This window comes from Hylobates moloch, unplaced genomic scaffold (genome assembly GCF_009828535.3).
Source record: "Hylobates moloch isolate HMO894 unplaced genomic scaffold, HMol_V3 SCAFFOLD_3, whole genome shotgun sequence".
In the NCBI taxonomy this organism is placed as follows: Eukaryota; Metazoa; Chordata; class Mammalia; order Primates; family Hylobatidae; genus Hylobates; species Hylobates moloch.
Genome location: NW_026652278.1, coordinates 66,206,164 through 66,277,652, shown reverse-complemented (window position 1 = coordinate 66,277,652; position 71,489 = coordinate 66,206,164). Strand labels below are relative to the sequence as shown.

At 52.1% G+C, this 71,489-nt stretch overlaps 1 long non-coding RNA gene across 1 annotated transcript; it reads right to left on the bottom strand.

Annotated features, from left to right (window-relative positions):
- Positions 1-22,315: 22,315 nt before the first annotated feature.
- Positions 22,316-38,928, bottom strand: LOC116478965 (uncharacterized). The gene is made up of 3 exons (XR_009212651.1): positions 38,801-38,928; positions 23,393-23,724; positions 22,316-22,393 (listed from the first exon to the last, which is right to left on the bottom strand). It is a non-coding gene; the product is annotated as an uncharacterized LOC116478965 (long non-coding RNA).
- Positions 38,929-71,489: the final 32,561 nt, after the last annotated feature.

Genomic DNA, 71,489 nt, shown 5'->3' with positions numbered 1-71,489 from the left:
GGGAGGCGAGGTCTCCCGAGATCAGCCAGTGCTGCCCCCTGTGAACAGATGGGGACCTGAGGCCAGGGAGCAGAGGACTCACCAGGGTCCCGCAGCCAGGGGAAGAGGGACTGGGACGTGGGCCCAGCCCTCAGATTCTGATGCAGCCCCTCCAGCTCCCCCTCCACCCATCCCCCTCCCACCGCACCCCAGAAGAATTGGCACCTTCAGCAAAGCAGCGGAGTGCCTGCAGTGAGGCCTCAGGCCTCAGAGCAGAGCAGCAGGTGAGGAGGCAGGCGAGGCCCTTCACAAAGGCTTCGAGAAGAGGCTTCATCTCTTGGCGCTCTCTTTCCCACCTGCTTCTCCTTCCCCATGTGGAAGAAGCCCTGAGCTTGGTGGGAAGATGCAGAGAAATGACAGCCAGCCTCCCAACTCCTCATGCATTCCTCAGAGTCTTCTTATGGCTCTGCCTCAATTTCCCCACCTTGGCAATGGGTCCAGGGACCTTGCTCCCTCAGGGAAGGAACAACCATCAAAGGAATCCCAGACTGAGCACTGAATGGGACCCTGGAGGGAAGTGAAGGCTGCCCATGGTCCCTCCTCCTGGCTCAGGGAAGCTGCAGTCCTGGGTGGGAGGGGCCTTGTCCAGCTCCCCTGGTAAGTGGCCTCCTGGGGGGCCACTAGGTGCTTCAGGCTCGTGTGTCCCCTTGCTCTGGAAAAGGAGGTTTGGACAGAGAAGCTCTCGTCCCCACCTACGGCTTCTACCTCATATGAGCCACCTTCCTCCACTCAGTCTTATTTCCCCATTCCCTCCCCTCTCTCCCCATTTCTGAGTTTAGACTTTGTGGGTACCCCTCTCTGAATCCAGCACCCCCATATACATACATAGACACACAAGTTTTTCTCCCACACAGTGCCCCTTTTGGAGGCCTTCAGTGGTTTCCCAGGGCCCTAAGGACAAAAGCCTAAATGCCTGGACCTATGTTCAAGACCTCTGTGATCAGTGATCATGCCCCAACCACTAATTGCTGCTGCCCGGCAGAATCCAGCCCTCTGGTCAAGAGGGAACACCTGCTCTTCTCCAAGTACCTGTTTCCCCACCTCCACCCCTTGCCCTGCAGTCCCCTTCCTAGAAGCCCCTCCCTCCACCTCTGCGGACTCAAGTCTTTTCCAAGCCCTTCAAAGGTCACATCCTCCAGACTCGCTGGTTCCCCACACAGAGAGGCCATCCCTACACCATGAGCCCCCAAGGCTCTGTTCCTCCTCTCTGGCAGCACCTCCATATTCAACCAGAGTTCTGCCAAATGTGTCTGCTCCTCCCTCTCCACACACACACACCCCCTAGGCCCGTGAGAGAAGAAATCTTATCCAGCCCAGGGAGTGTCATTCAGCAACTCACATACCAAAGGGATTCAACAACTCTCTGTTGCATCAAAATTGCATTAAACCATCCCAAACCCAGAAATGCCACTCCTGGATATACACCCAATGGAAATGCATGCATATGGTCTTCAAAATATATGTACTGGAATGTTCAGAGCAACACTATGCATAATAGCTGAAAACTGGAAATACGTCATGTCAATAGACATGAGAGTGGATAAACTGCGGAATACTATATGCAGCAGTGAAAATGAGCTGCTGCTGCTTCCCACATCACACACGAGTCGCACAGTGTTGGAGGAAAGAAAGAAACGTAAGAGAGAACATACTACAGTTTATGATTCCAATTATAGAAAGTTCTAAATCAGACTAAACTAACGTAAGGTGATACAAGTCAGAATAGTGGCTTATTTCGTGGGGAGGGAGACATCAGGGATATGCAGGAGGGAAACCTGGGGTGCTGGAAATGTGCAATTTCTTCAGTAGGGTGGTGGTTTTAAAACACAGGATTGAATGCCCCTGTGTGATATCACACAAGTCACCTGACCTCTGAAGTTTTCATTTTTCCCAATGTAAAGGGCCAGAATGCCCACCCCCAACTTCTTCCAGCTATCCGAAGACTATGTGAAAATGCACTTGAGGGCTGGGAAGATAGAGTGTCCCAAAGCCTGAAAAGTTTGCGGGAAAACCTTCACCTTTCTCCATAGCTGCAATGGCTCCCAACATACAAACCAGTTTACCTTGACATTGTTCTGGGTAGGCAGCTAGTGCAGCTTTGTCTGGCCTCACATGGGCAGATATTTGCCTGGAAAATGACCTAGTGGCCTGGGGTACTAGGTACAGCTGCTCCTGCTCTCTGACTTCAGGGGTATACTGAAAATTGTTTAACAGCTGGCATGGTGGTGGTGGTGGGGAGTGAAAATGCCCTGGTTTGTAGTGTTTGCCAGTTCCCATGGTGTAAACATTCTCACCGTGGATAATTTCAAACTACCGACATGATGTTACTGAGCACGTTGTGGGGAAGAGATGTGCATAACTGGTCCTTGTGAACTGGTGTAAGGCAGCTCCAATATACCACTGGGTTAATCCTCCTAAAGCACAGCTTCCTGGGTCCAGTGTTGGAGGCAGGAGCCAGGGGTCTGAGGATGTGAGCCATGCAGAAGGCTTGGTCTATGAGAGGGTCCTCCTTGGCATTCCCCCTTCAGAAAGGCCACTTCTCTCTGCCAAATTGTATTCCAATATGGGTCCAGCCTTCTTCCCTCTTACTGCAGCCTCACTCCAATCCCTGTCCAACCCCCATAAGTAATGTCTCACCAAAGTCCTTTGGCTCCTCTGAAGCTCTCACATCCCTCCTCTCCTCCTCATCCGCCTTCACGGTCCCAGTGCCTCCCGTGCCATCTTCCATCTGACCTGCCCATGCAGCCTCTGCTCTGCCCCCGTCTCCTGCTCCCCAGAAGCCTCTCTTTTACAGTAAAGTCATAGTTATCTTTATAAAACAGACTTCACTGTAGCATGCCCTCCCTTGAAAACACCTCGTGGCTCCCCACAGTCTACGCAAGGGCCAAAAGCTTGTCAGCCTGGTATTTTTGATGGTCCTAGCTCAGGCATTCCCTACCCCTGGAGTGTCCACACACTCCCCTACAACCCTCTGCAAACAGTCCTTGTATTAAAGGACTCCTCAAAGCCTGTCTGTTTTCTGCTGGGATCCTGACAGGCGTGAAGAGGAAGACCTATTTACCCACTGGATCTATCCCACATGGAACAAGCTGCTTCAAGAGGAGTGAACTCCCTGTTTCTAGCACTGATCAAGCAGAGGCTTGTCTGACATATTGTTGGAGAGATTTCAGCATTAATTGGGGCCTCAGTTAGAAGACCTTTATGGTCCCCAGCCACCTGAGAGCCCCCGCTCTTGTGCCTGCCTCGCCAGAAAGCATCTGGCCCCAGTGCCTCTGCGGCTGTGCTTTGGTGACTCAACATAGTCAGCAGTCATCACCCTGGGCCAGGTCCTGTCACAGCCTCTTACCATCAGCTTCAGGCTTACACCCCAGACACCGAGTAACACAGGGTAGAAGGGATTCTTCCCTTCCCCACTTTGCCTCCTCCTTTACTTCCAATCCAGCAGCAGATAAGGTGGTAGAGGGGATACTGGGGGAGAGAAAAAGTGGAGAGGAGAACAGCCCCCAAGTAAGGACAGGAGACCCAGGATTGAGAATGTCATTTTAGAGATGGGGAAACTGAGTCCCAGAGTGAGAGCACATGCCCCACAATTCTACAGGAACATCGGTGCTGCCCTTTCCTGGCACCAGCCAAAGACTCCATCCTCTCCCGGCTGCTTCATTGGTGTCATTGTGGCACCGTGTTTGGGGGATAATAATATGTCACTCCTGCTTATGCATCAGAGGTGAAAGTAAACACAAGGAATCTAAACTGTAGTTTCTCCCCCCTACCCTTTCTCCCCAAGTGACGAGGCTTTTGAGCAATGGAGAGAGGCAGTCCCCCAAGTCCTGAAACACAGGTTTGAGCTCAGCCCCGCCATTCCAGCTGTGTGCTCCTGAGAAAGTCACTCAAATTCTTCCCCCTGAGCTTTCTCAGCTGTAAGAAGATGCTTACAATGTCGAAGATGATATATTTGAATATATTTGAATGCACCTTGCACAGTGCGTGGCTCTTGGTAGATGCTTACTCATGGCTGTTTCCTTTCATGTTAATCAACTTTATTGAAGTATAATCTACATCTAAGCAAGGGCATCCATTTTAAGTGGGCAGCTCATGAGTCTAACAAAGGTCAAAATCACAGCCAAGAGGTAAAACGTTTCCTTCAGCCCCCAAATTTCCTCCTGCCTCTTTGAAATCCTCCTGACTTTGGCCACAGGTGACCACTGATCTGCTTTAGATTTGTTGTTGCCTATTCTAGAATTTCATATAAATGGAATGTAACATGTGTACCCTTTGGGGTTTGGCTTCTTTCATTCAGCGTAATGATGTTTTAGATTTATCTGTGTTGTCATAATATCAATCCACTCGTTCTCATTGCTGAGTAGTATTCCATTATATGAATATATAGAATGAACCTTACCCATTTTATTGTTTCTAGTTTCAGTGACTAGAAATAAAGCTGATGTAAAAATTCATATGCAGGTCTTTTCATGAACATGTTTTCATTTTTCTTGGATAAATATTTAGGAGTAGGATTGTTGGATCATATGACAAGTTATTTAACGTTATTTTAAAAAGCGGTATCTGCTTTCTAAAGTATTTGTACTATTTTGCATCCCTACTAGCAATATGAGAATTCCAGTTACTCTGCAACCTCTCCAGCTTTTGTTGTTTTAAAACTAGCTGTTTTAATAAGTGTATAGTGGGATTTCACTGCAGTTTAATTTTCATTTCCCTGGTAAGGAATGATGTTAAACATCTTTTACTTATGTATTTGCCATCTGTGTCCCTTCTTTAGTGAACCTCCAAATATTTTGCCCATTTTAAAAACTGTTGTTTTCTTTCTTATTATTGAGTTGTGAAGTTTCTTTATATATTTTATATGCAAGTTCTTTATCATTTACAGATGTTTTCTCCAAATCTACAGCCATCTTTTCACTTTCTTACTAGTCTTTCCAAGATAAGAAGTTTAAAATTTCATGAATTCCAATTTAATCTAAATGTTCTCTTACTGTTTGTGCTTTCTGTGTCTAATCTAATAAATCTTTGCCTAACCCAAGGTCATAAAGATTTTCTCCTATATTATCTTCTAGTAATTTTGTAGTTTTACATATTGCATTTAGGTCTATGATCCATTTGGAATTAATTTTTGTGTATGGTGTGAGGTAGGAGTCAGCATTTCATTTTTGCTTATGGATGACCAATTGTTCCAGCATAATTTATTGAAAAGATGATCTTTTCTCCATTGAATCACCTGGCACTTTGGTCAAAAATTAATTGGCCATATATGTGTGGGTCTAATACTGGTCTCTATTTTTTTCATCTACCTATTTGTCATGATTATGGTGACTATTTGGCAAGTTTGAAAATGGTAGTATGAGTTGTCCAACTTTGTTCTTTTTAAAAATAGTTTTGGCTATTTCAAGTTCTTTTATTTCCATATACATTTTGGAATCACCCTGTCAATATTTATAAGAAAGTATGCTGGAATTTTTATTAGGATTACATGAAACCTATAAGTAAAATGGGAAAAATTAACTGGTTAACCATATTCAGTCTTCTGATCTATAAGCAATATTTTATATCTCTCCATTTATTTAGATCTTCTTTGATTTCTCTCATCAGTTTTGTAGTTTTTAGCACATAAATCTTACACATATTTTGTTGGATTGATCCCCAAGCATTTCATGTTTTCATGCTATTGTAAATGGATTTTTTAAAATTACAATTTCTAATTGTTTGTTGCTAGTACACAGAAATACAATTAAATTTTGTATATTACCCTTTTATCCTGAAACCTTGCTAAATTCGTATGTTCTAGTAGTTTTTTGGTAGATTCTGTTGGGATTTTATATGTAGACAATTGTGTCATCTGCAAATAAAGACAGTTCTTTACATTCCTTTCCAATCTGGGTACTTTTAGTTCTTTTTCTTGCCATATTGCACTGGCAAGTCTTCCAATACATTGTTAAATAGGAATCGTGTGAGTGGACATTCTTGCCTTGTCTTGATCTTATGGGGAAAGCATCAGTTTCTCATTATTAATTATAGTACATCCTTATCAGGTTGAAGAAATTCTCTTCTATTCCTAGGTTGCTAAGAATATTTATCATGGATGAATGGTAAATTTTGTCAAATGCTTTTTCTGTATCTATTGAAATTATCAATGGTTTTTCTAGTTTAATCTTTTGATATGGTGAATTACATAGATTGACTTTTCAAATGGTGAACCAAACTTGCATTTCTGGGATAAGCCCCACTTGCTTATGATGTATTAACTGTTTAATAGAATTTAAAATTCAACTGGCTAAAATTTTGTGAAGAATTTTTGAATCTATGTTCTTGAGGGGTATTAGTCTAAATTTTTCTTATACTTTAACACATTTATCTATTATCTGTTTTGGTATCAGGATACTACTTTCCTCATAAAATGAGTTGAGAAGGTTCCCATATCTGTGTCAAGTATTTTTTATTGAATGCTGGATGTTGTTAATTTCATGTTGCAGAGTGCTAATCTTATTGTAGTTTTTAAAAAGTGTTGGACTTTGTTTTAACATGCAGGTAGGTTACTTACAGATCCTATACTTACAGAGGACTTTTAATCCTCTAAAGTCTGTTAAATTCCCTCAAGATGAGTTTAGAGTACCCTGCCCCTTGAACTTGTTGAGGCCTATTACTAAGGCATCACCCTCCCGGGAACTCTCCATTCTGACTGGTCAGAACTTGAAGGTCTTCCATGCCTATGTAAATTTGGGGAAACGCTCAGTTTACAGCTCCCTGGTCACTGTTTGCTAGGCTTGTGGAGTTTTACCCTAAATAGTCATGTCTTAAGACTTGGCAGCAGAATCTGGGGAATTCCTATGGAGATTTCCAAAGTCCTTTCTCTGCATAGCTTCCTTGTATCCAGTTCTCTGTTCCACAAATTCCAGCTGCCTCAGCCTGATCCAATGCCAATCCATCCCCTCAAATGAGAGAGTTCACTGAGCTCTCCTTGGGCCTCTCCTCTTTACGGTGCAGTCGGAATAGTGCCTTCAGAAAGGAGTGATCATATGGTCCACCTAATTTGTTTCCTTCATCCCAACAATCACAGTCAATAGCTACCTACTGTCAATGTCTGAAAATAGTTGTTTCATGTATTTTGTGTGGTTCTGTAGGTATTTCTGGGGGGAGGGTAAGTCCAGTCTCAGCAACTCAGTAACTCTAACATGGCTGGAAATGGTGTCTCTTTCCTTATTGTAGTCCTTTCCATCTGCCACACCTCTGCCAGCAGAAGACACCCTCTCCTCCCAAAACCTGGGCATGTTGGAGGGGAAGAAATCTGGACACGACCAGGAAAAGGCCATGCAAGCCTATCCTTCTCCACGCAGCCTCCTTCTTCAACCCCTGCCCACTCCCTCCTCCCCACTCAGGTTTCCTTGGAGCCTGTCTTAGTCTGTTTGTATTGCTATAAGGGAACACCTGCAGATGAGTAATTTATAATGAAAGAGATAAATTTGGCTCATGGTTCTGCAGGCAGTATAGGAAGCATGGCACCAGCACCTGCTCCTGGTGGGGTCTCAGGAAGCTTCCACTCATGACAGAAGGCGAAGGGGAGTCAGAATCACATGGTGAGAGGAAGGAAGCAAGAGAGAGGAGAGGGAGGTGCCAGGCTCCTGTCCACGCTCAGTTCTCCCGGGAACTAATAGCATGAAAACCCACTCATTACTACAAGGATGGCACCAAGGCATTCAGGAGGGACCCACCTCCCATCCCATAACCCAACAGGTCCCATTAGGCCTCACCTCCAACATTAAGGATGCAATTTCAACATGAGATTTGGAAGGGAAAAATATCCAAAACAATATCAGAGCCCAAGCCTGGTATATTCTTCCAAACCTAGAGTATTGATACCAATAGATTTGGCCCTTTTGTGGCAAACATTGACCTGGGTGCTCTTAAAGAATCATTTTTTTTTTTTCAGTCCTCACAGTATTTCTCTAAGTTGCTCTGTGCTGGGCATCGTGCAAGGCATTTTATACACATGATTCCGTCAAATACTCACCATAGTTCTATGATATAGTTAATATAGCATGATGTAGTTGCTACTGGGCCCCATTTTACAGATAAGGAAACAGAGGTGCGGAGAGGTTGATTGACTTGAGTGCCCAAGGTCCTACAGCTAAGAAGTGCAGGAGAACCTGCTAAGATGCACAGGGTTTCCAAGGCCAGGAACCCTGCTCTCCCCCACAGCCCCCACCAGACTGGCTCATCCAGAGCCTCCTTGGCAGCAGCTCATCAGGAGCCCACAGGCCACTACTCTAGGGCCATTCTCCCCCAGCCTGCCTGCTGTCAGCCTGCAGCTCCAGGGTGCCGCTGGGGCAGGGTGGGTGGCTTGGAGAGAAGAAAGGGCAGTCACTGAGGTTCTCTGACCCTGTGACCCCTCTCAACCGGCCCCCACCAGCCTAGCCTGAGTACCAGGCCCCCAAGGAGCCCCTGCCCATCTGTAATCCCCTTGTGACCAATTCAGCTATTTCCAGTCCCTGCACTCACACCTTGAGCAGGCCACAGGTCACAGGCCCTGTTCTGCCTCTGCCCCTTCTCATCCCACCCTGGGGTCCAGGGGAGGGGACTTGTGAGGGTCTGAGAACTGCCAGTACTTACATCTGAAAACTTAATGTGTCCCTTGGGGGAATTCCTAGGACCCTGGGACTCCCTGGGGAGCCACCACCACATTCCAGCCACTATCAATAAAGAAAATGTCACTGACTGAGGTTAGTGGGTCCACTCAGCTCACTTGTCTACACCTGAATGCAGTTTCCCTTTCTTAGGGAAACTTATTCTCGGTTTAGGGGAAAGGGAACATGAAGCCCAGAGCAGGCCTTCCTACCTCCTTCTCTCCCTGACTTCATCACCTTGAACTTCAGGCCTTCCCTGCTCAGTGGGGACAAGGGAGGCAGGACATTAGTTAAGAGCTTGGGCCAGGCTTTCTGTGCTTCCTATCCAGTGCACCAAACTCAAATCAAATCAGCCCCCAGGTGCACAGCTCTTGTGTGAAAAACAAAAATGATGTCCCTCATTTGGGTAATGTCTTAACCTTGTCAGTGTGAAAATAATAATAACAGCAGTAGTTACCACTTGCCAAGTCCTGACTGTGAGCCAGGCGCTTCACATAATTTACTGCTAATCCTCACAGCCTATAGCATAGATATTACAAATCCATTTGGCCATGGAGGAAACTGAGGCATAGAGAGATGCAGTAACTTGGCCAAAGGCCCCAGAGCAGGGAAAGTCCTTCCAGCTCAGGAGTACTTGCTTGTATTCCCCACCTGTCTCTGCCATGTAACGAGCAACCTCACCCCTTCTCCAGTTACTCAAGGGACCTGTGAGAGAGACAGAGTTGGCATCAGCATGCCCTGTGACAGATGGGGAAACTGAGGCACCTGGCCTTAAGTCCCCCAGCAGGCTGAGAGCAGAGCCAAGACAGCAACGTGAGCTTCCATGGCCTCTGAGGGACTTCTCTGCCCATACACATGTGAATGGGTGGAGTTACGTTGTTCCCATGAAAACTTGACAGTCATCACAAAAGCCAAGGGTCTAAAAAGAAACTGGTACAGTTTCAAGGCTGGCCTCACAGACATCTGCTTTAGGAGTCCCTCGATGAGACCCACAACTCATGGGGTGCATGTCACTCTAGAGTTTACAAAGCCCTTTCTAGTGTATCATGAAATTCGATTCAACAAGTGAGGCAGGGATTATTTCACCCACTTCACAGCCAAGGAGCCCGAGGTTTTGGTTAGTGACAGATGGCCAGATGGTGAATCATCACGAGGCCAGCATGTATCTGAACATCCTTGGTCCAAAAGGTGCTAATGAACTGGGGGAAGGGCAAGGCCTTGCTTGGGAGCAGCCAGGCCCTCTGGGTCAGGGCTGACACCCGGACCCGAATTGGATGAGGTGCTCAGGGAGCCCCAGGAAGCCGTGGCCGGGAGGCCACTGCCAGGTCTCTCCCCCAGGGCACTAATTGGGGCTGACTGGGTCAAGGGGCCATGATATCCCACCGGAGCTGGTGTCTGGAACCAGGCAGGAGGTGAACAGCCTTTGTCTCTCCTTTTGTTCCTTTGACCTCAGAGCAGAGGCATGCACGAGGTTGCCCTGGGGAACCTGGAATCTGAGCTAATGAGTTGACTTCCCGGCCCAACCCAGACAGCTGAGGCTGCAGCAACATCGGTAGTAAGGGACAGGTAGCCTGGGACCTCCTCTGAGGCTAACAGTCTGGGTCCCCTTGTGGGTAGCAAGCATCCAACAAGTGTCTGTGTGTGCTGTGAACAAGTACACTGGACAATAGGTGTAGACAGGGACCATCCAGAACACTGAAAGCCATGGTCATCCCGCCTGTACCATCAGCATCCTCATCTCCATCTAAAAGACAAGCCAAGGATCAAAGAGACTGCCACTTGCCCAGGGACACAGCCGGGCAGAGGCAAGACTCAGATCTGAATCAGACCAGACTCCAGCTTTTGCTCCTGTCCCCTGACAGACCCTCCACCCTCCACTTGCCATGGTAATAATATCTCTCATTGATCAAGCACTCACTCCAGGCCAGACACTGTGCTAAGTGCTTTACATTCATTATCTCATTAAATTCTCATAATCAGTCTAAAAAAGGGGACTATTATCGCCTTTTTAGAGATGAAGAAATGGGGCACAGAAAGGCTAAGCAATTTGCCCAGAGTCACATAGATAGGAATGTGTTAGATAGTCCAGGAGGTCTTAAGTCAGGCCAGCTGGGAAATGTGCCAGCTACCAGATGGGGGAGGTGGGGGGAACATGGAGATATGCTAATCCTGGAGGACTTTCTAGAGGAGGCAGCTGCCATCTAATGGAGGGGCTGGTATGGAAGACCACAGCACAACCTCCCAGCTCAGCCACCTCTCTCCTCCCATCACTCCCAGACCTCCAGCAGCTTGCAGAAGAATGCACGTTCCAGGTTTGGCATCCAAACCTGGTGGGTCGAGATCCTGGGTTTCTATGGCAACCGTATCCTTAATAGCATCCAATAAGGACATTATTTGGCTGCAGTAAGCACACACGATCTTTTGATTAGTGCCGAAGGTATCAAGAGGCAGCCCTCCCCCTCTCCAAGGGCCCCCATCCTTCCTTGGAAAAACAGATGCTGCCCTCCCAAAAAGTAGGGGTATAGAAATCAGGGGAAAGTTCTCACACAAGAGAGGGGGAAATGGTCAAAAAAAATCAATGTTTGCATTAATGGAGTTGCCCGTTCAGCGTTTCTCCTCTTTTATAGATTTAGATAACATGCTCGTCAGGGATATCTTCATTTCCCAGAGCAAAGAAATTAATTACTCACTAATGGCGCAATTCAGAAATTAATTTGTGCTACCGTCTCAAATATGTCGTTATTAATCAATTGAGAGTGTGGGGCTGGCAGGGGAAAAGGTGTCCACCAGGGTCTGAGGCTCTCAGGGCTGACCTATATTTGATGGACATTTCCAGAGGCTCAACTTGGGCCACTCAAAACCAGGGGCCAGAGGGTACAGACCCGAAAGAGGATTCCGAGGATGCTGTGGGAAGAACATTAGACTGGAAGTTAGATGACTCAAAATCTAGGATTGACTTTGGGCAAGTCCCTCTGGGTCTCAGTTTTCCTGTCTATACTGAGAAAGGTTGGATTTGAGCAGTGCTTCTCAACCCTCCTCTAACTGCAGAGTTCGTTTTATAAAACAGCTTGCAGAATTCCAGTGTGCAAGATGAGCAGGTGGGCGCAGGAATGCAGGGCCTGAAGCCCCTGGGCTCTGACCCCCTCCTCCCAGTTATGGTCCCCAGGGCTCTGCAGAGCACTATTGGGCACTCCTGGGGAGAGAGTGTCAGAGGTTTTGTCATTTGGGGAGGTGGCCCTGGTTCCTTTATCCTTTGGCACCCTGTTCAGTTCCAGCACAAGCTCTCAGTGCTAGACAGGCAGCACTAACAAGGCTGCCCTTCCATGCCAGAAACAAGGCCTGGTACACAGCAGGCACTCAATAAGTGCTTATTGTATGAGTAATGGTTTGGCCTTAGACCACTAGGATGGGGAGGGCTGGCCAAGTGGGCAGTGCCACATGAGAATGGGGAGACTGGATGAGTTTGGCTCATGAGGCGGGGCAGGCAGAGGGGGGCAGGGCCCTCAGGATGAAGGTCAGAAGAGGTCAGATGGGAGTGACAGGTGTCAGGCACCCAGGACAATGCTGGAACAGGAACACAGTGGCAGTGACTGCGTGCTGACGCAGCCAGGCATGGCACTTGGCGCTCATGCACGGATGTCTCAGTTAATCCTCACCACAGCCCCCCAAGCCCTATTACCACTATTCCCCCATTCCACAAATGAGAGGTTGCCCAGGGCGTGCAGCTGGGGTTGAAGAGCCACTTTCAAATCCCAGCATCATGGCGGGGGCCCATGCCCTCACCCACCACACACTTCACTTCTGCGTCGTGACTGGCTTGCAATCTGCTGTTTCCCTGTGACCCTTCAGAGTCTCTGCAGGTCTATATTCCCCTCACCTGGCTTGGTGCTGGGAGGCGGGCAGGGTCCATATCACTCTCCCCATTTGAGAGATGAGGAAGTGAGGTTCAGAGAACCCAAACCAGCACGCATAGACAGAGGGGAGGCTCACACCCAGGCCTCCTGGAGTTCGACCTCATCCTGGCAGGGCAGGGCAAATGGCCTCACTGGATAGATAGTGGGGCTGGCTCACTGAAGGCAAAGGCCAAAGCACCCGAACTGTGTGCAGAACAACCCGTTAGTCCCGGGGTGTTTCACCAGAGCCTCAGGGACCTGTGGGGTCTGAGCTATCGATGGAGCAACCGCATCATTGTAGAGATGGGGAAACTGAGTCCCAGCGTGGGGAAGGGCCAACCAAGACTGCCCAGCAAAGGAAGACAGGATTCTCTAGGGTGAGACCCTGGGAGAGAACTTATCCCCTGCAGGATTCATAGCCCATGGGACAGGCACCTCTCTGCCCTTGGTGCCTTAGGGGTGGGTCTTGCTAGACACTGGAGGGCGGGCAGGATGGGCCTCTGGCTCCAGTAAGGCCTGAGGATGTGGGATTCAGTATGTGGAAGCAGCAAGTGAGCTGGCCGGGAAAGAGCAGGTCAGAGGTGGTTTCCCAGGCGATCTGTGAGCCTCGGGAGAAGCAACAAGAAAGAGCTGCAGTGGCTGGGGCTGCAGGAGAAACAGCCCAGCTCCTCTTAGAAGCCAGTATTTCCTGAGTACCTACTATGTGCCAGCCATCTCTATGTGTCATTCCACTTAGTCTTCAGTACCACTCCCACCTGCAGATGAAGAAATGAGGGCTGGAGAGGGCAGGGGCTGGCTCCGAGTCACCCAGTTAGGCACAGGGCTAGAGTGCAGGGGACGCAGGGAAAGGCGGAGCAGCTGAGAGGAGAGATGGGTTAGAGAAAGAGTGTTCACTGTGGTTTCCCTGGAGACGCTGACTGCCCACAGCCAATCTTACCCAACACAAATAATGGTGAAAATCTGCACCATCAGGGACACTCTTAGCAGCTCCTGTGCCCAGGGAAGGGGGAGCAGCAGGGTTTTACAGGCTTTGCAGCCAGGAGGGCTGTCATGGTCCCAGCTCTGCCCTGGACCCTGGTGGGACCTTGGACAAGTGAGCCTCCATTCTCTCATCAGTAAAATGCGGTTAAATCCCTCAGGTTTGGTGAAAAGACCCAAACAAGAGGACTCAGGTGAAGGGCTTGGGGAACTGGAAAACACCGCATAAGCGTCCATGATTGCCCCCTGGCTAGAAGTTTCTTGACTTTACAGGCCTCCTCTAAAAGTCCAGGAGCCTCTCACTGACTTCCACCAAGCATTTATTTCACCAAGATATGGTGTGGGCCTACTATGTGACAGGCTCATTACTACGCCAGAGCCATAGACACAGCCAGCTCAAGGCAGCCACCTCTGTAGCCTCCTCTCCAGCAGCTGCACTGACACACACTTGGCATGCACACATACACACATCATGCAGCATACACATCCACACTCATATACACGCTCACCTTGTTCACCCACAGCCACACACATGTTCTCTCAACCCAAAGACACATGTGCACATGTACACATGCGTGTGCACACACGCACAAACAATACACTTCTCTCTCTCTGTCTCTCATTTACACCATTTTGTCACAAACACATCCAGATAGTCACACATATGCAGTGGTACACGAGCCACAAGTGCAAACACACATACGCACACTCGCTCACATCCTGACCATGAATGTGAACTGAGGCGCGGTGGCAAGAGCATAACTGCTGCTCCTTTCAAGGGAAGAAAGCGAGCCTGGGGGCCAGCAAAATCCTTCCGCTTCAGCCCTTCCTCTCTTTCTCCCTCCCCACTGTAGCTTTCCTGGTGCTCTGCAGATGGCCCTGCCCTGGCAGGAGCTGGCACTACCCCAGGGCCACTCCCTGCCCCACACCATCCCTGACCAGCTGAGAAGGATCAAGGAAGCTCTCCTTTCCATCAGGGGGTGGTCTGAGAACCAGAGAGGCCCGGTTGCCTGCCTAAGGCCACATCACAACACTTGGAGTCCCACAGTTAAATGGGGGGTTCCCCGTGGTCCCCTCCCCACCCCTGCCATCCAACACTTCCTTCTCTCAACACCTCCCTGCTTCATCTGTGTCCCTGACTCACACTTCTGTCTGTCTCTCCTGGTGTCTATTTGCTTCTCTGTCTCTCTGTGACTCTGTGGTCCAGTGTCCCTCCTTGTTCGTGGCTCTGTCTAACTGTCTCCTTGGGCTGGGTGTGGAAGAGCATGGGTCTCTTAAGTACACTGCTCACCTGGCCTGTACACCTTTAGCCAGGTGGAGGCTGAGAGAAGGCAACTCATGGACCTTCTCCATAGACCTGACTGTGCCCCAAGACCATTGAGACACTAGGTGGAGGTAGGGGCCCTGAGAGGGGTATGTTGTGATCGTGAGTGTGTATAGAGGGGTTACTAATGCCCTGTTGCTCCTTTCCTGCTCCCTAAGGGATGGGATTTCCCCAGCAGAGGGGCAACGGGGCTTGGCGTTACCTGGTTCAGCCAGGCACCTTTGTGCAAGGTACAACCTATTTAACCATAAACGGGGCCCATTGGCAGAGTAGATGCCATTACATTTAAGTAGGTTGAGTTGGGTTGGGTGGGTTTGGGTAGAAATTGGTGGGTTTGTGTGTGAAAGGTGAAGTTAAAATATGATGAGTACAAATGGGGAGTTGGGCTTTATTAGGCTGAGTTTGGGCTGCACTGAGTTGGAGAGTATCCCTCTGGAAGGAGAGTTGGGGGCTCACTTTGTGTTTTTGGAGTCATAGCAGCCATGGGGATGCGTGTCTGGTCACCTGTTCCTTATTTAGTGCTTATTACAACAGAACTAGGCTCAGCCCCAGGAAGTGCGGGAACTGATGAAAATGTGTGCAGATCCAATCTTGGGAAACCTCACTGTAAGTCTTCTAGGCCAGCCTTTCAAATTACATGGCTCCTCTCTCTTTCCGGTCTGGCCCCCTCTGCTTCCTACAGGGTATTCCTTAAACAATCAGACCTTGCCGCTGAGACCCCAGCCAGAGCACATTCCTGGAGGAGGGAGGGTGTCAGGTGCTGCAGGAGCAGTGTGGGGTTTTGAGGCCAGGTGAGAGTGGCGGCAGGATACATTAGTGAAGAGTGTTAGGCATTGGGCATTCTCTGCTGCACTCCTCAAACCATACCTGTCCTGGTGGCAGCTCCAGATCTCTGGAGAAGCCTGTCTAATCCAGTCAGCTAGTCCTGCTCAGGGCCTGTGGTCCTGGTCCTCCTCAGGAAGAAGTTGCCTTTTCCCAGGGGCTCCTGGACACGATGCTCTGACCCCCAGATGGAAGTTCTGTGGGGATCTCTGTCTACTTGGTAGGCTGGGCAGGGAGGGAACATTTTGAAAATTTAGTGACTTTTGGTCCCCATCCAGTCACAAAGTGAAGCACACTACTGACTTCCTCTAGGTCAAGGCCAGCCCCAAGCTGGGAGATGTGTCCCCAACTTCATGCCAATGGTTGCGAGGAGATGCCTTGGAGAAGACCCCTTTGTGGAGCCACATTCCCCATCTGCACCGTGAGAGGAGGAAAGGAAGGATAGAGTAGATGAACTCTGATTCCTTCCAGCGGTTAAAAACCTCTGGAATCCAACAGCACACATGGCGACTGTCACAGAATGAGGGCCTCATGAGTTCCTCAGTTTAACTGGCTCTGGCTCTGCAGCCCACCCCAGGGCTTAGGAAATACTAAGCGATTGGTGAGCGATGCTGATCTCTGCCCCTGGAGGGTCCTGAAGTTCTCCTCCTTCGATCCACAGCCTTGGTCTCCCTCCCACTCCATTAATGCCCTTCACTCCCCGGACAAACTGATATATGCCTTACTGTGCTCTGTGAGGAGGGTGAAGACATGGAGGTGGGCCAGAAGCGGCAGTGGCTGGGTGAGCTGGAGAGCCCTCTCCCCCTCTGCCTCCCTGCCCCTCCCCACCTTACCTGGAGAATAACCTGGCTACCCTTCTGAACCCCTGGCCTGGCAGGAGCAGGCCCTCACCCACCACGGCAGCCTCAGCCCTGCTTGCCAGCCAGGCAATGGAGCCAAGGACATGGGGATTAGCTTCTCAGGGAAGAGCCAGCTTCCCCCATCATAGCTGAGGGTGGGAGAGTAACAACAGCACACACACACACTCACACATACACTTACACATACACACTCTCACATACTCACACACACATTCTCTCACACACTCACACGCATTTACACATACACACTCACACTCTTACACTATCACACTCACATACATACACACTCACACACACTCACACATTCTCTCACACACTCTCACACACACCCACTTACACTCTCACACACGTTCTCACACACTCTTACACTATCTCACACATACACTTACACATACACACACACTCTATTCTCACTCACACATTCTCACATACACATACTCACACACATACACACACACACACTCTCACACACACTTACACATACGCACTCACACACTTTCACACACTCACACTTTCACACACACATACATACACACATTCTCACACATACACATACACACATTCTCATACACACACATACACACTCACATGCTCACACTCACAAACTCACATTCTCACACACTCACACCACACACGCACTCACACTATGCACACATTCACACACACATTCTCACTCACATTCTCTCACACACATACAGATACACACACACTCACATTCTCACACACATATACAGACACACACATGCACTCACAAATACACACTTTCACATACACACTCAAACACACAAGCTCACACACACATTCTTACACTCACACTTACATATACACACTCATACACATTCTCACACACTTATACTACACTCACACATTCTCACACACATTCTCTCACTCACACATATACATACACACTCTTACACTCACACACATGCACACTCACACTCATACACACACATGCACTCACACAAATACACACTCACACTCATACACACACGCTCACACACATTTTCACAACACTCACACTCACACACTCACACACATTCTCACACACACACTCTCACACTCTCACACACACATTCTCACACACACTAAAAGGTCCCTGCAGCAGGGCCACAGCATAGGATTCTTGGCCCTCATATACATAATATATCATAACCTTGACCCTGGAAACATGGGACAAAAATTTATAGGAAGATCCGTTTGGGTTCCACATAAAAGAGAACAGTCTAAGAATTAGAAGAGTCTCACTATTAAATGGGCTGCCGTGGAAGTAGTTAGCAACCAACCCCTGGAGGGAATGCAAGCTGATGCCGTCCTTCTTGTTAGAGGCCTACAAAAAGGGTTCCTGCTCCCAGAGGTGCTGACCTAGAGGGCCTGTCCATATTAGGGCTTTATGATTCTGGCTAGGACGGTGGGACGTGGAAGAAGGTAAGGAGCTAGGATGGGGGTTCTAGTCCCAATATTTCTATTCACTGTGTGACCCTAGGCAAGCCACAGACCCACAGACCTTCTTGGAGCCTCAGTTTCTCTGCTAGAAAACCACGAGAATGGATGAATCCATGGGTTTCAAACTATGCCCTATGGATCTCAGAGTTCCCTGGGGCTGCCTCAGAGATGCCGTGGGAGTGATGAGAAGGTAGAGGGAACAGGGCCTCCTGCCCATCCCCCAATTCCAAGACACAGCTGTGCAGCTTCCACATAAGACTTCATTTGAACCAAGGGTACCTGCAGAGAAAGGTATCAAAACCCAGGAAGGATATTTTGTAAGGATAGTTCTGATGTCTGGACTCGAAAATTCATTTCAGAGATGCTGACTGACCTTCATAAATTAACCTTCATTCGTGCCCAGCCTCATTCTGGGTACCACTGGGGACCCAGAGAAATCTAAGCCATGGTCTCTACCCTCGGTCCCCTGAAGAAGACAAAATCATGTCTGATCACAAAGTCTGGTGGCTGTCTTTGGGTTTGGTATAATCCATTACTTAGTATGCATAAAGTGTCCCACTGCTTCCTGGGAGTAACCTGAGAACTGGTCAACCGTAGGGAGTTGGGGCATGGCTGATGGGGCAAAATCCTTTTCTGTATTCTCTGAGGTAGATGGGAGTGATCCCAGAGGAAATGAGAACGGGGAAGAGAGGGAAGAACAGCCGCATCAGTGTGAAGGGATGTGAGTAAGGCAATCCTTGGATATGTCCAGCATAAGAAGTGACTTTCCTCCAACAGCTGCCACCACCAGGGACAGCTCTCTTCCTGGTAGTACTAGCTGGCTGTGGGGAGAGCTCCACATAGTCCAGAGCACACTATATGCAAAAGGATCTGGGCCAGAGAAGTCTTCATTGGTCCACCAGGCACTGACTTGCAGATGCAGACTCAAGACCTTGAGTTCACCCAGAAATTTCAAGTGTGCAGTGTAACCTGCTAGGGTGGGTCTCGGGGCAGGGGAAACATGCCAACCCCACCACTGACCCTTCTTGCTGCAGACGTATTTAGAGCAGCTTCTGCAGTCAAGTGCGTGCAGCAGTATAGTGAGCTCCAGGAATTGAAAGAAGGCAGAGATCCTTGGGAGTTGAAACTGACATGGTGTAGCCCAGTTATTTATTTATGCGTAACAAACTACCTCAAATCTTAATGACTTAAGAACAGTAGTTTATTATTATTGTATCTTTCTGTACTCTGGGTCAGTGATTCAGACAGGGAACAGTGGGGATGGCTTGTCTTTTCTCCATGATGTCCATGGCCTCAGCTGGGATGACTAATGGCTGGGAGCTGAAACTGACCAGGCGCCTCTGACCACATGGCCTTTCCACTTGGCTAGCTTGGGCTTCTTTTCTGCATGGATGTCTCGGCATAGCCAAAGTTCTTAAATGGCAGGTCCCAGATCCAAGAAACCAATGTGGGAGCAGCCAGTATTTTTATTTGTTTGTTTGTTTGTTTGTTTGGAGACGGAGTCTTCCTCTGTCACCTAGGCTGGAATGCAGTGGCACGATCTCGGCTCACTGCAAACTCTGCCTCCCGGGTTCAAGAGATTCTCCTGCCTCAGACTCCCGAGTAGCTGGGATTACAGGCGCCCGCCATCACACCTGGCTAATTTTTGTATTTTCAGTAGAGATGGCGTTTCACCATGTTGGCCAAGTTGGTCTTGAACTCCTGACCTCAGGTGATCCACCCGCCTTGGCCTCCCAAAGTGCTGGGATTACAGGCATGAGCCACTGTGCCTGGCCTCAGTGTTTTTAAAGATTGGGCCTGGAACTGGTATATCTTCACTTCTGCTGGCCACCTTGGTCAAAGCAGTCACAGACCAGCTGAGATTAAAGGGCTGGGGAAGCACCTCCCCCTCTCAATATGTCAAAGACTTTGTGGCCCTATTTAATGCACTGCCAATTATGTGCTAGTTTCTATTGCTGCTGTAACAAATTATCACACATTCAGCAGCTTAAACCATACCTATTTATCACCTCACAGTTCTGTAGGTTGGAAATCTGGGCATGGCACTGCTCAGCTAGTTCTCTGCTCTGGGATTCACAAAGCCAAAAGCAAGGTGTCATCAGGGCTGTGTTCCTTTCTGAGGGCTCTGGGGAGGAGTCTGCTTGTAGGCTCATTCATGTTGTGGGAAGAATTCAGTTCCATGCCATTGCAGGATCAAGGTCCCCACTTTTTTGCCATGATTCTGAGCTTCTGAAGGCTGCCCACATCCTCAGTTCCTGGCCTCTTCCCACATCTTCAAAGCCAGCAATGCAGTGTCAAGTCCTCCTTGAACTGTGACTTGCTCTGCTCTCACCTTCTCTTCTGCCTCATCTCTCTGCCCTCCCCTTCCACCACATCTCTCTGATTGACTCTGCTGCCCTCCTCTGCTGCTTTTAAGGGCTCATGTGATTATATTTGGGCCACTCAGATAATCCAGGTTAATCTCCCTACTTGAAGGTCATCTGATTAGTAGCATTAATTTCTTCTGCAAAATCCCTTCTTCACAGCCTACCTAGATTCATATTCAACTGAACAGTCAGGGACAGGAGTCTTGGGGCAGTGTCTTTAGAATCCTGCCTACCACCAATGGCTTCCTAGAGAAGATGGTGCGTAGCCTGAGCTCTGCACAACAGTGAGACCTGGGTGGCATGGAGGAAAGGATGCCCCAGTGGGGAGGCACAGCACAGGCTAGGACATGAAGGCAGGAATTGTCACGTGTTTTGGAGAAGAGTAAGTTCACTGCAATGCTGCAGAGAGAGTCTGAGGAGGGGGCAGGGGGTGGGTGCCAGGGTCCCCAAATGGGTCCACACTGAAGGAATCAGACTTCAGGGAAGCAGCACTTTTGTCTGGAGATAACTAACTGGGATTTCATAGACCCCTCTGGCAGACACAGTGGGATTCAGGATGCCCTAAAATTTCATAATAAATGCTATCCATACATGAATACATGCATTTTTCTAGGGAACTTTCATCATATTCCCCAAAGAACCCATGTCCTACAAAGAGCACAGACCAGCGCTACAATCTGTCTCACCCTTACCCCTCCACTTAGCCAAACTCCAAGTTAGTAACTCCTAGAAGAATCCTTTTGTGACACAAAATAATCCCCTCAACTTCGATGTTACAAATCTGTAGCCAACAGAATTCCAAGCCCCATTTATTTTTCAGGCTTCTTTCCTCCCTCCATAGGGCCCCTAAGAAGGGACAGATGATTCCACTCATTTTTGGACTTGTTACCTCCCAGGTCTTTCAGGTGCCTGCCTTGGCACAGGCCACACTCAGTGAGAATCGAGGGGGCAGCCTGCTGTCATATGGTAGGAAGGATGTATGTGTTCCCCATGGGCTTGGACATACCCCTGGTGGCAGAAACTGGGTGAGGGCAGAACAGGAGAGAATAACAGGAGGCCATCCCGAGCTGCATTCTGCATGGCCACCATCAGAGAAGGGGGCAGATGATGGTCCATGTAGTGCCTCAAAAGGACCAACAAAAACACTGTCCCAAACACCAGCCTCTGAGAACCTGACACCCAGGACATCAGCAGTGGGTTACAACAGTGACAGGGACCTAAGACTTTTAGCCCCTTTTTCTACTATTCCTCTATCTCCTTGCTCTGACTCTTAAGGAGCCAGCAGCAGGAGGGCAAGAAAGTAGAGGCGAAGCAAAAGAACAGACCAATCTTGATCTCCAAGCCATGGGTCAGCCCTGAGCTGAAGGAAAGGAAGAAGTTTTCAATTGGATGTGAGCATAAATCTCTGAGGCTGAACTGGCCCTGAAAGTGAGTCCTAATTACTAAGATGAGACTCTTCTTACAACCAACAGTAACCAAAAACTTAGAATCTGTCCAAGATGTTGTCAAGAGACAGGGAAAGGAGGCTTAATAGGAGCATGTTTAAAGAAGTGATTGGAAAAAATTAAGCCATTTCCTATTTGCATCCCATCAAGTTTAACCCCTTTATATTAGTCAGAGTAATTCCCACTAGCCACTCTAATAAGTAGCCCCAACATCTCAGTGGCTTTGCGCAGTAAGGTTGATTTCTCAGTGGCTTTGCGCAGTAAGGTTGATTTCTCAGTGGCTTTGCGCAGTAGGGTTGATTTCTCAGTGGCTTTGCGCAGTAAGGTTGATTTCTTACTCATATGACCCAGGTCAGGCAGCTTTCCTAGATGTCTCTCTTCTGTGTGGTGACTCAGGGATACAGGTTCCTTTCATCTTGTGGCTCCACCATCTTGCAGCTTCAAAATTATTCTTGGCATCACTCAGGCAACGAGGATTGTAGAAAAGCACACCAGATAATTATTCACCTTATTCCAGGTAACATATGTACCTTCTGCTCACATCCCATTTGCTGGAGTGAGTCATGTGACCAACCTAAGAGCAAGGGAGGCTGGGAAGTATAAAGAAACTCTCAGATGTGAGTGAACACCAACAGCCTTACCATGGTACTCATTGTACTGGTCAAGCAGCCATCAATCATTACATCTTTCCTTCTACTAATTCTTATCAGAGGCCATCTGTGAGCTAGGCCAATGCCTTCTACATGAACAAGAGGGTGTCAGAGCTTGCTCCTCCTATGGGTATAGTCATTGGGGTATTAGGTATTGACAATTCAGAGTGATGACTGCCAAGATGGGGAAGTACAGAGTATCATGGAAGCATGGATGAGGAGCACAAAACTCAGGAGTTAGGGGAGGCTTCCTGGAGAAAGCAAGACCTGAAGGATGAAAGGAGTCAGCCAGGTGCAAGGTGACAGGTAGAGAGCATCAAAGAGGCTTCCAGGCAAGAGTTGCAAAGGCCTAGAGACCAGAAAGAGCCTCTGGGGTAGCGTAGCCATCCAGCTGTTTTCCTGGGTGCCCATGAGCCCTTTCTCCCACTAGCTATGGCTATGCATAATCCCACTTGGCCCACCCTCACCCCTCCAAGCTGGGCAGTTAGGAAAGGTGGCACATTTCACTTGTGCTGTGTGACCTTGGGCAAGTCAGTAACCCTCTCTGGGCCTTGGCTTCCCATTAGTTGAATAAAGCAGTTGGAAAGTTCCTGAAGGCCCTGTAGCTCAGTAGATGACCTTGTCCAGGTAAGCCCTCTTTTGGGAAATCCTTTGCCCCATTCTAATCCTGCCTCAACAGCAAAGTAAGGCAAGCTGGGCCATGGAGGGAGAGGGGAAGCCAGTGGGCTGGGGGAGGCAAGGGAGACAGCCTGCTTCTCACCTTCCATCCCGAACCCACCACTAATGAGGCCTGTCTGTGGAGTAATTAGCTGCAATCACAGTGGGGTGCATTAGGCAGACACAGCCTCAGTGCAGTGGCAGCAGCTCTTGGGAAGCAAGGGCCCAGGGCTTTGAACACTGCATTACAACGGAGGATGCGTCCTAATGTCACTTAATTACCCCAGACAGCCTCAGATGTAATCGAGCCTGGATGGGCTGGCGGGAGCAGGCACAGGCGTCCAGAGGAGGCTGATGTGTTTATAATGATGCCACTTTGCAAGACAAATCTGGCCTTGGTGAGCTGAAAATGAGGAGGAAGAGGCGGGGGTGAGAGGGAGGAGGCTGTGGCAGCATCCAGACAAGGGTGCCTTCATTCTCCAAAGCCCTAGGAGATCTTCCAGATTTCTCCAGGCAGCAGGAAACTGGGAGGGGGGCAGGTCTTTTCTTCCCACCCCATCATCCAAGAGGCTGTACAGGTTAAGATTTTCCTCTTTGTTCTTTCATTTCATTCCCTGTGAAAGGTGAGTGACAGGAATTGTGAGTGGCAGATAAGGGAGGAGGTCCTGGCAGGTGGGACACTGAAAACCAGACACTGTGAGGGGCCGATGGATGCGCCGAGGGAAGAAGGTGGGGAAGTGCCCACAAGAATGCTGGCTTCCAAAAAAGTCCCATGGACAGGAGGAAGAGCTCTGAGGTACAAATCTGCACACTGAGTTTCAAGGGAGGACTCTCAAGATAGTGCTCCTGCCAATGCATGTGCCTCCAGAGGCCAGAGACCCAGCAATGCAGGCACCTGGGGCCTCTGAAAGGTCCTGAAAGACAGGAATCATGTCTGCCCTGCTCATCTTCATATTCCCAGCACCTAGCACAGTGCCTCAATAAATATTTATTGATTTGAGAAAATGAACAAATGCTACTAACCCACTGATCCCTTTGGGCTGGGTCATTGCTCTCCCTGGACCACAGTGTTGTCATCTGGGAAATGGGGCCAACAATGCCCAGCTCACCTCCCAGGGCTGTGGTGGCAGGTGGCAGGCAAGCTAATGCTCACAAGATCACTTTCTGTGGTGAGGAGCCCCTGGCAGAGGTGAGGGGAGCAACTGCATCTGGTGCCACTCTCTCTCCTGCTTCCTCCACCAAATCCCACAGACCCACCCAGGCTAGACTGACCACCTGGACCAGAAAGAAGTGAAGATCTCAGTGGCCAGGGTTGGGGTGAAACTGCTCTAGGCCTGCAGAGAGGCCAAGAACTCACTCCACCCTTTTCTCTTTCCATCCCTCTCCCCTCTTTGGCCTGACTTATTTCCTAAACACCAGGAATGCAGGCTTCTGGCATCTAGCTGTATTATTTCCAAAACTTCAGGAATGGTTGCCATGGAAGAGAATGTTCTTTGGAGAGGTTTTTCCAAAATACTAATGGGGAGAGGGCATGGTGATGGGACATCACTCAGGAGGGAACTTGCACTGGGAGTGAGTTCAGAATGCCAAGTGGAATGCAAGATGACAAATGGCATTTGGGCCCATGCCTCTCATAGATAAGCAGACAGATGGATGGGAGGCCCTTGGAGGACAACCGGTCCTCAGCGGGCATGAGGTAAGGCTCAGAGTTTGGGAGTGGAAGGCAGATGGTGTGGGCTGCAGAGTGAGGAGGAAGAGAAGGTGCAGACGGATCATCAAGGTTTCTAATACCAGGCAAAAAGTGGGACCCTCCCCTCCCACTCCCCTCCAGGTGAGAACAGTACTGCAGTGATACATCCTGAGGTTACTCCTCTCCCTCTCCTGGACCACTGAGAACCTTTGCAGCAATCTCTGACCTTAGCTAGCTGTGTGACCTTGATCAACTCACTATCCCTTTCTGGGCCTCTATACTTCCACTTGGACAACGAGCTAGCAGGATTGTATGGTTGTTACCACACTTCTAACTTTGACCTTCTGTCTGCCAGTCACAAAGGGGGCTATGGGAGGCACTGGCTTTCCCTGGGGTCTTTGTCACTGAACTCCAGAGCCTACATGCCCCCTCCCCCATAGCCATCACTGTGACCTACAGTGACATTGAGGGACATGTTATTCTCTACCCTGCCCAATGGGCCATGTGCCAACACCTGCCTTTTCCACATAAGCCATCCGTCACTGTCTTGGTGTGTCGGTGGGAAGACAGCTTCATTAGCTCCTCCCAAGCCATTCATCCCCCAGTGCAGAGACAAATGAGGCCCTCCAACCCCCATCAGCCTGGGAGAGTACAGAGTCCTAAGGGTAGTTTCTAAAGGGGTGCGCTGACGTATCTGTTCTCTGTACAGTTCTTCTGCTGGAGGTCATAGACATTCTCCACAAGGCAGGAGACTCAGCCTCAGCATGGATCCCCAAAAGCTCCATCACCACATGACACCAAACCTGATGTCCCCACCATTAGAGGGGTCACTGAGGCACTTCAGCCTCTACAAGTCTATTAAAATGCAAACACTTCTGGCAGGAGGAGGAAGAGCATGAGACTGAGATGCTCCTTTCTCTGCTGTGTGAGCTGGGGCAACTGATTTTTCCTTCCTGGGGAAATCTCAGCTTTCCCATCTCTAAAAAAAGGAGTTGGTCTAGTATCTAAAATCATCTCCAAGCCCTTTGATCACTGATATGAGGTTCAACAGGGCAAACGCTGGGATTCTGAGAATGTGCCAGTATATTTGAGGGAAGGTGAGTGCTCTGAGCCTACTTTCCCAGAGGACCTGAGGCCATCAAGCACATGGCTTCAGTTTGTCAGACACAGTCAGATCCGTTAGCAAACACAGCTCTCCCCTTTAAACCATTTGGAACTTCTGGTTACTAGCCATGGCTTTAGGGGCTCTGCCAAGCAGTGGGCAGTGGGCAGAGTGGATGCCAAGGCCTGTCTTTGTGAATTGGCTAATAGGCCTAGGGAGGAGAGATAATTTTCTTCCCAAGAATTTTTTTCTAGACTGTCAGGATGTGGTTCTGCCTGCTCAGCTGAGATGAGGAGTCCCTCATCTCATGATGCCCATCTTTGCATGATGCCCACCTCATGCATGATGCCACCTCTGGGCCATTTTTAGTTCCCCATGGGTTTAACGAAGAAAAGAGCCACCACTTCTCTACTTACTTGCCCAGCCCAACAGATGGAAGCTCCTTATTTTTGGAGGGCAGAGGGAGAGGCAACTCACCTGTATGGGAACAGTGTGCAGAGAAACTCTCACATCTCCACTAATCAAGTTGGATCCTCTGCAGTTGATCTCCAGAGAGAAAACTTTATGAGGCAGTCTGAGCTCTAGTGGGGTGAGTGGGTTGGAAGCTCCCTGAAAGGTCCCTAAAGTTGAAGGTGGGACAGCTGTGACAACCATACAATGAGAGCATTGGGTCAATCCTCATAGGCTCAGAGTAAACAGAGATGGAGGCTTGTGTGTGACACACCATGTCTTGGCCACTCCATGGAGACATGAGGCAGGATTATCTGTCTACATAAGTGTGACCTTGGCCACCCATGCCAGCTTGGAGTGGGAGCCTCAGAAAGATTCTGTCTCAAAGAGGGGGCCACAAGCCTCAGCTAAGCACTTCTTGGAGTAATCTTCTTTCACTGGCAGCCTTGAAAGAGCAATCATAAGTTTTATTAAAAGAGCTTATTGGGTCAAAATACCACAAGTACTCACCCGTGTTCCACACACACGGTCATGGGAAACTGTAAGCCACTGATCACTGATTCGGACTATGGCCCTGGCCCCAGGGAGTCCCTCAAGGGGAGCCATGTAAGACACAGCCATAGAAGACAAAAGAAACTGAAAGCACATTGAGTATAAGGCCATTGTTTTTCAAGGAGGGGCTCAGGTGGTCAGTGCTCCCAGAGATCAGGAAGGGAGACAGTCAGAGGCAGAAGGAGGGCAGTAGGGATGGCAAAGGCTCAGGGGAAGAAAAGAAGAGTGTGTATGGGGCCTGAGAGAAGGCTCATCTGGCTGGAATGAGGACAAAGCCAGGAAGTGGAGAGGGGCCAGAGAGGGCCTCCAGGACCTGGCTATAGGATTTGTAGCTCGATCCTACAAGCAGAGGGAATCTCTTGAAGGCTTTTGATAACAGAAAGGGCTAGTGCTTGAGGGCCCTGAGAGAACACCTAATCCAGCCCTTCATTTTAAAGGTGGAAATCCTGAGACCCAGAGTTAGGAAGGAACACACTTAAAGTCATCCAGGCCTTTTAGAACCATGGCAAGGCAGGCAAATTTAAGCCACTGACCACTCCATGCCAGAAGTAATTGTGTTCTGTGGGAAAGAGATGCACCCTGCCACCCCAGCCCTGGGGACAGGGCTTTCAACACCACATAGGCTGTGGACAGCTTCCAGCCACCCAGCTTTCATGTTGGAATCAGACAAGAGGCAGGGTATAGAGGGTTTCAGCACCATTCAAATCGTGGACAGTTCCTGTCCATTGGCTTCCCACCAGAAGGGGGTTTGTAGATGCCTTCAGCACCTCGCAAAGCCATGGACAGCTCCTGGCCTCTCAGTTTCCCCAGTGGGGAGCCCAAGCCAGGGGTGAGAAAGCAGTGGGGAGAGGGGCTGGTGTGCTGACTTCTATTATCGGGGGCCCAGATGCAAAATGAATGCCTGTCATATTTATCCTTGTCATCACTAATAATAAGTGGCCTGATTTGTCAAGCAGGGATAGATCCAAAGATGCCAATTAAGAAGAGAGAAAAGCCCAGCTGCATTGTATTTATCTGCTGTACAGATGCATGATGACAAAAAAACAGTCCAGATCTTGGGACCTCCATGCCTCAACCCCTACCCCCCTCCCACCTTCTTTCCACCTCACTTCCCCTGCCTCATCTGCCTCCTCTTCATCTCTTCTGCCTCCCACTCTCTCTTTTCCCTCATGTCTTGTCCCCACATTTTACTGCACTTTCACCTCTCTTCGAATCCTTTATTTTATTTTCTCCTCCATCTTTTCTCTTTCTCCCTTCAACTCTCACCTCCCCCTCTCTCCTAGACCCACTGGATTACTTACCATTCACTCTTACTCTTTGGTTTACCAATATCCCTTCTTTACCTCCCCCACTACATCCCTGTATACTCCCCTCCCAGGTCCCTCTCCTCCAAACCTCTGGGTGCTATGACCCTTGTCTTCCGAACTGGCTTCCTCTCATAATCTCAGTTCACAAAGCATATTCTAGATTCAGAGGGTTAAATGGATGTGAACTACTGAAGGAAAACTAGAAAAGCCATAAATATGAAGGTTTTTACTTAAACTGCAAGCAAGCAGAGCCAATTTTTTAGAGGTTTTAGGTTTGAAAACTAAAATAAGATCTTAGGAGGACAGTTTGACTGAGTCTCTGAATCTAGATTAAAGTCTGAACCTATGCAAAAACTTCTCAATACTGCCATCCCTGGCCCTGAACCAATCATGTCTGAGCCCTGAGGTCACCAGAGCAGGCCTTTTTCGGGTAGCAGAGGGGTTCTAAATAGCAGCAAGAATCTTCATTCTATATCTTAGGTCTCTCCAATCAAGAAGTCACAGAGAAATGCCCCCAAAATAAAAATAGCCCCACAAAGCCATTGTACTCTAAGTGGGGTTCAGGAAGGATGTGAAGACTTATCCATTTGGTGTCTTTTATGGGGTTAAGGAGAAGGTGACAATGCATCATCCTGGTGGTCTCCACTCACTATCATTATGAGAGATTATTGTCCTCTTGTGGAGGACACATCCCACCCAGACATCCCAAGCTGGGGTATGCATCTTTTCCTGTCTCTGCTCCACCAAGGCCATGACTTTCACTCTCTGGGTGATAATGAAAATGGATTTGGGGATTCTGAGTCCAAAGCTGCTTGTATAAGCAGAGGTCCCCTCTTTTTGGACCTCCAGCCCCAAACCCACAACCTCTCCAGCACACAGTGACTTCACATTGCAGGACACCAAGGCTGACCATTGAGATGGGGTTGGGTTGCATTCAGTCTGGCTGAGATGAAGGGCTAGAGAGCAGGCCAGTCTATGGCCAGGAAGAAAAGAAAGCCACATGACCTCTGAGAGACCACTGGTCTTGCCAACCTGGCCAGAACCAGCTTCCCTGGACTTCACCAACTGGGTGTGGACAGGAGGCCCTTAAGCCACATCCTGAAATGTACCTGTATGCATAGGGAAATGAGAAAAACTGCTCCAAACTGGTCGGAATGCTTCTCAGGTAACCACCTCACTTCCTGGTTTAATAACTGCCAATCTCATCGTCCTCTGCCTTTCCTCCATCCCCAGGGGCCACCTGAGAGCATCCCCCACTGATGTCCCTGAGCAAGAACTTTAGGCATTCCTCCAAGGTCCAAGGTTCCCCAGGCACTCTTTCTTCTTCCCAGGCTGCCTGCACCAGAGGCCAAGCCTGAGCCATCCTTGCAGTGGCATGATGACATGTAAGGCCTCTCTAGTGGCCATGGTTTCTTAGGCATTTTGGAAGCCCCCAGGGCACAGGAATCAAGTCACCTGGCTCTAGTCCCAACTCTGGATGCTAATTTGTAGTTTTCAAAGTAGTTCCACATTCATGATCTTTTTTTTCATGATCTTATGTGATCCTCACAACAGCCCTAGGAAGAGACCAAGATGATGTGGTTTTATCTCCACATTTCAGACAAGGAACTTGACATTCATTTTAGAGCCCGAATTAGAATTCAGACTCCTTGGCCAAGTATGGTGGCTCACGCCTACAATCCCAACACTTTGGGAGGCCAAGGCATGAGGATCACTTGAGGCCAGGAGTTCAAGACCAGCCTGGGCAACATAGCAGGATACTATCTGTATGAAAAATAAAATTAATAAAATTAAATAAGATTCCAGACTCCTTGCAACATAGCAAGACACTGTCTCTACAAAAGAAAATAAAATAAAAATTAAATAAGAACCCAGACTCCTTGTTCAATGTTCCTTCTTCTGCTCCATATCTTCAGAGACTATTTCAAGGATAGTCTTGAGATCATGCAATAATCTCTAGATAATGTCTGAAGCTGATCTTGAGTTCTCGAGGAGACAGGTGTCATAGACAAAGAAATGATTGTCACAACCAGTACCTATGAGCAGAGACATATAAAGTCACTTGCTCCTAGTTCAATTTATGCTTACAAAGTCCAGAAATGCTACATGAGCCTGTTTAACACCTCCAAGATCCAGGAATGGCCTTATCGGCCAGGAACTGCCTACTCCATTTTTCTCATTATATTATATTATATTATATTATATTATATTATATTATATTATATTATATTATATTATATTATACTATACTATATTATATTATATTATATTATATTATATTATATCATATCATATCATATTATTATTTTCTTGAGACAGTCTCGTTCTGTTGCCCAGGCTGGAGTGCAGTGGCATGATCTCAGCTCACTGCAATCTCCACCTCCTGGATTCAAGCAATCCTCCTGCCTCAGCCTCCTGAGAAGCTGGGACCAGAGGCATGCACCATCACACCTGGCTAATTTTTGTGTATTCAGTAGACACAGGGTTTTACTATGTGGTCAGAATGGTCTTGAACTCCTGACCTCAGGTGATCTGCCCGCCTCAGCCTCCCAAAGTTCTGAGATTACAGCTGTGAGCAACCACACCCGGCCGCCTGTTTACCTCCTAATGACAAAGTGGGCCACTGAAATTTACTCTGGGCTGGTAAGTTGGCAGTGTTTTCTACAAGCCTGCATCTTGCTCCTCCCTTTTCTACCTATGATTGGAATAATAAAATCATAATGATAATAAACGTTCATTGGGCACATAATGTATTCAAGGCACTGGGCTAAATACTTTACAGACATCATTTCATTTATTGATCACAACAATCCCACAGCGTGGGTAGTATTATCTCCCCTTTTTCAGAGGAGAAGACTCAAGTTCAAGGATAATAAGTAACTTGCTCAAGGACGTAGCTTGAAAGTGGCAATCAGCACTTGAACTCAGATCTGTATTTCTCAAGTGCTGGAGCTTAGGACCAAATTCTTTGTACCCTCCTGTCTTCAGGTCTGGCCCCCAGACTAAGGCCTTGGCGAGGGTGCAGATGGAGGCAATTCTTCCACCAGCAGCAGACCTCAGAGTCCACCCACCTAGACTTGGCAGAAGCTGAGCAGCGCTCTACTTTCCTTTCTGGGACGTTCTCACAGCTCAGCCACTGTAGCAGACACTGGTGGTTCTCCACCTATATCCCCTCTTCCTTCCCATTTCAGGGCACACTGGCCCAATCGCCAACTGCCAACATCTTTATTTCTTTGCCTGAGGACTTTGACTGCTGGGTCCTCTTTGCTGAAGAGAAGGCCAGAAACATCAGGGATGCCTCCTGGGAGCAGCCTTCAAGCAATGGCTGGTGAGACTTGCTACATAAACCCCCCTGCTCCCTCACTCCTTGGGTGGGCGCATGTGCCATGCCAGCTCTCAGGTTCCCCAGCAGGACTGGGCTTCACTCACCCACCATGGGAGCTGGCTCAGTAGTGCCCCTCCTCCTTCCTGCTCTCCCTACAGTGTTTCCCGCACTTAAACGCGTCTCAGGATTGGCTTCTGGCGGAACCCAAACTAAATCTCCCTCTTCCTACTCTCAGCAGCATCCCCGGGGAGGCCACTGGATGAAGTTCAGACTCTAAGTTGGAGTGCAATGCCCCGCGTGCTCTAGCCCTTGCCCACCTCACTTCTGGATACCCTTCTTCCCACACTTGCAAGACTCCTCACACCACTCACCCTACCTGAAGGCCCACCCCACAACCCCATCCCCTCCACTTGGTGAATATTACTCACCTTTCAAGACTCAGCTCCATAGCTACTTCCTCTAGGAATTCATTTCTGACCACCCTCCCTCAGTGAAAGGTAATGATTCCTGCCAGGGAGCCCTAGGTGACCTGAACTTGTCCCCTGCTCCCTCGCTCCTTGGGAGGGTGCATGTGCTATCCCCATCCCTGTGACCCATCGTGGGGCTTACTGTTCATAGGGCCACCTCTCCCACTCAGTGGTGAGCCCCTTGAGGGCAGGGGACAGCCTGATCCATCTCCCAGCTGTCAGGCCAGCTCCCTAATAAATGTGTCCTGAATGAATGACGGTGTCTCTGAGATGAGAGGAGGAAGGGCAGGCAGGAGGCTGTTGGGGCAGGGGGCTGCTGGAACTCATGGTGCAGGGTGTGTTTGGTCCCATCGTGGTCTCAGAACCTGTCCTCCCATGCCCCAGGAGCTCAGCAGTTGGGCCCGTTGAATCCAGTGGGTGCTCTATTCTCTTCCTTTCTCTCAGCTCTGCCTGCCCTGGTCAACGAGCCCGCACCTAACGCAGGGTCTCCCTTGTACCGGCCCCATCCCAGGTGATCAGTGGAGATAAGCTGATATTCTGGAAAGAGCACCAACCCGAGTTTAAATTCCACTGACTACGGGTCCTTGAGCAAATTAAATGGCCTCTGTTTTCTCATCTGAACCTCAGTTTCCCCAACTGTAATGGCTGATAATTGACTATCTCCCTCACAGGGAAGCCGTAGGCATTTGGGATGATAACCATGAAGGGCCTGGCACATCTACTAGAAGATGAGTTGTGCAGGACATGGGAAGTGTGGAACACATTGGGCATTGAAATTTGTCCATTTCAGCCCAGTCCTCCATTTCACAGATGGGAAGCCAGGCCCAGAGAGCAGTTACCTTCCCAAGGTCATGGAGACTGTCAGGGACAGGCCTGCAGGTCTGAGCTGCTTAGTTGTGTTTTTTCCACTGCACCAAGTGGCTGATTTGCAGCCATTGTTGTTTAGCTAAAAATAGTTTAAAATATCTTCTTCCCTCTTCCCCATGGTGGTCCTTGTGCAGAGTTTACCAACAACTCCCCATTCACTACCCTACCCTGGCAAGCCTGCCCCACACCTGGCTGCCCATACCTGCACACACCTCACCTTCATCAGCAAAGATCTATCCACTCCCCAAGTTGTGGATCTCCAGGGCTGCAAGGCTGAGGGCACTGAGAGGGGCTGGGGACTTGTGGAGTTGTGGATCCACCTGCCCTCTCTCTCCCACCATCCCCACCCATGACCCCAAGATCACTCAGCAAGAAGGCCAGACAGACTTGGAGACCAGCTGGGGGGCAGAGGACCCCTTATTCCCTTAGCAAATGTTTGTTGCCCTCCCGTGAAGCTCCAAGCTCTGTGCTAAGCTTTGTGGAGGCAGAGCTAAAACAGTCACTATATGCACCCCAAGATATTCAGGGTTAGGGTAGGTGAAGAGACAAAGCAAGCAAAGAATGAGCTCTTTATGTGAGAGCCAACACTCCTCAAGGCAAACACCAAGAACTGTGGGAATGGGGGCAGCAGGAGTGGGTGGGCACTGGCCTGGGGACACTTCTTCAGGGTTCACAAAATCCTGAGCATCACGGGGCCTGGCAGCAAACCCCAGATCCCCCAGAAAATGCCTGTTATCGGATCAACTTGCAGAGGGAAGCCCAACTTGGTGAGAAGAAAGTAGGGGACCATCCTCTCCCCTCCCCGAACTCTCCCTTCTCCCATCCCCCACATCCCCAGCTCCTGCCCCTCCGCCTCTCACACCATCCTATTAATAACTTGTGATACCATTAGCTTTTGCTGTCACCAGCAATGACAACTCAGAAGCCCCCGAGAGCTGTCTGCAAGGACACAATAAACGAGAACTCTTAATTAACACCTCCCTTAACTAAATAAATTAATTTTATGCAGTTGTGATGTCAGCAATGTGACTTGCCAATGACTGAGGCCACTCGGACAGACTTGGCAAGGGCTGCAGGGCAGGCTCAGCGGGGTGTTAAGCTCTGCGGGGTGTCAGTGGACAGCAGGGCATGGGCGTGAGCGCCAGCCTAGCCTGGCGATGGCATCCCAGGCAGGACAGCCGGGCGGCTGCATGCAGAGTTCCAGAGGGGCAGTCTGGGGACTCAGGGCCTTTCCCAGCTTTGCCACTACCTCCTGAGTGGCATTAGGCAAGCTTCCTCCCCGGGCCTCTGTTTTTCTCATCTGTAACACGGGCATCCTCTCTTGTCATGCCTGCTTCTCAGGGCTGTGGAGAGGATGAGAAGAGGCAGGGTAGGAAAGGGGTTATAAACTATAGAGTGTCGTGCATGTGTGAGAAATGCTGATGACACCACCCTCCAGCTGCTAGTCAGTGCTAGCTGGGCAATTCTGTTCTTCCCCTGACAACACACAGACAGAGTGAAATGGCCCCTGGGTCCCTGGGCAGCCCTGAGCTTCCCCAAGGACAACTTGGGGACAGGAAGACTTCTTCAAGGTCATCACCCTCAGAAAGCCTTGGTTATCCACCCACTCAGCTTATGTGCTCAGAGCAAATGAGGCCAGGACAGTGAGCCATTCCCAGTGCTCCTATTGGACAGAACCTGCACTGGCCCCAGGCTGACACTGGCCCTGACCTGGAGAGATCTCTGGTCCAGCCCTGAGTTGAGGTCCTGAAGCCAACCCCAGCTGTGCCCAGCCTTGACCAACTTCTTCATTCAAGATCCGCGTGAGCCCCCAGCCATTGCCTGAGCCAGCCCCTGACCTCAACCCCTGGCCAAGCCCCAACCCAGCCTTCCCTGTCACCCTTCAGTTCCAATGCCAGTCCACATGCCCCCACCCCAACCAAGCCTAGGACAGCCCCCTCCTCCCACTCAAAACTACACTGTGCTCCAAACCGTGTCAGCCTTGCCTTGGGAAAAAGAGAGAGACCCCAGTGTCCCCAGCAGTTTATACTGTGGGCACCTTCCACAAACCGCAGAGCCCTCCTGCCCACACTATCCCCTCAGCACGTGCCTGTCATTAGCCATTCTTCCCAGTTGGCACTATTTTCAGGCATCTGCACACAGAGACATCTAGCAACTCACCAAAAGCCACATAGCATAGCTGTGGCTGGGCGAGGACGGAGATGGCCACCAAGAGATTCCTAATTCACTCACTCAGCCATTCAGTCACTAAACAAACATGCACTGAGTACCCACATCCATGCCAGGCCCTCGGGGTCAGTTATTGGAAAACAGACATGGCCCCTGCTCTCAAGGGGCTCACAGGCTGGGCAAAGATGAGACTTGTTCCCTGTAACTGCACCAAACTTCTTGCAGTTGCTGCCTCATTCCCTCCCCAACACACACACACACACACACACACACACACACACACACACACACTCCACCCTCTAGGCTGGCAAAGTGGAGACACACTTGAAATTAGCGTAATGGGCTTGTGGGGGTGGAGGGAGGCCCAGGACCTCTCTGTCCATCTGTGATGCTACCAGGAAAGAGGCCCTTGTTGGTGGCTGTGGGAACACGCAGTGCTGCATCAGTAATTGGGTCCATGTGGGCAGGGGATGAGCAATGATGTCCCTATGTCCCCAAGTACACAGGGTGACTTGCAGTGACCCTGCCTAAAGCCCATATCTCCACAGCCGTGATGGAGTAGCAGGCAGCAGCCACTGGGCTGAGGCTGCAGGAGACCTGCCCACCAGGCCTTCCCACGTGTGAGGGCTCTGCACAGGGCAGGATGTCAGGGAGGCTGAGGACAGAAGCCCAGGGGCTGTCCCCAGCTTCTAACATCAGCGGGTCATAGAACTTCCTGCCTCAGCTTCTTGAAATCATGGCATCCTTGACCTCAGGTACCCCTTCCATTGTGCTCTGGCTCTCCCAACTTCTTAGAAGTCTCCTCAACTCCTGGCCCCTTCTGCAGAGGAGGTGGGAGGCAGTGAAATCACGGCATGAAGAGGTGGCGGACCCGAGCTCCAGCCCCCATGCTGCAGGAGCAGCTGTGTGACCTTAGGCAGGTCGCCCAGCCTCATGCACCACCTCAGTGTCTCATCTAAGAAACAAGGCTGTGGGAGCCCTTCCCACAGGGTGGTGGTGACATCAGACTGCCACTGTGCTTGGCTCAAGGCTGGAGGCACAGAAGGTACCCAGCCAACGGGAGTTCCTTCATCTTATCTCACCTGCCACAGAGCCAGTCTCCCAGCACACAGCCCCAAAGCAGCCCCCCAAGTGAGAAGTGCCTTGGGGGTATCTACTGTTCTTTGCTCACCACCCCTCCACAGCCTCCTGTTGGGTGGTCTTCAACTTCTACTTTCCCTCCCCCATGCCCTGACATCTGCCTCCTGCTCCCCATCCCTCACACAGAGCTCTCCTGATGCCTTGAGGCCTCCAGTGCCTCCATTGACAAGGAACTCCAATGGTACAGCCCTAATCTGTGTTCCTTCTTCTGGGCCTCCATATTTTGGAAGCTGGGACTGTTGACCTAAATGTATCCAAAGAAATGACTTCCTAATGATGGAATTACGGATATCAGGCATCTTGGTAGGAGGGAGCTTTGAGGATGAGAGCCTTCTTAACACCTCTCCAGTCACACCACATGGCTCCCCTTCAGGGTAACAGTCTTCCTACACAGAGATCAGTGGTTCTGGAATAAAGCCAACAGCCGCCACCTAGCCCTGAGCATGCTTTGGAACCCACAGCCTGCTCTTGGACAGGAAGGTTCAGCCACAGCAGCCAGGACAGCTGCAGCTTTAAGAACAACTCCTGAGCCCAGAGAAGAATGGAGTGGAGGGGATTGATTTTTGGGTCCTCCTGGAGACTGGGATCCAAAATCAATCCGGCAATTAATAGGCAAGGTGTGAAATGGCTCTGGTTTCAGGCTCCCAGTGTCCCTGGTTGTCTTCCCCAGAGAAGGGGCCCTGCTGCCTCTGTGCATCCTTCCACCCCCCATGTTCTGCGGCTCTGGTGACAGCTCCTGAGAAGTCCAGCTGGCTGGCCCTCTTCCAGGGCCTTGTCACCTGGACAGGGCCACAGGATAAGCTTGGCCAGCTGGCAGGGCTGGGAAGAGGGAGCAGGCAGCCTGGGTTAGTGGCCGGGGAAGGGAAAGCCAATAGGGACCCTTTCAAGCCCCTCCATCTCCACCCCTACATCGCAGGTAAGAAGCAGGACATGGCGGGGGCTTCTAGGGACTCTAAATTTCCAGAGGGCCAGCACCATGGGGGCAAATAACTGTCCATCCTATGCCCTCCAACCACTCTGCTGACCGAGCCTGGTGGACAGGCCCTCCCCTATTGCACAGATAGGCTGCTTGAGCTCCTAAGAATGTGTCCATCCAAGTGCCAAGTGGGTGGAATGGCCCCCAGATGCTCAGAACAGAACTGGACATGGGCTAAGAGCCCTCAAGAGAAGGTTTCTTGGAGAGGTAGGGACTCAGCTGAGTGATTGGGGTGAAACCCAGAAAGGCAAAAAGGAGAAAAGTGGCATGCCCAGTGAGGGATGAGTATGTGCCAAGGTCAGGGGATAAGATAAACAGGTCACAGGACAGTGCGTGACAGTAGGGGGACAGAATGGCCCAGCTCAAGGGCTGGAGCACAGTAGCCTTCAAGGTGTGGGCAGCTGATGTCAGCAGCCAACTCCCGTCCACCCTGCATTCCCTGCTGGGGTCACCCCAGACCCACTGATCTACATCTCTTCCTCGTTCTCCAAGAAGCCCCTCTCTCCAGCCAATGGGCCAGCTGTCAATAGCTACATTTACAATCTCCATTGCCCAAATTTCTTTTCCTCATTTTTCTTACTAAAAGACAGTCTTTAAAAAGGAGTCCCTGAGCTCAGCCCTTTTCCAGCCTCGTTAATTTCATGCCCCACCTCATTTGTTCCAAGGACCTACTTTCCCCTCGCCCGCTGCTGCCTTCCTCCCGCCAGCTATATTCGGATCTCTGCTCCGTCCTCCGTAACCTTGTGTTACGTTACCGCTCAGAGTTCTGCGGGTGTTTTTCTCTGCCAAGGAGCTCTGGACTCAAAGGAACCGCAGAGATTGTCTGTTCACGTCCAACCCCCTCCTCATGCCCGAAACTGGAATCCCTTTTCCAGCCCAAGGTTATCTGGTCTCAGTTGCACTCCTGCAAGGACAGGCTGCTGCTCACTGCAGGGCAGCTTTAACTGAGACCAACTTCTTCCAGAAAGGCAGAATCAATCTGCCACTGATTGCCGTTTCCTCTGTGTGTTTTGTCGGAGTCAAGTCTCACAGACAATACTGTCAGCCCCCAGGTGCAGGGCTCAGTCATCCCTTTCTTAGAAATCCCTTGGACTAAATGTCCTTTGGTTACCTTGGATGTGCAAGACATGCGACAAAGCACCATCCCTTTCTCACACTGCTGCTCGTGCTGAGACACTCACTTCTGCCCCTGTGCCTCCGGCAGCCACTGGGGAAGAGTGGCAACCTAGAAACTTCTCATTTGAGCTGAGAATCACCTCTTGGCCCTCCCCACCCTCTGGAGCTAGCTCTGCCTTCAGGAATCACCTGGTGCAAGTGGAATTCTCCTTCCTCCAGACAGACATTCAGACCTGGAGAATTCCATCATGTTCCTCCCAAGTCCTGCCTTGGCCTGGCTCTGCAGCCCAGGCACCACTCACTCCTCTCCAAAAGACACGGGGCAGTTCACCAACATTTATCCAAGGGTAGGGTCCCTCACTCGGGCTGAGGTCTGTGCACAGCCAGACCGATGTCAAGAGTTAACGCAACGCAAACCTGCACAGGACTTTGGCAGCTGCTCACACTGTTAGTTCGTGTGAAGTCAACAAACGTTCCCAAGTAGATTTTGCACAAACTTCCCTCAAGTTGAGTCATTGGCCCTTCATACCTAGCTGGCAGACTTCACATTTCTCTCTGTTCAATCCCACTTCTTCATTTCACTCAGGAGTCCCAGCCTACAGAAATTCTTTGGGGACCTGTCTTGGCTTCTGTTGGATGGGCTGTCCCTCTCAGCCTGGTGACATGCCCAGACTGGATCATCAGAGGCTGTCTCTAGCAGGGTAACTGTGAGGAGAGAACCCTGGGGCCCCTGGAAACATATTGTCACCCCAACCCCGCCCAACCACCTTGGCTTGCCAGGGGAAGGAGTTTACTGTGGTTCTGCAGTTTCATAAACTGGTTTGGCGGAGCGGGAGTGTGGGGGTTGGCAAACAAGGACCCCAGCCCCTCAGCACAACACCAAAGTGAGCCAAGGCCTCTGAGTCTGATCCCAACCTGCTCCTGCCCACAGGTCCAGAAGGAGGTGCCAGGAGCGCAGGAAGCAGGTGGAAAAGCTGGGGGCATAGACAACTTTGAGGGTACAGAGAGGCCACGAGGGACCAAGGTCTGGGGGATCAACTGTTCCTGGCTCCCAGGGAGATATAACTCCCAAATGAGTGCCCAGACCTCAACAGAAGCTGTCTCTCCTCCTCCTTCTGGTTCTTGCTGGGTGAGGGCCCCACCCACTCCCAATTGGAATGGAGGCAGTGGGTGGTCCTCACAGATCATAGACAGAAGCCCCCCCAAACACCCCATAGAAAGCAAGGGCCTGGGACTCAAAACATGTTTTAAGCAGTCATTTCCCATGAGACTTGCCCAACACCCCAAACTGCAACAGCCATCCTTCGACTCCCACACTGTCCCTAATTTTCTGGAAGCAGAGCAAAGGGAGCCCCCTGAGGAATGGGCTGCTGGATCCTCAGATCGATTTGGGATCTCTCAGTAGGGCCTCGCCCAGGACTTCACCTCTCACTCACCTGCCCACCTGTGGATGCCGGAAACTCTCCCATCAGCCACGGGCTCCTTCGTGCTAAGGCTCCTAGTTAAAGGGCAGATGCTGTGCAAGGGCAGGTCAACCTACGGAGCCCAGGCCTAGCAAAGCCAACATGCCACTCCACCAAGACCCTGCCTCTCAGGGCCAGACTCACTCGAGACCCACCTTCTCCCAGCAACCGTGGAGGGTCATCTCTGTTCTGCAGCTTCCTTGAGGGAGAAGCCCTGGGTCTGCATCCTGGATGGGCACCCAGGTCACCCCCTCGCCTTCAGTGATGGTGAATGATGAAGCTGTGGTCATTCCTTTCCCTCCCCAGCCCCATCCATCAACAAATAGGCACTTGGGCTAAACCATGATTCTTCATCTCAATTCCCATGACCGTGGGAGGCAGGGGCAGAGCAGAATCACTATTCCCAGTTTACAGATAAGGAATTAGGATCAGAGACGGAAGCAACCTGTGGTCACCCAGAGAGAGAGTGGAGAGCCCAGGCACGGTTGTCTCCCACACCCTGGTCCAGGGCATTCCACCCTAACTCCCACCGCCCTCCCTCTGGTTCTGTCCAGACCGTGCCGACCCCACAGGGTTCCCCAGGAGAGGCAGGCATGAGCATCGCCACTCACTCTTCTCACTGCTCACCTTGGGCATGCAAAGCATTCAGGTGTCAGGGCCCTTTCTCACTCATGAACATCCAAAGAGGCCTATGCCTGCTGTGTCTACACCCTCACCCCTGCAATCAGGCGATGCCCTACCACACCATAGAAGCTGCTCTCACCAGGTCACCTTCAGCCTCCCAATTGTCACTCTGGACTCTTTCACAGCTGCTGCCCACTCCCCTTGGTTTTGGGACACACAGCCCCATTCCAGCCTTGCTCCAACTCTTGTCCCAGTCCCAAGTGGCTCTCGCCCCTGAGCTTCTCCTGCAATGCAAACCTTCTACAGATTTGCATCCTTGGCCTGCAAATCCCTCCTCCTCCTCTCCTCCTCCTCCTCTCTCCACGGTCGCTCTGATCCATTCACCCCATGGCTTCTGAGACTTCTCTAGGTGGACCATTCTTCAGCCCACATTTCTAGCATTCCCTGAGCTATGAACAGAACATTCACCACACTTTAAAATCCTGCTTCTCCTTCAAGATCAAGTCCCAACTTCTCCTCTTCCAGAAAGCCTTGCACAACGTCCCCATGTACTGCCATGTCACTCAGGGTGTCATGTCCTCTTCTAGCTGTGATGGTCCTACCCACACCTGCCAGATGGCACTGATTGGATGGGGAAATGATCCTCCATAGGCAGCCAGGCCCATCATGTGAACTGGCACTAAGGGCTCTGCTCCATGGGCAATAGGCCATCAGATAGGGCTATGGACAGAACTAGAGCAAGAGGGCCAGGCACACTGGCTCATGCCTGTAATCGCAGCACTTTGGGAGGCTGAGGTGGGAAGATCGCTTAAGAACAGGAGTTCAAGACCAGCCTGGGCAACACAGTGAGACCCCATCTCTACAAAAAGAAAAGCTAGAGCAAGAGGCCATAGGAGGGTGGAGGACAGAGCAGACAAGCAGAAGGAGAGTCAGAGACCCCGGAGGTGGGGCAGGAAGGAGGCAGAGAGGCGGCAGGGAGGAGTCCAGAGCTGCCTGGCTCCTGGCTTCATCTCTCCTCCCAATAAACTTCGTTATCTTAAGGCCACCTGGATGAACCTCTGGAATTACTGAGTAAAGGGTTCCAGCACCCCAAACAGATGAATGCCTTTCCTCCTGCGGGCTCCTCCACAAACACAGAACCCTTGGGGTTTCCTCCCACCACTGCCCCAGGGCCCTCTGTGGGATGAGAGTGCTCAGGAAACTGGCAGCCTGAGACACCAGCAACCTGGAAGGCCATGCTGCACAGGCCTTCATGGGCTCATGGCCCAGCGCCGGGGCCCATCAGGGTTAGCTGCTGTGGCCAGAATCCAGTCTCCTGTCACAGGAGCCCCTCCCACCTCACCCCAAGTGCACGTAGGAGTCCGGCCAGTTGAGGCCCAGTCACGGCTTGGAGTGAGGCTGCAGATCTCTCTGGCATGTTGGGGCAGGAAAAAGCCTGGGAAGGGTGGCCTGGCCAGCATCCGTGGTTGACAAAGAAGGAAACTGAGGACCAGGGAGCGTGGCTGAGGCCAAGGGTGGAGAGGGTCGGGCGGGGCCGGCACAGCCCTGTCTCCTGAAGGAGGCTCTGCTGTTTTAGTGCATCTCACAGCCTCTCTGGGGAGATCTAGTTTCCTTCCTGGTTTTACGCGACCTTGGGCCAGTCACCTTTGCTCTCCCTGCTTCATTTCCTCCTGCATTTTAAAGAGGCCTAAAGCTCAGCATCGGGGATGTGGAGTGGTGAGAGCCGAGCCGCTGCCCGGAACCAGGCTGTGGTAGGGGCACAGGGCCAGGTGACCTTTCAGGCACTGTCAGGTGACCAGCACCCGGGAGGGCTAGACAGAGGGAGACCAGAGCCTGGGGCCTGGACCGAGCAATCAGCTCAGGACTCCTCGAGTACAGGGAGGGCTTCAGTGCCCGGTTGGCCTGCCCCTCTGCCAATCCCGCAGGTGCTCCCAAGCAAACCTCTCCTTTTTCTTCTTAACGTGATCTCCCGCTGTCACTCCATCGCCTTCCTTCCCAGGTAGTTCTGGGGCTGGGGGTATATGTGAGTGTGTGAGCGTGTGAAGGTGTGTGGGGCATATGAAGGTGTATATGTTGGGGGTGGAGGCAGGGGCTGTGTGAAGATGGGGAGTCTGAAAGTGTAGGCTGTTGGAAGGTGTGTGTGCAAGTGTGCATACTTGGGCATGGCAGCCATGAGGGAATCTGTAGATGGCTCAGGGGACATGTGAGGAAGAGCGAAGCTGGAAGTACAGCTCCTGGAGAGCTAGGCACCAACTAGCCCTGTGAGCAGGTTTCATGGTAAGAGTCAGTACCTGCATCCATCCGAGGTGCCAGCACTGCAGGGCCTGCTGCCTGAGCCACAGCAATTGGCAGGAATGACACCAAGGCTCATCGCTGGCCTGCCCAGGTCAGTGGGGGGTCAGCATGGGGCCCCAGCTTCATGGCTCCTGGACTGAGGCTACCCCTGCCCTGTGCCATCTGCTCCACACCCCAGGCTCTGCTGGTTACAGGCAGCACCAGGGCTGAAGCTCAGCTATGGTGAACTTTGGGACCCTCATTCAGCCACCCTCTGAGGACTGAGGACTGAAGGCGCAGCTCTGTGTGTGCCCTCCACAGGCCATGAGCAGGCAGAGGCTCTCGCCTGAGCCCACCCCTCCTGCCAGCCCTCTACCCTTCCTTGCCCAGGCACAGTAAGCTGGGTGGGAGTGACAGAGGGTGCCTGGCTGGGGCCAGACAGACAGACAGCTGAGGCAGGCAGCACACAGGAAACTGGCATGAGCAGGCCCCTTGCTCCCCAGCCTGCCTGCTGGAGGAAGAGGGAGGAAACTGCCACTTTCCCTCTCCCCACACACCCATGTGCAGCAGGAAAGAGGCTGGAAAGGCGGCCTCGGGCCAGAGAGAAGAGAGATGGGACTGGGGCCCTGTGTCAGGCTGACAGGTACCCATGGAAGCACCCTCTCCAGCCACCCATCCCACATGGTCTCACTTCACAGAACGAGAAATAGAGGCCCAGAAGGCAAGTGAGAGGGCCTCTAGGTGGCCTGGCCTGTCATTAGCAACCATTCCTGGCCCAGGGGGCTCCATGTCTGCCCCTCCCAGTGAGGCAGGCTCCATTATTCCTGGCTTCGGGGCAGAAAGGGGAGGGGCAGAGTGGAGGCAGGGAGGGTCCAGGGCATTTCTGCCAGCCTGGGAGTTCAGTGTGTGGGCCAGAGCCATGCTAACTTGGGAGGGGCTCATTCTCACAAGACATGTTTTCGTAGGGTGACCAACTTGTTCCCATTTGCCCAAGACTTTCCTGGCTTTAACACGAAATGTCCCACACCCCTGAAAACCCTTCAGTGCCAGGCAAACTGAGACAGTTGGTCACCCTACTCTAACCTTCTGGTGGCTCTCCCAATGGCTTCCATATATGATGGGGCCAGGGTGGAACCAAAGAGCTGGGGGGGTCTTAGAGGCCATCATCTTCATCACTATGTCCCTCAGCTCATTGTCACTGTCCTCTGCTCCAATGCCCACAGCTCCTCGTAGCTCCCCACCACACCAGGCAGTCTATTCCATTAGGGACCATTTCTAAGGGCTAGAAAGTTCTTACAGCAGGCTAACAGTGGCCTTTCTTCGGTCACTTTTCCCTTCCCCTTCTCCCCCTGCCTTCCTTCTTCCCCCTGCTCCTAGAGCTCCCAGAACACACATGTGCCTGCCTCCTCTTCTCGGCCACTACCCTTTAATTCCTGGAAGGCTGTGATCACACCCCTGGGGCACCTCGGGCATGTCTTCTCCAGCGAGTGATTTCCAGCCTTGATGTGCTGGTGATGAGCAGAAAGGGGACACCAGGAGACATCACGGCCCCATTTTCACCTTGCTGCCTTCACCCCCTCCCCTGCTCCATGCCTTCCGGAGCTCTGTCTGTGAATTCCATCAGGCCCAAGCCACCCCTTCCTGAGAGGAAGCAGAGTGGGGCCTTGGAGGGCAGGGCAGGGAGAGAGCATCCTGAGTGCAGCAGCAGCCTTTGGGGAGCCACAGAGGCTGGTTTGCGTCTGCAGATGCTCGTTCTGGCTACTGCAGGGGAAATAAGCCACATCATGAGGTAGGGACTACTGGGGAGGCTACTGCTGGCATCCAGGAGAAGCCATGGTGGTGGCTTGGAGAAGGGCGTGGCAGGAGTGATGGAGTGCAGTATGGATCCTAGATGTATCTAGAAGGTGGACTCTGAAGGATTTGGCAGTGAATTCAACACAGTAATGTGGAAAAGGAGGCACACAGCGGGGTCCCTTGTCCCCAGTGCTGCTCCACACACTACCAGCTGACATCAGCTCATGCTGAGCCTGGAGGGCGGTGGGGATGGGGAGAGCATCCTGAGTGCAGCTGCAGCCTTCAGGCCTGGGGGCTGGACATGTCTCCCTGCCCTCCACCATACCTAGGCCCAGGTGACTCTGTTCCCAGCAGGTGGGTTTCAGGAAAGGCGTGCAACCCCAGACAGCATTGCAGCCTCCTGAACTCACCAGCCAACTGGCCCACAGGTCTTGGAGCTCCTCCCTCTGTGGAAGTGGTTCTCAGCCCCATCTGTCCATCAGAGTCACAGCAGACCCCTCACCAGACTCCACCCCACACAGCTCCCAGATTGGATCCCTGCTGGGTGGACCTCCTGGGTGTGTATTCTGATGCTCGCAGGGAGTTGAGAACCACTGCACTAGTTCAAGCCCCTTGCATTAGAGATGGGGAAACTGAGGCCCAGAGAAGAAAACCAAAGGTCCCAGGTCACACCATGTGTCAGGACCGAGGTTCCTAGCCCCACCCCAAGATGCCCCCAGCCCTTGAGGCCCCAGGCTTTGGCAGGGAGGGTATAGAACCCTGGGGGAGGGCAAGGGCTGTTCACCCCCTAGGCTTCAGGGGCTGATCTGTCATCTACTCTGCCTGAGCCCCAGATGGAGGCGACTCCCTCCTCCCACTCTGTGCCACCATCTCCTCCATGCTATAAACCTGTCTTGTAAAAGCCGATGAAAGGCCTGGCTGTCAGCCACAAAAGCCTGCTTGGGCCTCTGCTCCGGCCTCATGTGGCTCCTGGAGCTAGCAGGAGAGAGGCAAGATGCTGGCATTCAGCTGCTCCATAAATCTATCAGAGGCATTTTTTATCACTTCCCGACATTCCTCTGTAAAAGCCACTCGGCTGCGTTTACAAATTATAGAATTCATTTGATGCTGGGGACCTGGCTAATGGCCTGGGCAAATCCAGCAGGAACAGATGGGAGCTCACCCACTCAGCTCCCATCTAGCTGTGCAGCCTTTGATGACCAAGTCATGGCAATTCAGCCTCTGCTTGCCTGTCTGTAAGATGGGGGTGCAGGTGGCTGTGAGGAGTCGTGAGATCATAGACGTGCATGCCTGGCTCTGGGCTGAGCGCACAGTAGGCCCTCAGTGAAGGATGGTGGCCATGACAGGTATTGGAGCCCATCTGGAGCCGTGAGTTGGGGAAGGGTCACAGGGAGCAGAGCCCAAGGCCTGGGCCTCTCAGCCCCATCTCTCACCTCCTTGCCAGGCAGGCCCTCCTGTATCACAGGGCACCCTCGAGGTCAGGATGCTCTGTAAACCACAAGGCTTATATACATGGGGAATTATCATTTTCCTCCTCCCACTCTTCTTCCTCCTTCCAGCAAGCTTGAGATCCTCTCCCCCACATGGAATCTTTGAACACCCCACCTCAAAACTGTTTCAGACCCTAGAAATCCATGCCTTAGAAGTTCTAGCCCTCCATGAACTGTTGGGTTGAGGCTCTCTGGGTCCTGAGTTAAGGATTCTGCAGCTGCTTCAGGCTGATGAGTGACAGCTGCCATTGGCCTTAGAGAATGTGGGGCAACCCAAAATATGGCCTCACGCTTTGCCGTCGTTCAAGTTCCAAACTCCTTATTCCACAGATGAGGAAGCTGATGTGGAAGGAGGGGAAGGCACTGGGCCGAGGAGTTAAGAAAGAGCGGCCTGACATGTCTTATGCACCTCCTGTGAGCTGCGCACCAGCCACCATGTCTCTACACCATCACGCTGGATCCTGCAGACAATCCCAGCCATTTGAGAAAGGAGGCTCTGAGGTGGGAGCAGCCACCCAACAAGCTGGTAGCACTGTGACTTCCAGGAGCCAATGCACTGGACCCCAGGGTCTCAAACAGCAAAGGCCAACCCAAGACCAGTGAGGCCCGGCAGCTCGGGAGGCAGGTGAAATGGTGTGGCAGGAAGCCACAGGAATCTCACAACAGAGGGGATGAATCATTTCAGGCTGGAAGCATCCTCTTGCAGCAGTTTCTTTTTCACCACTTGAGAGGTAGAACAGAGTAAATTATTAGTAGTGCTGGAAAAGCCAGTCGCCCTCCCATTTGAGCAATGCCGGGAACTTCTCAGAAAGCTTTCCTGTCTGACATTGTTCGAGCCACTGGGATGCCCTAAAAAGGTGGACAATGAGGCTCAGCCTGTCCTGTTTCATTAAGGAAGAAATTGAGGCTCAGGGAGATGACCCGGCCTGAGGCCACACAGCCCAACCTCCAGGACTCCTGGTTTAGCACTTGGTGCCTCAGGTCTCCCTTCCCTCTGAGGCCAGAAAGGCAGGGCAGGGAACTAATTTTTGGCTTATCTTCCAGAGAAAGAGAATCATTCTCTCGCTTTCTCTGTTCCACTCTCCCCCTCATTGGTGCCTTTTGTCCCCGCCTGCTCTGTGCCAGCACTGAGCCCGGGGCTTTCCACACACCATCTCACGAACCTCGCAAAAGCTACATGAAAGGGGAGTGCTCATTGGCCCATTGCACAGGCAAGGAAACTAAGGCTCAGAGCAGTTGAGGGTTCAATGCCAAGACTGGACTCCAAATGTCCGCTCTTTCCTCTCAGCTATAAGCCTCTGTTGCCTTCAGCTCTCCTGCCCCGGCTATTAAGCCAAAGCGGCATCTGCTGTGGCCACGTTTTGTGGGGAAGAGAAAGTCATCGTTCAGTCTCCTCTGCTGAAAATGGGTGTAATGATCAAAGTACTCCCTTCCTACAGTCCTTGGGTAGACTGATATCATGGCTAGGAAACGGAGCCTGACACATAAGCAGTCTTATTATTCTACCGTCCTTGCTGCTGCCGCTCCTACTATGTTGATCTAACACAAGACAAAAACAGAGTCTTGAGAACCTCAACGTGCTGTATCCAAGGCAAGGACCGAGGGGGTTGGGCTGCTGCCACAAGGATTGGGGGGAGTCGAGGGCTCAGGGGAGGCAGGAAGATGAAAGACTGTTAAGGTTTTACGTTTTCCAGCGGGATTTAGTGGGAGTGGAGCCTGCAGAGGGGGTGGCGCAGGGCTGGGACCAGCACGGGGCTGGATTCCAAGCATCCCAAGGGCCAGACCCCAGTGCCTGTGCCTCTGAGCCTGGGTCCAACCCCGCCACCCAGGCCCCATCTGCCTGCACTGCCATCTCCTTGGCTTGTTAACTCGGTCACTCCCTGGGATTTTATCAGGCGCCTCTGAGGTGCCCATTTCTGGGCAGCAGCATTGCAGGGAGAGGAAAGGCCTGTGACAGCTGTGACAGAGCAGGACACCAGCTCAGGTCCCAATGGGGCTGAGTTCTAGCCCAGCTCCCTCGCTTCCACGCATGGGCCCAGAACACACTGGATCCACAATAAAGCTTTTGATGAATGAATGCATGCATGAATGAATGAATGAGGCACCCTGGGGTCTCTGTTCCTTCATCTGTCAAATGGGAGAGTGGCAACTACCTGCCAAGGTTGTTGGGAGGCTGTCGGAAGCAGTGCACACACAGCCTGGAGCACGGAGGCAGGCCGGGCGTGGGTGAGAGGGGCTGTGATGACAGTGGCTTTGCCTCTGAGAATCACCAGCTAATTGCCTCTCCATGGTCGGCTTTCCCCCCCAACTCCTGGATGAACCGCAGGTCAGCCCACAGCCCCCCAAAACTCAGTCACTGTCTAATAAAATCCCGGGGCTTCTCACGCACGCACACACGCCGAGCAACACAGTATTGGGAGCAGATGTTATAGAAAATCAGCGTGGCCTGGATTGGAACAATTCTGCATGTATTTCTGAGTTTTGTTTCAGAAAGTGAAGTCATCACGGGTGACACAAATCAATATAAATATAAATGTCTTCCAACCTGGCCAGTGTGGGATAAAGGAGGTCACACAGTGTCCACCCCCAGATTATGGGTTGCACCATCTCCACCTGCTTTATTGCAGCCCCAGAAAGATGTGGGGGGCCCAGGGAGGGTAAGGGAGGGGCCTCCCCTATGTGCTCATGCCCAGGCCTCATGTGTAGCCTCATGAGAAAGGAGCGGGGGTCCCAGGGCTGATCCCTTCCCAGGTCAACCCTTCAGTCCTCTTTGCATCATGAGGCCCTCTGTGTTCTGGACAGAAGTGGGCTGAGGGATGCTTCTCTCCCTGGGTCAGGCCATGCTGGACCACCAGGGACCGAAAGCAGGGACCCCCATGTCTCCTGTCTCCAAAGGCCCTCCAGTGTGACCGCGCCTCCCTCGGTTCATCTTTTCCTTTGGCAAACACTCTTTGAGGGTCTGCTCTGTGCCAGGTAGAGGGGCCCAGCCATGAACGGTCAGCCACAGTCCAACTCTCATGGGACTGACAACCACAAAGGCAGCCTGGCCCCACAAAGTCATGGCACAAAGCCACTCCAGGGGTGGCAATTAACAGGGGCCTGACCTCATCTGGGCAGTGTGGCACACTAAGACAGACAGATGACCCCAGGTGACGTGGCAGTAGAAAGAGATGCGCAGAGACCTGGCAGGGGAAGAAGAGAAAACACATTCAAGAAAAGGAAGGAAAGTCACGTGCTGGAGTACGGAGTCTGCTGCAGCCCTGAGAGGGGGGCAAGGGGCCGACTCTCATCTCAGGTCCCCAGCTCCCTAGACCCCTCACCCTCTCTCTGTCCACCCACAACCATGCTTGGGATTGCTTCTTCCCATACACACTTTCCTCAAAGGTCAGCTCATGCAAACAAGTGCCTGTGGCTACTCCCGCCCCACTGTCTAGCAGGTGCGGTGGGACTCTTGAGTCCCCTGGGGCTTCACAGGAGGCTTTCCCCAGCTCCATCTCCTGCTTCTCTCCCCAAACATAGCAGCCACAATCAGGGGCAGCCCACTGACCCTGCGAGCAACTATGACTCAAAACAACGTTGCACAAATACAGTAACATTTCCAAAGCCATGGACTCTGGCCGTGTGACTAGCAACTTAACGGACTGACAGTGGGCACAGGGCTCCAACATGTGGAAGGGCCTATCAAGGGCTGAACCTCAGCAGTGCACATTTTACCTCAAAAAGAGGTGAGGCAGGCACTTGAGCCCGAGGGTTCAGGATCCACTTGGCTCCTTCTGCAACCAGAGAAGGGAAGGTCGTGCTCTAGGTTCAAGTTCTTTGCAGTCCAACCTCCATGTCCCCATGGCCACCTCCTCCAGGCAGCCCACCCTCCTCTCTCTAAACCCCCAGTTACCTCTGTCCCCATTAGAGGCTGAACTGGAGGCTTTATTAATTCTTAACGGCCTAGGGATCCAGACTGAGACCATCCTGCCCCTGAAACTGGCTCAGGAGAGATTCACAGTGAATAATTCAACAGGAGATCAAAAGCCACTACCTCCAGTAAGCAATCCTACCTCCCGTTGGAAAAGAAAGCCTTGCTTCTGTGATTTGAGAGAAAGACAGGGAGAGAGAGTCAAGGCAAAGAGATAAAGAGGCTTGGAGGCAGAATAAGAAATAAATGTGGTGTCATTGCTCGCTTACTTGTCTGTATCCCCAAAAGGCATGTCATCTGTCTTGCTCTGCCCAGCACCCAGAACAGGAAGTGGCCCAGGGGGCCAATGAACATTTGTTAAATGAAAGAAGGAGAAAAATCATAGAGCAGGGAGTTCCATTCTCACCCACTCCCCACCTGCCTAGGCCACCTCAGCACCCACAACGACGGCCGAACCTCTGCCCAGCCAGAGAGCCATGCCAACCAGATACTCCCCCCACTCCTGGTCCTGGCAGCAGAGGGCCCAGCAGGAGCCCAGGAGGCTGGGGCAGCTCCATGGCCCAGTCCTCTGGGTGGCTCTACACCACCCATGTGCAGAGAAAACAAAGCATCCACGTGGGCATGTATGACTTATGGCTTTAATCTCCCTGATAGAAGGCCTTTAAAGATTATTTCAGGGATGAAAAAAAAATAATCCTGGGTAATGAATCACGGCCTTAAGAAGCTGATAAGCAGCAGGGAAGCTGGCCGGGCCTGAGTTCCTGATTTAATTAAAGTCTTACAGATACTCCCTGAAACAAAATCCATCGTAGCCATCAAGGTGATAAAAAGACTGCAGGTTCCTTTAAACCAACTCACCTGCCTCGTGAATCTTCTTCCTAGTGAAGACAGTAGATGAGGCCACGTCTTCCGGACTGGGCCTGCATCACTGCAGATGGGCTGCTGGGGACCCTGAGGGACAGAAAGTGCCTCAGGAAGCCCAAGAGCCAGAGGCAGATGCCAGCCTGGAGGAGGCAGGGACCAAGCTCAGACAGGGAGCTGGACAACCCTTGGGTTGCTTGCTAACCGTCTCTGGGACTCAGTTTCCACATCTAGCATCCAGCAGGAGGCGAGGCCAGCTGGTCTCTGGAAGCGTCCCAGAGCCAGACTTCTGGATTCAGAGCCTCGTATTTTCCGAGAAGGTGAGGAGAGAGACGGATGATGTCTCTATGTGCTAGAAAGATCTCTCCTCTTCCCCGGCTGATTTTCAGTGCCTCAGAATCCAGCCCCTGCCTCTCCATTTCCTTTCCCTGCCCTCCCCAGTCCTGCTCAGGCATGTGACTACCCTGATGAAGGCTCACTGCCAATGCTCCCAGGGACACTGAGCCACCCAGGCAGCCCTCTGGCTACCCTGGTCCAGTTGAGGGGTGGTGAGCAGAGTGCATGAGCCCAGGCAGAGTGCACCACAGAGGCTGAGCCAAGGGCAGGGCCCCCAGAGCAGGCAGGAGCTGTGGGTTCCATCTGGCTCCACATCAGACTCACAAAGGCCTTGCAGAGAAGCCAGGTGGCTGGGACCTGGCAGGACGGAAATAGAGCCCAAGAGAACATGAGGACAGTGGCGGTGGTCTCTGCATCCTCAGAGCCCAGCCAGTCCTGAGAGGGGAGTCAGACAGGTAGACGGGCAGGTGGACAGCATCCAGGGAGCTGACGTGAGCAGAGGCTGGTCCCCGCAGCGCTGTGCCAGCTCCCTCTCTGCCAGTCCTTGGCCCTGACAGCCCGGGCTGGCAGGCACCTTGTGCTCAGGGTGGACGTGCAAGTGATTGGCCTCCTCCAACAGGGGCCAGTGGCATAGGGGCAGAGTTGCCAGAGAAATTTGAATTTCAGATTAATGAGGAATAATTTTTAGTACAATTATATCCCAAGTATTGCATTTATTTGCTAAATCTGGCATCCCTATGAAGAACGTCCCCTATGCCCCACGCCTGGCACAGAGCTGCCCCAGAGAGAGGCCTCACGCGGGCAGTGTGGACAGTGAGTTCCTCATTCATGGCCCCGAGGCCCCTGGAGCCTCCAAGTGGACAGGAGCTGGTGGGATGGTAAGGAGCGAAGGCTCCACCTGAAAACTGTAGGCTGAGATGGAGGTGGTCCTGAGCCCGGTCACCGCGCAGGAAAGTCCCCCTGACCCAGTCCCGCGGCTGCGGGTGGGGCTGCTGGGGGCCGGCTGCCACCCAGCGGCCAGAGTCGGAATGGCAGGTCATGGCGCCCAGAGAAGATGGAGCACGTCAGCGCCCCCGCCACAAAACGGCCAATTTGGCAGGGTTAGAATTTTTACCCCACTTGAAACAAAAGGAAACTGAGGTTCAAGATCACCCAAAACCTAAATTAATGTCGAGACCCTAGCTTGGGCACAGCCTAGTCCCCACCTCCAGCCCTCCCTCTCTCCTATTTGCAGTCACCAAGTGGGCCCCCAGGCCTGCCATGTCTTTCATGCCTGTCTTCCGCTCACCAACCTTCGATGGCTCCCTATTGCTGATAGAATGGAGTAACCCTTCCCTGTGCTGATACTCAGAGCCCTCTGTGAAACAGCCCACACTTCACTTCCCAGACTTGCTACCTTTCCACCTTTCTAAGTCCCTTGTGCCCCCGCCTCCTGGAACCTCTCCCAGCCCTCGTCTCTCTTGAGCTCCAAGCACCTTCCCCTGTGCCTTGTCCCCTTGATCCGCCCTGTGGCTGCTCCCCCTGTCTCCTATAGCCTTGAGCTCCTAAAGTCGAATGTCCTGGGTAGCAGGCCTGGAACATCTCTAAGCCCATCTAACTTCATAGCTCTAAGTTCCATATATGCACCAATGACTCCAAAATGTATCCTCGACTTGGTGGACCCACGTCCTTAATGAGGTCCCTGCCTTCCTTCTGGAAGAAAACTCAGAAAGGGAGAGAGCTCTCCTGTTGTCTGGCGTCCTCCCCAGAGCCCACGATGGTCCCACAGTGGGTCATGCACCCAGCCCAGCCTTGCTGACTCAGGCAGGAGAAGTTGCACCTTCTCCCTCCTACAGGAGTCCAGGAAGAGTCTGGCTCTGGATCTTCCAAGCCAACCCAGGCACTCGCTTTCAAAGGAGCTCCAAGTTTCTTGGTAGCTTCTAGTTCTCATTTATCAGAAGGAAAACTGAGGGCCTCTCTCCACCATTAAAGGACTAAGAGGGGATTGGAACTGGAGTTTGTTCCTTATCTACAGATGGACCTGGAACAACTTCCTAGGGGAGCCCAGAACCTGCAGATATCTTAGAATGTGCTTGTTATCTCATAACACATCGCTTAGCCCAGACTAGCCTAGAACTCACTTTAATACAAACCATATATATTAGCCAGCTCAGAGACACAAGGTATCCCAGAATACCTGGGTTGGCTTGGAATACCTGCTAGCCCAGAGATCAGTTCAAAACATACAAGTTAGACCAGGTTAGTCCATAATGCATAGGTTTACTTGGTATACCCAGGATTGATTAAAACAAATACATGATTTAAAAAAATTTTTTTAAACCCTCCCTCAGATGAAATCTCCCCCAGACCCAATGCATAAAACAGATGACATGGAGCTGCCTGGGATGAAGGGGGATGGGGCCCAGGCAGTGGTGTGCTGCTGAATGTTCCACTCCCAGCTTCGGGAGGAAAACTCTGGGTTGTAGCATCGGCCAATTTCTGTGGTGTAAATACTCCCTCTGCAGCCATTTCAGGTGCCAGCTGAGTCCCTGAGCTCGGAGCTTGGAAGAGATGTGCATAACGAACTCCACAAGCCAGGGAGCCAGCTCCAGCACCCAGAGCGCCCATCCTGTATCCTGGGCTCTTCTGGGGACCCATTCCCCAGAACCCCAAGGACCTCCAAGCTTGAGAACACAGGTCAAAGACACAGAGGCCAATCCAAGCCTGGAGCTTTCTGAAAACTGAAGGAACCCAGAAGAATGCTTCCTGACGTCCCTGGCAAGAGTGGGTAAAAGTAGGAAATGAAGTCAATGTGGAGATCGGGCCCCCAAATTTTCCACATGACTTTGACCAAGTTCTTTCTGCCCTCTGGGTCTCAGTCTCCCCATCTGTACAATGAGAGACCTGAGGGCCACAAGCTTCAGGAAGCCCCACTCTGGCCGTGAGATCGGCCCTGCCTGCCTTTGTCACCTCCAGCCCCGCCCTGGCCTGGACTGGCACCCATCCCTGACAGAGCCCCAGGTGCTGAGTCACTCTCCCTCAACCCCTCACACGCCTGTCCCCAGCCAGCTGTCATCCGAGGAGTCTACAGAGTTAATTCACATGGGGGCATGTGTCCTCTGACCAGGGAGATGGAGCCCAGCTCCATAAACACGCTATGCCTGAATGACATGACAGGCGGCTCCTTGCATCAACCAAGAGCATTGGAAGAGCCCAATCAACACTTTTTTAATAGTTAAAGAAAAAATTGGCAGGGCGTGGTGGCTCACACCTGTAATCCCAGCACTTTGGGAGGCTGAGGTGGGCAGATCACCTGAGGTCGGGAGTTCAAGACCAGCCTAAACAACATGGAGAAACCCCGTCTCTACTAAAAATACAAAATTAGCTGGGCATGGTGGCCCATGCCTGTAATCCCAGCTACTTGGGAGGCTGAGGCTGGAGAATCGCTTGATCCCAGGAGGCAGAGGTTGCGGTGAGCCGAGATCAAGCCATTGGCGCTCTAGCCTGGGCAACAAGAGCAAAACTCTGTCTCAAAAAAAAGAAAAAAATTTAGGCCAGGCACAGTGGCTCTCACCTGTAGTCCCAGCCACTCAGAAGGCTGAGGTGGGAGGAGCCCGGGAGGTTGAGGCTGCAGTGAGCTGTGATTGCAGCCCTGCACTCCAGCCTGGGCAGCAGAGTGGGACCCAGTCTCTAAAAACCTAAAAAATACATTGTAAATAAATTTTTTTTAAATGTAAATTAAACTTAGATGTAGGTCAAAGTTTCAGTGAGGCAGGCCAAATTAGCTCTGAAGATCTACTGTATGACATGGTGATTATAGTGAATAATAATACATCGGATACTTGAAAATTGCTAAGACAGTAGATGTTAAATGTTCCACCACCAAAAAAAAAAAAGATAACTATGTGAGGTGATGGATATGTTCATTAGCTTGACTGCAGTAGTCATTTCACAATGTACACACATATCAAAACATCCCATTGTAAAGCATAAATATATACAATTTTATTTGTCAATTATAGCTTAATAAAGAAAAAAATTATTCACGAAATATTTTGAACATTTAAAAGAGAACATTTAGCTGCTACCTGGACTGAACTGATGTTAACACTCGGCCAGGCTTCCCCCACTGCGACATCCCAGTCCCTCCTCTGAGCATGCTGAATGCCCCTCTCCCAGGGCCCGTGGGACTGCCACGGGGCAGGTGACCACATTCCCTGTCACAAGCAGGGCTGTGGGAGGACAGGAGCAGCTTCTCTGTACATCTGCACTGTCTGCTGTCACAGCCTCATCTGATGGCTCATTTACCCTTATAACTGCCCGGTGAGACAGGTGAAGATTTATTCTCTCTGTTGTACAGAAGAAGAAACTGAGGCGCAGAGGATGAGGGATTCATCTGAGAGCACATGGCACACAGGAGGCTGTCAGGACTAGACCCAGTCCTGTCCCTAAAACAAGTGTTCTCTTCCCAGTCAGCCCCTTGGCTCCCATCTCAGCTCCCCTCTCCTCTGGGCCTCAGGAGGGGCTGTTATTAACCATGCCGTGCCAGTAAGTGGCAACTGGGACTGTCTCAGGCAAACTGGGCCACATCTTGACCCTACCTTCGAAAGTCCACAAGAGCTGATCGAGCTCCAGCATCACCTGAGACGCGGGGCAGATGTGAAAGAGAAGACACTGTCCCTGCCCGCAAGTTGTATTCAGAAGCCAAGATGCGTTCTTTCACAGCATCCAACGGGCTATATGCACCAATGCCTCCAAAACCAGGGAATATCAACCAGGGCTGTGAGCAGAAGGGCTGACTTTCTAGAGGAGGTGGGGTTTGACTGGGGTCTTGAAAAGCAAGCCCTGATGAAGGAGAGAAGAGGGTGAGGTCCCTGCTGGCAGAGGGAACCCTACATTCGGAGGCTGAGGCTCAGTGAGCTTTCAGACAGGGTGAGGGATTTTGAGAGGGTAGGAAAGTAGGTAATAAAGATAGAGAAGCACATCACCCATGCATATATCCCAAAATGACTCAAATCCAGAATATGTAAAAAAAAAAAAAAAGAACGAGAGAAAAAACTCAAATCAAGAACAAAATAGACAATCCAATTTTTAACTTTGGCAAAAAACTTCAATAGACCATCTACAAAAGATAATACCCAGCCGTCCATTTAATATGTGAAAAGTTGTCAACATTATCAATCATTAGGGAAATGCAAATTAAAACCACAATAAAATACCATTATACTCCCACCAAAAGAGCTAAAATTAAAAAGAAATGATAATTCTGAATTTTGGCAAGAGCTTGGAGCTAGCTACCAGAACTCTTGCGTTGCTGGTGGGAGTGTTAATTGCTTCAACCACTTGGGAAATGATTTGGCCATATTTACTGAAGTTAAGAACATGCCTGCATATGATCCAGCAATTCCAGCCATAGGTATTTGCCCAAGGGAAATGAAAGCAAGTGACTGCCAAATGAAACATACAAAAATCTTCCTCAAAGCTTTATTTGTAATAACCCAAAACTGAAAACAACTCTAATGCCCATCTATTGTAGAATAAATAAACAAATCATGGTACATTCATTCAATGAAATACTATGCAGCAATGACAAAGAAGAAATTACAGATACATGCAACCATATGGATGGATCTCACAGTGGGAATGCTGAAGGAAAGAAGGCAGAGAGAAGTGAGTGTGTGCTAAATGGCTCCATGCATATGAAGCTCAAGGTTAGATGAAATTAACCCTGGGGATCCAAGCCTGAATGGAGGTTACCTCTGGGCAGGTTACTGACTGGAAAAGGCACAATCAAACTGCCTGGGCTGTTGCAATTGTTCTGTATCTTGATCTATGAGGCTTTTACATGGCTGTATACATGTGTGAAAATCCATCAAGTGTGTGTATATATGTATGTATTTTGAATGTGAGCACTTTATACTAAGAAATACCCCGAATAAAGTGGTTTTTTTTTTCTATCCCTCCAGGTGGAGGCAGAGACTGGAGTGGAGAGGGTGAGGGAAGCAGCATAACCACTTGGGAGGCTTTTCCAACATGAAGAAGGGAGAGTGAGTCAACCGTCGGGAAACAGGTGCCAGGTGTGGGCGGGGCCAGTCATGCTGTGGGAGGCCAGTGGAAGGTGGCAGCAGCATGGGCAGGTGGTGGGGGAGGTGCTGGGAGGAGGAAGAGGGGCTCCACTGGAGCAGGCTGGACAGGAACCCACTGGGGCACTGAAGCATTTCAACACCCCCAGGTATCGTCTAGAATGGGCACCCTGGGATCCCATTCCAATACTCTGAGCAGCTTCACATGGGGTGAACTCTCCACCACAGAGGAGTTCAACAAGAACAGTCAGCCCCATTTGTTGAGTCCTTCTGAGGCCCATGGTAGACCCTGCACTGCCACAGAGGTCAGAATGGGGAGTGCTCATCAAGCCTATGAAAGAGGCCTTATTCTTTTTTTTTTTTTTTTTTTTTTGAAATGGAGTCTCGCTCTGTTGCCTGGCTGGAGTGCAGTGGCGCAATCTTGGCTCACTGCAACCTCTACCTCCTGGGTTCAAGCAATTCTCCTGTCTCAGCCTCCTGAGTAGCTGGGATTACAGGTGCCTGCCACCATGCCCGGCTAATTTTTGTATTTTTAGTAGAGACAGGGTTTCACCATGTTAGCCAGGCTGGTCTCGAACTCCTGACCTCAGTCGATCTGCCCACCTTGGCCTCCCAAAGTGCTGGGATTACAGATGTCAGCCACTGCACCCCACCAGACCTTATTCTTCCTATTTTGCAGATGAGCAAACTGAGGCTCCGAGAGCTGAGTGGTGGTGCTAGGACCCCAGTCTGTCAACTCACCCTATCGGTGACCATGTCACACTAGGGGTGGATGACCACTTGTGAGGAACAACGTGGCAGGGATGCAGGAGGGTGGGGCCCACTGGGCTGGATGGCGCTGGGAGAATGGGCTTGGGAATCTGTAACCTCTCAGGGCTCCCAGGAGTCCTGGTGCTCCTCCAGGTCTCCTGGGAACAGGCAGGTTGGATAACTGTGGCAGTAACTCTGCACCTGGATGTGGGACAGAGGGAGCCCCGCAAGATGTCAGGCACTGTCCTCAGCCGTCACTATCCCCCGCCCCTCAGTCCACATTTTACAAATGGGGCAGCGGAAGCTCAGAGAGGCCAGCCAGAGAATGGCAAAGGCCCCAGCCTTGCAGACCCAAGCCCAGCTGATCACGTTCACCTCCACACCTCCCCCAGGCCCAGAGGGCTAGAGGGGCTTGCCTCCCTGGGGAAGGGCAGGGAGGACCAATTCTGAGAGACTCAGAGTGTGAAAGAGAGAAGAGAGAAAGAAATGGAGAAGCAACGAAACTGAGAAAAGCAGAAACCAGGTAGGGCAGGGCTGGGGAGAGGAGTGACGACAGGGAGCGCCCAGAAAGAGGCCAGGTGGGGGAGGTGAGGCGGGAGGCAGTGGTGAGAGGTGGGAGACAAAGCAGATGTTCACCAGCAGCTGTGAACTCCCAGACAAACACAGCTAACACAGATCTGTGGTGCGCGTCCCTGCCACCGTCAGCTCCCTCCTGCCTCTTCCTCCCTTCCCCTCACTGCCTGCTGCCCCTCTACCCCCCAGAGGCCCAGCAAGCTGATTTTGCCCACCTTGGTCCAGGTGCGTAGGGCTGTAAATGGGAGGAGAATCAGCAGAGAGAGGGCCAGGCTCCCCCAGGGAGACCCCTACCCGGACTATGTGGCCTTGGGCCTCAGTGTTCTCATCTTGGGCAGTGGGCCTCCAAGGACTCCGTCAGCCGTCAGGCTCTGAGCCACAAGGCTTGAGCCACAAGCCCCTGCACCCAGCCCCAAGCCTGCAAAGATGCTCCACCGCTTTCACCCAGCCTCCTGGCTCCGGAGGGAAGCATGGCCAACTGCGCAACACTGACCTGGGCCTGGGTCTTCCTCAACAATGGAAGGAGCCAAAGAATGCCTGCAGCCTCTCTGTCACCCAGGCTCCGTTCCTGCAGCCTCTCTGTCACCCAGGCTCTGTTCCTGCTGCCTCTCCATCACCCAGGCTGCGTACCTACAGCCTCTCTGTCACCCAGGCTCCATTCCTCCGGGTCAGACATCTCCCTGGGGCTCTGGGGAAGGGGACTTTACAACTGACTGGAGAGGTAGCATCAGGGGCAGATACTAGGCACCTCTCCTAGCACTAGTTCAGCTCAAACCAAGCTCTGCATTTAAGGGCTGAGTAACCTGAGGCAGGTCATTCAACGGCTGAGTTGCTCATCTCTAAGGGGTGGGTGGGGGACAAGATTACTGTTTTGCAGAGCTGGCGTGAGGATCGGCTGACCCTGTAGGTGTGAGAATCCTGCCCAGCCCAGTGCCCAGCCTTCCCTGGCATTAGACCATCTCCCCATGAAAGAGAAAATGTGACTAGCAGGCTAGAAGGGAGCTTGGATAGTGCTGACTCCATCCCCTTACCCACAAGCAGAAAGAGCAGCCCGGAGACAGCAGCTGGGAGGCAGAGCTGCAGAGTCAGGGCTAGGACAGGACAGTTACCCCAGGTCTCTGTCTCCCAGGCCAGCACTCCCTGGTCTGGGAGGGAGTGGGGCACACAGCGGTCACCTACAGTCACTCCTGCCTCTTTTGCAGATGCAGCAAATGCCTGCTCTATGGTGGCATCTGGAGATGCCAGGCAAGAGTGGGCACGGGAAAGTACACCATGGGCCTCCAGAACTGCGGCTCTGTTGTTGAGGACAAAAGAGCAGCCATCCCAGAGCGCTGGGCAGGACACTCGCAGGAGCGGGAACAGCTGGGGTGGGCCCCGGACCGGTGGGGCCAGAGAGAGGGGATGGGGCAGACTGAGAACCAGGGCTCCCAAGACCCTCTGCCTGCTGTCCACTGAGGCCCTGTCTCCCTGGCAGAGGCACTGGGCTATGATTAAGCCATCACTGCCACTGTGATGGCACTTCTGATAGAATCCAAGAGGGATGGAGGAACGAAGGTCACAGGAATCACAGGTCCCTAAATCAGGCTGCCTCCACAGTCAGCGGCCTCCACGGGTCTTTAATGCCAGCCAGTTAGCTGCCCTGTGGATGCGCCTCAGGCTGAGGAGGGGAGCACTGTTTACGGTCCCTGCTTAATTAAATCAATAAACCACCAATGCAAATCTGGCAGAGGGCCAGCTCTTTACAATGCACCCTGCGGAGGGGAGGCTGGATTAACAGCTGCTGCAACAGAACAAGAGGAGGGGAGACAGAGAGACTGAGAAGGAAGAGGAGGGAGAGGAGGAGGGCCAATCTGGGAGGGGGGCTCAGAAGAAGTTGGGTGTCCAGGCCCCCAGACTCCCTCTCTGGACTACATCACAACCCATCCCTGTAACACCTAGAAGCGTACCATTTCCTCTTTCAGGGGCTCTTTTCCCCCTCCTGCCAACATGGCTGCAGGAAAAGCTCTGCTATCAGTCATTTACACTATAGTGAGAACTTGAGGCTAGGTGAGACTGCAGAGATTCAGTGCCATGCTGGCCCAGGGCAGGCTACTGGAGCATCCTGCCAGGTCCCCTTTCCGGTGTTTTCGGGCCTGAGCAGGATGGAGCTCCAGCAAGGACCCAGACACACGGCCACAGCTCTCCCTCTGTTCTGCATTCTGGGAAGACTGGGGGAGACCTGGTTGTCAGGAAGCCTGTCCGTTAAGGGAAGCTGTGTGGTCTGGGACCAGCCCCTGACCTTCTCTGGGACTCATTTTCTCCGTCTGGATCACCAGGGGCTCAGAATCTGTAACCTGTAAGTGACTTTCTAGCTCAGACACTCTCTGCATTGGGATCCCCTAAGAGGAGAAGCATCTCCTTGATAAGCCTGGGGCCCAACCTGAGCCAGGGTCATGGCCAGCCCATGTTTGGGGCCAGAGTCACTACAGCCACTGGCAACCTGCTGGATGGGACCTGGGGTCCAGCCATGAACCCCGTGCTCCCTCCATGTTCCCATCTGTAAAATGGGAATAATGAAAGGCATGGATACCCCACATGGGAGTAAAGTGCACTAATGAATGCCCTCAGAGCCTCGGATGAAAAAAGGAGGGGCCTCTGCAGGGCCAGGGGCATGGGGAGGCAGCATTGGGACCCCTGCTCCACCTGGACTGCCAGACACCCCTCAGGCAGGGAAGCTACACTTTGACCACCAGTCTCGGGTAGAGCCTTCCCAGTACTCCCTCTGGGGCCGTGAGAAAATGCCTTCCCCTTCCGAGCCCCAGGTCCCTTCCCTGTAAATGGCTCTGAAACTCTATGACTCAGTTTCCCCATGGAAAGTGACAGCATCTTATGCTCTGCCCCTCCATCTGACTCGGGTCTACGGAGCCTTATGTGTGCCCAGCGTGAGGGGGGCCACAGAGGAAGCATGAGGCTGGGTGCCTGCCACCAGGGGACTATGTATCCCCTGAGCGGACAGGGGGTAAAGAGATGAGGGAAGTTTTGCGTGCACAAAGGGTATGAACAATGGCCACATGGCCCAGAAGTCTCAGCAAGGAAAGTAAACATAAGCCACCCCAGCCTCCCTCTCCCTGACCCGGACAGACATCGCCAATCCATGCAACTCTCTCCAGCTGAGCCTGAATGCGGCCTCTATCAGGTGCTCCAGGCAGCAATCAGCCTGATCACCAAAGTTAGCAAGCAAAAGGAGCTCACCTGCTCTCAGAGGTCTAAGGGTTATGCTAGGACAACCACAGGAGGCTTCCTGGAGGGAGAAGTCTTCACCTAGGCCTTGAAAGAAGAATCCAGACAGAGGCGAGAGAAGAATGTGTTCCAGGTGGCAGGAGCAGTGTGCGTACATCTGGGGAGAAATTGGCACAGCACACTCAGGGACAGTGGGACCGCTGAGATCCCACTGACAGATGGTCAAGAGAGTAGGAGGCAGAGTGGGAGGTCAGGGGGTACCAAAACTCAGATGCCGGTTCCACTGGGGAGGTGGGTGCCTCTACCCAATCCAGTTGATGGGACCTGTCAGCCTTCACCTTCTGCACCCACTCACCACGCTGGGGAGGTCCTGGAGGGGTCTGGGGGTGAGTGAGGTGGTGCTGGCCATGGCTGTCCACCTCCTGGGTGACAAGGAAATCTGCAACTTTGTTAAAATGACATGTTGCTGTCCGTTCTCAGAGTTGCAGGGTGGGTGCCTGGGATGCATAAACCACGTCCACTAGCCCAGCTCCCTGGGTGATTTATGACGGTGGCCAGCCCAGTCTAGCCACTGACCCAGGGGCAGCCCACAGGGAGAGGTGTCCCCCATTACTCATACCAGAGACCAAATGCAGAGCAGCCAGCTTAGACGCCAGCCCTTGCCAGGGGTTTCTGAAGCCTTAGGGTGCAGGAGATACACAGGCCAAGGGCAGGTGGACCACCTAGCCCCTTTCCCTTCCCAACTGGCTTCTGGGCAGAAGTTGGGGCCCCTCTCTGTAAGACCTGCAAATTACACCCACCCCTCCCATCTCTTCCCACTCATACTCTCCTTCAGAACCTATCTTAGCTTTCACTTCTATCAGGGAGCCCACCAGGATTTATCCCTGAGACTGAACCAACTGCGAAAAGTGGCAGGAGACTTGTTCGTAATTCGACCCAATGCTCACATGATGTGGGACTCCGACAAGCCACCCCTCTACCCAGGCCTCGGTCTCCCCACCTGTCACTGAGGGAGTCAGACAAGCAGGTGTCTAAAGAGTGTTTCCACTATTTCCGGATGGAAGAGTCTGGTTGCCTGGCTGGTCTAGGGCCACGGGGTCATCTAGAATCCATCACCCGGTCCTGTGGCAATCAGTGCCTGGCTTGGGTGCTGACCAGCAACCTGAGGAGGGTGAAAGGCCCAGAACCTCAGACACCACCGCAAGAGGAGCCTTCAATGACCATCACTCTCCCAAACCTCATCTTTCCCAGGTAGGCAATGGAGGCCCAGAGAGGGTGATGACTTGTCCAAGGCCTCACAGCAGCCACCCACGGCTGGGACTCACACCTTAGTCAGTGCTTGCTTGGTGATGTGGCTCATGGGTGCAAAGATTCTTCTTGCTGTTCTACCTCTACCCCTCACTGGGAGCCCCCTCTGGAGGGACCTCACTGTGCCCTGATTGGGAAGGACACAGAAGAAACAGAAGAAATGGTCCCCGCCTGCCAAGAGCCTGCTGTAGAGGTGGGAGGAGGGATTCTGGTGGCAATGGGAGCCAGAGAGAGCAGCCCTTCCCGCTAACTTCTCCCCACCCCATTGCCTGCCGTTGCCCCAGAGAGAAGTGATGCTTTAGGTTAAAACTGCCCCTTTAAACTACAAAGTTATTTCCTGGCATTTCGGTATAAATGAATCTATCAAAAGTCCTTTTCTGAGACTGAAGGGGCTTGAAGTCAACTAAGGGACCCAAAGAGAAATGACCCTGCTTCCTTTGGGGGAGCAAAGTTCTCCCCACAGGCAGAGCTGTGGTCTCATGCTGGCTTACAGCTTATACCTGCGTGCACACTCACACAAGCATGCACACACACACCCACCAGCCAAGGCCAGAGTGGCAGCACCAACCTAGTGAAGACCTTCCCACTCTCACAGCAGGCTTTCTTAGGGGGTGCAGGAGCCACCTGGCCCTAGAGGCACTCAAGCCAAGGCAGTGGAATGAGGCAGAGGGGACTTGTCCACCCCAGAGAGACTATTGCCCATTCGCCCTCCTCCTCCTCCATTCACCTCAAGGCCTGCTGGCCTGAGATACAAGTCCACAGGTGTCCCTTCCCTGCCCTGCTTTCAGCCCTTCCACTGGGGCACTGGCATTTGGAGGTGTTCTCTGAACGGCTCATCACCAAGCTCCAGGATTTCCAGAGCCCCCATGGATCAGGCCGCAGCCAACTCTGCCGCTGGCCCTGGGCTGCAGGACTCCAGGGCGGCACTCACAGGGGTCACGAGTGGACGTGGCCTTTGACCAGGAAAAAGACAGCCCGAAAGGTCCTCACCCAAAAGGAAGTCTCCCCACCTGCCCTGTGGAGAGGCGCTCAGGCAGGGCACAGGGGACCTGGCCTGCAAACGGTACCCCCAGAATCTCCCTCCCTCTCTCTCCCTCCCTCTCTCTCTCTGTCTCCCTCTCTCTCTCCATTTCCTGAGCTTGCACACTTTCTCTTCTGGCTCTCTGCCTCTCTGTCTGGATTTCTCTCCATCTTTCTGTGTTTATTTGATTCATTCTCTGCCAGTCCCTTGGTGTCTCTCCCTCTGGGTCTGTCTGTATCTCTGACCTCTCTTTCCGCCTCTATTCCTCTTTCTCTCTCTCTGTCTCTTCTTTCCTTCATTCACCCCCACCCCCACCCCACCACCTCCCATCTCCTCTCTCTCCCCACAACTCCCAGCCCTGCAGAGTTTCTCACTCCGGAAGCCAGTGCTGAATCAGTGTTTCTGAGCTCCACTGCGAGCTGACAGGAATTCACTGTCTCCCCAGCAGACTCCTCCCAGAAGGCCTCCTCCACTATTCCCCCACAATTCCACCTCTGGATTTGAAACGTCTCCTGGGTGCTTAGCCCTGAGCCAGACCCTAAGGCAGGGAGGGAAGGGGAGGGAGCTCAGATGGTTGGGGAGAGCCACTGGGCCAAGTACCATCCCGAGCACTTTCCATACATTAGCAGGCTCATCCTCACATATCCAAGATGGGTTTCAACTTCCCCATTTTACATGCAAAGAAATTGATTCACAAAGATGTGAGGAGACCACCTCAGCCATGCTGCGGCTTAAACCCAGGTCTAACTCCAAAGCCCATGTACTTTCTTACCTCCACCTCACGGGCTGAGAAAGCCAGCCACCTGGGCCAGGTGCAGCCAGGATTCAAACCTCCAGCCTTCAAGGTGCATTCAGGCTGGTTCTGAGGCAGGAGATGCTCGTGAAGCAAAGACCACAGTGGGGACCATGCTACACTAAGGGCCAAGCAAGAAGCCCAGGCCCAGGGCAGGCTATTTAGGCTGGGGTCGTGGAAACCTTCGAAGAGATATGGTTTGGCTGTGTCCCCACCCAAATCTCATCTTGAATTATAGCTCCCATAATCCCCACGTGTGGTGGGAGGGACCTGGTGGGAGGTAATTAAATCAGTTTCCCCCATGCTATTCTCGTGATAGCGAGTGAGTTCTCACGAGATCTGATGGTTTTATAAGGGGCTTCCTCCTTCACTCAGCTCTCATTCTCCTTGCTGTCACCATGTGAAGAAGGGCATGTTTGCTTCCCTTTCCGTCATGATCGTAAGTTTCCTGAGGCCTCCCCAGCCATGCTGAACTGTGAGTCAATTAAAGCTCTTTCCTTTATAAATTACCCAGTCTCAGGTTTGTGTTTATTAACAGCGTGGGAACAGACTAATACATGGGTCAAGAGGAGAAGGTCCCCCAGGAGGGCAAGGGAGTGAGTGAAAGCCTGAGGTGGGCCAGAGAGAACCAGGAGAGGCAGCTGAGCCAGGCTGGGGAGGCCACAGCAATGTCAGTGGAGGGGTCTGGTCTGCAGGCTGGGGAGGCAGATGCTGAGGCCCATTGCCCTCCCCTCAGAGGTCTGGGCTGCATATGGATGGCCCTTGAAGGCAGTGACCTCTGATTTGATTTGAGGCCACAAGAAATCACCCAGCCAGGTGAGAAGAGCCCAGGAAGGACCATCACACAACCATGGTCCTGACTAGCTTGCATCAGACCTACTGTGTGACTTCAGACAAGTTACTTACCCTCTCTGTGCCTCTTTGTAAATTTAAGTGGTGGAGCCTGATAGAGTCTGAAGGCCCTCCTGCCCTGACATCCTTTCAATCCCACAAAGGACCAGGAGACTCTGGGAGAAAATGATCCAGATAAACCGAGATGGAGCTTTGGCCAGCAGGGATCTCAGGCAGGGGCCCAGATGAGCACACATTTGCCAACGGGGAGACCAAGGGCTGTGGGTGAAGCTGAGTCAGGCCCAAGGCTGTGTGGGAACTGAAGCCTTCCAAGCACTGCCCCCAAAAGCCCCTTCAAAGGCTGGACTTGGGGGTGCTGCCATGGGGGGTTCCATCTGTCTCCAGGCAGCATCTCCTGCCAGACACACCTGCCAGGGCTATGGGTGGTGCTGAGGCCCCTTGGCTCTCAGCAGGACTGTCCCTTCCTCAGGCTGAGTCATCTGGGGGTCCTCCAAGAAATACTTCTGAAGGATAAAGGGGAGACAGAGCAGGAATAGGCAGGAGAGCCTTCAGACCCTGGCATCCGGCTGTCACAGCTGCAAGGATGGGGGCAGAAAGAGAAGTGGGAAGAAGAGCCTCAGCCAGCACCGCTCTAGGGATGCCTTAGCCAGGTGATGCGGAGACCCAGGCAAAGACCCCCCAGTGGAGGAGTCCCACATCTGCAAATGACCTCACGGGCTCAGCCTCCAGGAGGGGCAGTCCGGGGAGAGGAAGTGTTGGGAGAGCGTACCGCAGCGGGGCCTGCAGGTGCAGCAGCTGGGATGGTCAGCCCTGTCCCTTGGGGTAGCTTCTCCGGAAGGGAGGCCTGAGAGGTGTCCTTCCGTGGCAGCCACTCTGACCTCTTGGGGCCAGAGTCCTTCCAGGTTGAACAGGTCCACCCCACATGCTGTGGGAGCACACCCAGGAATGTGAGCCTCCTCCCACACGCTTAGCCCCACTGAGGCAGCCCTGGCACAGCTCAGCAGCCTCATCTCCTCTCCAGGGACAGGCTCCAAGGCAGTGTTGCTGACAGGCAGGGTAGCCTGGCCTTGAAGAGGACATGGGGTTCCCAGGCCTGCCCCCAGCCTCAGGCACACCCTCCTGCCGACCCCAGAAGGAGCCCTGAGACTCACCGCAGTGGACCGCAAGCAGCAGCCCACTCAGGGTCTCTGGTCGGTCCAGATCTCCCCAGCCTCAGCCTCCCGCGCCGCGTCTGCTGATGGCTCCCTCCTTAAGGAGTGGCATGGTCTGGATGTTGGGTCCCTCTAAATCTCATTGGAAATGTGATTCCCAGTGTGGGAAGTGGGGTCTGGTGGGAGGTGCTTGGATCATGGGGGCAGACCCCCATGAATGGCTTAGTGCCATCCCCTTGGTGATGAGTGAGCTCTTGCTCAGTGAGTTCACCTGAGCCCTGGTTGTTTAAGAGTCTGGGACCTCCCCTCTTTCCCGCTCCTGCTCTCACCCTATGATGCGCCTACTCCCCCTTTGCCTGCCGCCATGACTGGAAGCTTCCTGAGGCCTCACCAAGAGCAGATGCCAGTACCACGCATCCTGTACAGCCTGCAGAACCGTGAGCCAATTAAACCTCTTTTCTTTATAAACTACCTAGTCTCAGGCATTTCTTTATAGAACACAAAATGGCCTAACACAGGGGGCACCCACCTGAGGTGAGGGGTAGCTGCAGGCGCACAGAGTCCCCGTGTCCCCACCCAGCTCTGGATGCTCTCCGCTCATAAGTCATCAAAGAGGGAGTGGGGGTGGAGGGATTGAGACTGTCTGGAGGTGGGTGGACAGGTGTTTAGCTGAACAACGGCTGCAGACATTCAGCTGTTCCTGACATAGCCCTCACCCATCAGAAAGAACTTCTGCTGAGGTGGCTGGAGCCATCCCAGAATGGAAGGGATGGAAGGAGGCGAGAACCTGTGACTGAAGCCTTCAGTGTACACTGGGGGCATGTCGTCCTGAAAGCCAGTGACCAACTCCACGTGTGCTCAGGACCCCTGGGTGGTTCACAAGCTGCCGTCCATGCCTCATTTCACTCAACAACATTTGTTAAGTGCCTGGCCTGAGCCAGGGGCTGATCAGAGCTCAGGGGATGTGATGGTGAAAGCCCAGATGTGGCCTGGGCCCTGCAGCAGATGCATTCTCAGCAAGGCCCACCTGCCTGTGCCATGGGCTCTCATGGAGGTTACCCACCAGGGTGGGCCTGGCTGAGAAGGGATGGGGTAGTGGAGGGGGACGGGAGCTTAGAGGCTGGGACCGCGATCTCAGAAAGACATGGGGGTGCCCTGAGGTAGGTCAGTTGAGAGAAACAGGCTAGTCTGAGAGGAGCTTTGGAGGCAGAGTTGGCAGAATGTGATGACCAAATGTTCAGGATGATGGGGGGACATGAGGACAATTCCCAAGTCTCCGGCTTCAGCAACGAGGCACCCTGGCTGTGCACTTAGTAACGCTAAGCTACTTAACCCCGCTGTGTCTCAGGCTCCTCACCTCCAAGTCAGTAATACTACCTATTGCACAGGTTGGTTTTGAGGGTTAAATATGTATGTGTAATGTGGGTGCAATGTGGGTTAAATGTATACGTGTGAGGGTTAAATGTGGATGTGAGGGTTAAATGTGGATGTGAAAATTGATTAGAACAGTATCTAGCACCATGTAAGCCCTCAATAAACATAAGTTATTATTATCATCATTGTTGTTATGAGGAGGAGGTGAAATGAATGGGTGAGTGAGTGTGTGGATGGATGGATGGATGGATGGATGGATGGATGGATGGAACACTACACCATGGTGAGTGTAATGATGGAAAGAGGAAGGAAGGGAGGGAGGGAGGGAGGGAGGGAGGGAGGAAGATGGATGGAAAGATGCGTGGAATGAAAAAAGCATTCATCGCCAATTAGAAATCCTTGGAAGACAAAAGACAGAGAATGAGTTTTGTTTGGGGCATGTTGCATTTTGAGTGCCTCCACAAGGCATCCCAACAAAAGTGTCTAGGGGAAGCTAACAGCACAGGCCTGCAGTCCAGGAGCACATTCTGGGCTGGGGACTTAGGACTATGACCAGCCATAGGACAAGGGAAGCCATAGAGTGGGACAAGGCGGTGGGGCAGAGGGTGGACTGGGAAGAGAGCAGACGGCATCCCAGCAGAACAGCCAGGACTCTTTCAGTGTTAAATAACAAACTCCAAATGGCTGAAGGGAAAAAAAACCTCAGTTCATGGAACCGAAACACCAAAATCAAGGAACGCTGGGTCCAAGTGCTCAGTTGAGAGCTTGGGAGTCTCTCCTTCTCCTTCCGTCACTCAGCTCTGCTCTCCTCCCTGGTAGACTCTTCCTCAGGCAGGCTCTCCCTGCAGTGGCCAAGACACCCAGGCAGCTCCAAGCTGACGTCTCACCACATAAGCAAGAGGAAAGACCTCTTTTCCTATCTGGCAGAAACCTAGGCTGGGCTCACCCTGGCCAGGCCTGGACACAGCACATCTCCGAAGCCAGGAGGTAGATCAGCCCCACCCAAACAACGGGGCGAGTGGGTGGGGAGGGGGTAGTGGAGGGGGACTTTGGCAGCCAAAGAAGGTGGAAGCGTGCTGGGCAGGCACCCCCACAGCTGCCCACTTCACCAGCCAGCACCAGCGTTAATGGGGGAATGGAGTGTCCCGCACAAACGCACGCCTGGCAGGGTGTGAACTCCAGGAAAAGGTCAGGTTTCCAGAAAAAGGGAGAGGTCACCTGTGTCAGCCGCCACTAGCTGTCAGGAGGGATTGTGGCAAGAGCAAGCGCTCTGACCAACTGCTGCCAGTCCTGCCACTGAAGAAAAGCCACGGGGACAGGGATAGGGCCTGCGAGGGTCCCTTGGGAGAGGCAGCAGAAACAGAAGCAGCTGAGGGGCCTGGGCAGAAGACCCCAGAGGCAGAGAGAGGAGGAGAGGAGCAGGCAAGGAGGCAGGCAGGACGGAGGGGCTGTGAGGAGCCCAGGGAGGGCAGACGGCGAGGAGGACCCCCAGAGGAGGACCCAGAAAGGACATGAGACCAGGGAGGAGGACAGAGGGAAAAAACACCACCCGACCTCCCTTCCTCCACCTCCCCCAAAGCTGAAAGTTAAAAATAGGCAGTGTGGTGAGTGGGAGACAGAATGAGGGCAGTTGTCTGAAGAGAGAGAAGGCAGCGGAGCCGGGGATGGGGGAAAGGCCCTGCAGACCTCGGCGAGGTTAAAAAATGATAGCGGCAAGGCGCGGCCTCTCTCCCGCCCAGGCAGCCTCCCTGCCACCCGTGGGTCGACCTGCTGGGCTGAGGATCGTCCTGCAGCTCAACCTGGGCCCTGCGGAAGGGCTGCAGAATAATAACCCCACCCAAAGCTGCGCAGGTCTGGCTCCCTGCACCCAGGATCTGGGCACTCCCATCTGTCAGGGTGGGGACAGATGAGAAATAGAGGCTCAGAGAGTCCACGACATGCTACTGACTCCTGGGCACCGCCAAGAGGTCGTGGCCACAGAGACGACCCACCGCGGGACTCCCCAGGCTCGGAGTTAAAGTGCAATGGGCACCTCCCTGTGCCAACACCAAGCTTCCAGCAGGACAGAGAAGAAAGAGGGAGTGGGCAAGTCAGAGGGCGATTTGAAGTCACACATCCCATAATGCCTCCCCACCATCCTGCACTGGCAGCCCTGGTGGGGTAACTGAGGCCCAGAGAGGGAACACTATCTGCCCAGGTGCTCAGGACAGCGAGCAGCAGAAGTGGGCACTGAGAACCAGGAGAACCTTTTGTTCCCAGCCCACCCGTCCTTACCCGGCTGGGTGTCCCGGCTAGACACCTCCTTCCTGGGGCTCCAGCTCTCATCATCCCCTGCCCTTCCTGCCTCCCTTCTGGGCACGCCCATGGAGGAACTAATTCGCGGTTGGTTTGTAGAGGCAAAACCCCACATAAACATACACAGAGCGTTATAAGCTAAGAGGAAGCCCTGCTCGGAGCTGCTGCGTGCTGACACGGCTGCTGTCCATGCCCAGCTTCAGGGGGTCATTGCTTTTGTCAGCAGACAGCATGATTATTGGATGGTGTTAATAATCTCTTACTTTTATAGATGGCCTTTCTTCTAAGGCTCTTAAAGCTTTTCCACATTTAACTTCCCCTTGTTGCCAGGAGGTCGATACCACAGCAGAGAGAAGCATTTATCTCCATGTTTTTATGAGGCCCAGAGAGGGTTGGCCACCTGCCCAGGGCTACACAGCAGATCAGCAACATAACTGGAATTAGTATTCTGGGGCCCAGGAAGGACCACCTTCTGGACATTCTCTCTGGCCATCTCAGGACAGGCCCACCCTTACACTTGTCCAGGGTTTTTAATCCAGGTTTGACTCCCTTTGATGAGGCAGGGCTGTTGGAATTATCACCACGCGCAGGCTCAGAGAAGTGAAGTGACTTACCGAAGATCACACAGCAATGAGCAGGTTGAGGACTCAAATCCAGGTCTCTGGACTCCCCATCCAGTGATCTAACCAGGGCAGCAGCTACCCCCAACCACCCCAAAGCTGAGTTGGGGAGGCTCCAGAAGGAATACTGAGGTGAGCCCAGTACCTAACAGGAGGAGGGAGACTTTGTCGTGTTACACCTGCCTGCAGGGAAATGGGGATGGGGCAGAGCCAAGGCCACTGTGCTCTGGGATCCCACTTCCTGGCGCAGCTGCAGTGGCCATCTCCCTCCCTTGGCCCACGGGTGGTTGGAAAGGAGGAGAGTAAGAAGAAACAGGATGGTCCCCATGGACAGGAAATCTCGGTGGGTTCATGGACACAGCAGACCCCTCCTCTCTTTGTGCCCCCACCCCTTCCACTGATGGGGCTGGACACCGTGAGATCTAAAGTGCCCTCTGGCTCTGAGGTA